Source organism: Erpetoichthys calabaricus, chromosome 17, assembly GCF_900747795.2.
Source record: "Erpetoichthys calabaricus chromosome 17, fErpCal1.3, whole genome shotgun sequence".
In the NCBI taxonomy this organism is placed as follows: domain Eukaryota; kingdom Metazoa; phylum Chordata; class Cladistia; order Polypteriformes; family Polypteridae; genus Erpetoichthys; species Erpetoichthys calabaricus.
In genome coordinates this window covers 86,982,308-87,047,671 of record NC_041410.2, presented here as the reverse complement: position 1 = coordinate 87,047,671, position 65,364 = coordinate 86,982,308, and the positions used below count along the sequence as shown (strand labels likewise).

The 65,364-nt window shown below is 42.6% G+C and overlaps 1 protein-coding gene across 1 annotated transcript; it reads left to right on the top strand.

Annotated features, from left to right (window-relative positions):
- The first annotated feature begins 20,503 nt into the window (after nt 1-20,503).
- On the top strand, nt 20,504-62,371 carry LOC114667304 (long-chain fatty acid transport protein 2-like). Its single transcript, XM_028822560.2, has 10 exons — nt 20,504-21,008; nt 33,085-33,294; nt 35,825-35,983; nt 43,369-43,493; nt 45,193-45,387; nt 48,292-48,382; nt 52,932-53,130; nt 54,461-54,558; nt 58,379-58,509; nt 59,276-62,371. The coding sequence occupies exons 1-10, from the start codon at nt 20,534-20,536 to the stop codon at nt 59,450-59,452; spliced, it is 1,860 nt and encodes a 619-aa protein (XP_028678393.1). The 5' UTR covers nt 20,504-20,533; the 3' UTR covers nt 59,453-62,371.
- Nucleotides 62,372-65,364: the final 2,993 nt, after the last annotated feature.

Here is a 65,364-nt window from a genome sequence, read left to right as displayed (position 1 = left end):
TCATCAGACAACAGCTTTGAACAGCAACTTGAAATTGCAATGTGTCAGTCTGTTGCATCCGCATTATCTGTGCCAAGAAACTTGCCATCACATAATGATGACAAGAAACTGGATGCATCAGTAAAAGTTGAAATGGCGGTGTTTCAGAGCAACGGCAAGCGCGGGCGTTGTTTAGAACAAGTCTATCAGTATCTGAGGACTGTGCCGCCTTCTTCAGTGGAGGCAGAGCATGCTTTGGTCAGACACACAGAAAAACCGAGGCAGCCACCTGGAGATGTGAAATATCTGGGATGATTTCTGTACCACAGATATGAAAACCCGTCCTGTTTTTGTACTGCTTATCGTTAGGGGATTGCACGTTTATTGTGGTGAAACAAGTGACATAAAAGATAAGAATAAACCATTTGTGTGTAGTTTCTTTGCATTTTTTTTTTTTTAAAAAGTATTTCAATTCGTTCATCTGTACAACTCTCGGCCACTCTGTGGATCAATGTTCTCCATGTCTTACGATCTTTCAATTCTGCTCTGTTCGGTCCACATAACCAGCACGTTCTTGGGTGGTCTCTTCCTCCTTTGCCACCGACCATTCCACTGCATTACGTCCTTTTCCAGTGACTTGCATCGCATAATGTGACCAAAGTAGGAGAGCTTTTGCTTTGTTATCTGGGCCTCCAGTGAGAATTTCATTTGATCCGTCCTAGAACTGCGTAGCTGACATCTCCAGCACCACAGCTCAAATACATCGACCATTCGCCCGTCTTCCTTTCTAGATGTCAGCTACGCAGTTCTAGGACGGATCAAATGAAATTCTCACTGGAGGCCCAGATAACAAAGCAAAAGCTCTCCTACTTTGGTCACATTATGCGATGGAAGACGGGCGAATGGTCGATGTATTTGAGCTGTGGTGCTGGAGATGTCTGCTACGCAGTTCTAGGACGGATCAAATGAAATTCTCACTGGAGGCCCAGATAACAAAGCAAAAGCTCTCCTACTTTGGTCACATTATGCGATGCAAGTCACTTGAAAAGGACGTAATGCAGTGGAATGGTCGGTGGCAAAGGAGGAAGAGACCACCCAAGAACGTGCTGGTTATGTGGACCGAACAGAGCAGAATTGAAAGATCGTAAGACATGGAGAACATTGATCCACAGAGTGGCCGAGAGTTGTACAGATGAACGAATTGAAATACTTTTTTAAAAAAAAAAATGCAAAGAAACTACACACAAATGGTTTATTCTTATCTTTTATGTCACTTGTTTCACCACAATAAACGTGCAATCTCCTTTTCTCCAGGCGCAGTCCAAACTTCTCACGTTCTTCTTTGACTTTCTTGATCAGATGTTCGAGATCCTTCTTGTATCATTAGCCTATCGGAGGTTGCTGAGGTTTCTACCGCCTAATTTCAGGCCATTTTTCATCCAGGTCTGCTCGCGTGACAGCTTCCGCATACAAACTGTTGAAAACTGTTGGTGCCAGGATGCATCCTTGACGTATGCCCCTTCCGATCCAGTGTCATTATATATGGCGTTCGGACAGTAGCTTCTTGATCTTGATAAGAGTGATCTTAGAAGGACAGTCAGGCGTGATGGAGGTGGTGTGCCCATTTCATTCGGGCAGGTCCAGAGCTTGTTGTGCTCGAGAATAATTTTTTTTTTTTTTTTTACATTTTTTTTATTTATAAAGCACTTTTCTCACTACTCAAAGCGCTCAGCAACCTTCCGATTGCCAGTGCAGATCCCAAACCTCTGAGCCACCACTCCGCCTGATATCAAACACCTCCGGACCATCGATGAAACACATGCAGAGGTCTTTCTGGTACTCCACGGATTTTTCCACAATCCGTCGAAGGTTGGAAATGTGATCACGAGTGCCTCTGCGTTTCCTGAAGCCCCCTTGCCGTCTAATATTTCCCCTTCGACGGTCGGCATGGTGGCGCAGTGGTAGCCCTGCTGCCTCGCAGTTAGGATACCAGGGTCCTCCCTGCGTGGAGTTTGCATGTTCTCTCGGTGTCTGGTGGGTTTCCTCCCACAGTCCAAAGACATGCAGGTTAGGTGGATTGGTGATTCTAAATTGGCCCAAGTGTGTGCTTGGTGTGTGGGTGTGTTTGTGTGTGTCCTGCGGTGGGTTGGCACCCTGCCCGGGATTGGTTCCTGCCTTGTGCCCTGTGTAGGCTGGGATTGGCTCCAACAGACCCCCGTGACCCTGTGTTCGGATTCAGCGGGTCGGAAAATGGATGGATGGACGGTTGTACGTGCAGCACAAGTCCGGCATTTAAGACAAATGCCCTTGCCCTTTTATAGCCATATAAATAACATTTATTACAGACAACAGGTAACTAAATAAAATTCTACTCGTCAAGGCTTCCGTGAATACAAATGAACTTCGTAACGTGCAAAAAAACCACATAACCCCCCCAAAAAAACTAGTGAAATAACAGAAAAAAAAACAACGAAATCTATAAACAAACTGAGCAATAACACAGAGAAAGTGAAACAATACAATATTGTGAAAATAGTAACGAAAAAATTTTATCACATAAAAATGAACATTTAAGGCACAGATTTTGCTTCTTTACTGCAGTTCACCGCTTCTCTCCTCACGACTTTTTCTAGACCTGGGGGGTATTTTTCATATGTGGATGTACTCGTCTGCGGTGGGTTGGCACCCTGCCCGGGATTGGTTCCTGCCTTGTGCCCTGTGTTGGCTGGGATTGGCTCCAGCGGGTTGGAACATGGATGGATGGATGTACTCGTTTAGCCGGATGTAATTGATGATTTGGCCTGATCCTGGATCTGTTGGTTTTTCGAAACTCTTGCTGGATGTGTTGTCATAGCAACACATCCAAATCCTCAAACCTGCTTGGAGCAGGTTTGTTCGATGTAAACAAGGATTAGCTCACACACTTAAATCAGTGTCCGTGCGTGGAATTCATTCAGTCATGAATTCGCCGTACATGAATGAGCGACCAATTGATATTGGTACGCAAATTATTATAAGAAGAGAATTTCATATAGAGAGGGTTTTGCGCGATCGGCAAGATCCTTTATTGCTCCAGGAGGAAATTCTTTTCGAAAGATACCGCTTTAGCCGAGGGGGGATATTGTACCTCAAAAATTTATTAGGACCTTATATTCGAAGTCAAACTCGGCGAAGTCGGGCTCTCACAACCACACAGACAGTATGCATTGCTTTGTGGGTTTTTGCAAGTGGCACTTTTTTATATACTGTAGGCGATGCGGAAAATCTATCTATCTAAAAGTGCAGTTTGCCAGGCAATTCGTAAAGTCTGTTTGGCTCTGAAATATTTCCTTTGGGTATTCATAGTGTTTCCTGGACACCTGCGTGTGCGGACAAAAGAGGCGTTTCATGGCATTGCAGGTAGGTAATACACAGGCAAAAACACCCACAGTTCCATAAAGAATCTCATAATCAGCCTAACATTCTCATTACCCAGGATTTCCAAATGTGATTGGGGCACATGGGACTGATCAGAGTGGAGTTTGATTTGGAAAATGCACATCTCCTCCTTATGAATAATCAGACACAGTGTCTTCATCAAATATTTGACTTTTGTCAATATCTCGTTGGTCAGACACAGGTTCTAAGGATACGACATTCCCTGCAACTGACCCAACAAACAAAAAAAAAAACAAAAAAAAAAAAAAAAGAGGGCTATATGGAACATACCTATGGCACACATTGAGGACAAATATATGCAATGACCATTCTTTACCTGAAATGAAGTGACCACTGCATCCTGCCACTGGTTCTGAGGAGGAGCTTCCCTTGGAATGCCCTCAGAAACAGGGCAATGGGCATGTTGCTGGAGAGCCAACTCTTCTGCAAGGGTTAGGTCTGGACCGCGTGGACCTCCACCTGTTTTTTGCTTGTCTGCCTTCTTATTAGCTTTAAAATTAATGTTCTTTACATTATATATGATTCTTTATGTCAACAATTCTTTAAATAGTTATATACCAATATTTACCAGCCTGAAGTATATTCTTACACTTCACTTTAACCTGTTCCCGTGTTCACCTTGTGCTCACATTTGATCTGGAATTATGACATATTAAATAATAATTAATCTGACACATAGGAAATGAAATGCTGCTTTCAGTAAGTTCAATGCACACGCGTTTAATTTGTCGGCCACTTTTTGCCAGCAGTCTTTTCTGGTTTGGGCTGCTTTTGCAGTGTTACCCCTTGTGCATATTAAATCTTGAAATCCTTCGAGTAACTAACTAACTAACTAACACCCACACACAGCTTCTGTGAAAAAAATGCGCCTGTTCTTTCGTCATTTTGTTGCAGCCTATCAAAGACTTGCTGATCATGTTTTCTAGACTCAATATATGCGGGCATGCACATTCATCTCTGATGATTAGATCCAGCTTGACTAATCTACCACGCGGCTGCGTTTGAAAAACCAACTTATCCCGGATGAGTTTCACCGGCATTAACTCATCCAAGATCAGGCATCTGATCTCGGATGATTTAAGCGACGTACAGAAAATACCCCCCAGGTTATACAAGTGGGTGAATTAGTCTCTTAAAGAGACAACCCTCACCTTATTCACAAAGTACATGTACAAATTTAGGCCATCCATCTTCTGTCTGTCAGACGATCTTCAGAAGGATTTTTGCTTGCGTGTTGTATGGGGGGGGGTCAGTGGTGCGGTAATTCGAACAATCCTTTGCGTCTCCCTTCTTCGGAATTGGGCGGAATACCCATCTATCCATTTTCCAACCCGCTGAATCCGAACACAGGGTCACGGGGGTCTGCTGGAGCCAATCCCAGCCAACACAGGGCACAAGGCAGGAACCAATCCTGGGCAGGGTGCCAACCCACCGCAGGACACACACAAACACACACACCCCCCAAGCACACACTAGGGCCAATTTAGAATCGCCAATCCACCTAACCTGCATGTCTTTGGACTGTGGGAGGAAACTGGAGCGCCCGGAGGAAACCCACGCAGACACGGGAAGAACATGCAAACTCCACGCAGGGAGGACCCGGGAATCGAACCCAGGTCCCCCAACTGCGAGGCAGCAGCGCTACCCACTGCGCCACCGTGCCGCCCTGGGCGGAATACGTTTTATTTAATTACTTACCAATTGTAATTATTTCTTCTTCGCTTCTTGTAAAACACTTTGAGTTACTTGCATATCAAAGTGTTATAAAAATAAATGATGATGTTGGCAGGTGGCCAGTCCATGGCAGGATAGTTTTAGGTTTATTCATGTACAGAATGTGTGTGACAGTTGCGGCTCGAGTTTAACAAATCGGAAATAAAATCGCGATGTGCCAAACAATTAAGGGATTTTCTTGTGAACATTACACTCAAGTGAATAAATGAAACCCTATCAGCAATGTCTATGTTATCCACAAGGTGTCTCTAATGTGTTAGTATATTTAATTTAAAGAAATCCGTCTTTTTATTTCCTGAATCCACTTCATCCGATATTCCATTTGCTTACAAGAAGCGTATTTCGGAGACCGCTAGGCCTGTATGTTTTACTAAGTTACAAATATTTCTGACAGAATATCATCCAAATACAGTAGCCAACAGTTGATATTTGCGGTTAAATGTTAAATACTAGTAAGAAGCCAACTTAAGTTGTCAGGAAATGCTGTCAATTAAAAAGTTTGAGTTTATTGGATGAATTAATAAAAATGCACATGCAATTTTCTTATAAAAAGTACAAAAGGACAACCAATGTATTGTTTATGTATTAAAGTATATACACAATTGAATTTAGAAAGCCTTCAGACCCCTTCATCTTCTGCATATTTTGTTTCAGATTAAAATTTTAAATGGACACATTTGCCATTTTGGCCAGTCAAACTACACTCAATAACCCATAATTACAAATTGAAACATATTTTCAAAAAGGTTTGCAAATTTACTAAAGTCAAAAACTGAAATCTCTTCTTAAGATAAAATATCCATCCATCCATCCATTATCCAACCCGCTGAATCCAAACACAGGGTCACGGGGGTCTGCTGGAGCCAATCTCAGCCAACACAGGGCACAAGGCAGGAACCAATCCTGGGCAGGGTGCCAACCCACCGCAGGACACACACAAACACACCCACACACCAAGCACACACTAGGGCCAATTTAGAATCGCCAATCCACCTAACCTGCATATCTTTGGACTGTGGGAGGAAACCGGAGCGCCCGGAGGAAACCCACGCAGACACGGGGAGAACATGCAAACTCCACACAGGGAGGACCCGGGAAGCGAACCCAGGTCCCCAGGTCTCCCAACTGCGAGGCAGCAGTGCTACCCACTGCGCCACCGTGCCGCCCTAAGATAAAATATTCAGTTTTTAATTCAGTACTGTAGAGAAGCCCCTTTGGTAGCAATTCTACCATTGATGATTCTTGTTCAGGTCTCTACAAGCTTTGCACACCTGGACTTAGGCAGTTTATCCCATTTTTCCTGGCAGATTCTCTCAAGCTCCATTAGACTGGATAGTAAGCATCCATCAACTGCCATCTTCAGGTCTCCCCTCACATGTTCTGTGGGGTTTAAGTCTGGGCCACACAAGGACTTGTCACAAAGCCACATCAGTTCAAGTCACGGTCATTCCAGACTGAGGTGGCATGCACTCTGGAGCAGGTTCTTCAAGGGCCTCTCTGTATATGGCTGCTTTTATTCTTCCCTCAGTTTTGACCCTACTGCTAAGAAGCGCCCCAATGTTGCTCCACCACCACCACCCCCATGCTTCACTGTAGAGGCAGGTGATGAGAAGTGCCAGGTCTTCAAAGTTCAGTTTTTTCCTCATCACACCACAGGATTGTTTTCCTTCTATTCTGAGAGTCTTCTAAATGCCTTTTGGCAAACTCAAGGATGAAGTTAGCCAGTCTACCACAAACGTTTGATGGGAGTATTGGCGAGGTGGTCATCCTTCCCATCTCAACGAAGAACGTCACTCCGTTACAGTGACCATTAGATTCTTGTTCACCTTTCTGACCAAGGACCTTCTGGCCCACTTAGTCTGGCTGGATGGCTAACTCTAAGAAGTGACCTGGTGGTTCCAAACTTCTTCAACTTCACAATTATTGAGGCCACTGTGCTCCTGGAAACACTCCAAGCTTTAGGAATAATTTGATCCCCTCGTCCTGAATGCCACCTCACCCCAATTTGATCACAGAGGTCTACAGAGAGCTCCTTGGACTTCATGGCTTGGTTTTTGCCCTGACCTGCAGTGCAAGTTGTGGGATTTCTTTGCACAGACAAACACGTGCTGCCTTTCTTAACGATGTCCAGTCGATTGTGACTGGAGTTCACCTTTAGCACATTGAATTAAGTCACAAATCGCAAGGAGAACTAAAGAAAAAAGGAGGCACCCGAGCACAATTTGGAGTGCCAGGAGAAAAAAAAAAAAAAAAAAAAAAAAAAAAAAGATCTGAATACTTCTATGAAGGAGAGATGTCAGATTTGGATTTGTAATAAATTGGCAAATGTTTCTCAAAATGTTTTCACTTTGTCATTATGGGTTATTGAGTGTAGATTGAGGGGCAAAAAACATTAAAATGAATTCCACAACCCAATAATGCGTGCCGAAAGTTGAAGGGGGTCTGAGTACTTCCAGATTCCACTGAGTATCGTGAATCCACCCTAAAAGAAGTAACTTTTCATTTTCTTCTCATTCTCACCAGTTGACTAAATATGTAAACATGATTTAAAACGGAAACCTTTCCATTTGGCACAGAGCAATATCACACAGAGCTCCCTTGAGGAGAGCCGACTTGCGGCTTGACGTTTGCTGTTTGAACCTCCGTGGCAGGCTGGACAATGACCTTTACTATCTCTACAAGTAGATATTTAACAAGCCTCGCACGGCAGGGCTGGGCTCTCGAGCTCCAGAGCTGCAGGGACACTGGGGCTCCAGAGATATTCATCGGACACGGTGGGACTTTGTTGTGGCCCCACCATAATTTGCATGCCAGATGATTTTTTTCCTCTACAGTAAGCATTTATTTACTTAACTACTCACGTATGACCCTCATTTGCTAATGATTAGTGAAACCTGCAAGTTCACACATCTGTCACATCATAAAAATCAAGCAAGAGGTTGCTGGTGCCTGGTGTGTCTCTAGTGGCTTCAGGTCATTGGGGTAGCCTTGATGTCGTCATCATCATCATCATCTGATTAAATACAGCCATACAGTGTGTTTCCGTGCACACACAACTGGGTTAACACAGACATCTTTTATTTGTGATGATCCATGTTTACATCCGCACATCATCTTCTGGAGTTCTTCTTTGACAAAATGCTTAGCCATCATTAATGTGTGCAAAAAGAAAAACACACACATCATCAGTCACTGTGAATCTGAAAATAAGCCGACACTTGCGAACACTTTTAAGTTTTAAAGCATTTAGTCAAATGGAAGCTTTTAGAGGCTTCTGGTACCGGAACACTCATAGCAAACTCCATCCTGCACAGTTTGTGCAATGGAGTCCTGTAAAGGACCGGCAGATGTGCGCTTCTTGCCATACACTCAGTGCTGCTGGGTATAACAAGAACACTGGTGTTTTTACTCTCATAAGGTATGAAATGCGTCAGGTTTCTCATTACTTTAAAAACTAGTCAGCCTGCATAACACATTACCCTACTGGTGGCGAAATCGTGTTGCCGATTTTAGCATCATACGTTCAGCTCATCAACACTATATTGGCGATTTCTGAAATACTGAGAATAATGCAATCACCCAAATATTTGCTTCTGGTTCAGCCAGATTGGTCTGAGATCTCCACCAGCATTTATTTCACTTGTTACTCCAAATAGTCCCATGGATTTTCTATTTTGTAGGTCAGTCGAGCTGCTTCAGAATGTTCCTGATCCCAATCACACACTCAATTACACCTGAATTTCCCCGGAGGGGATAAATAAAGTATTTATCTATCTAGCTAACTATGACACTGTTTGAGCACTGTGCATGCGACAACTGCCATCTACAAAGACTGTAGTAGCCATTCTGTGTTCACTCTGAAGATGAAGTACAAAAGGTAACAGTTTAGCAGAGAGTTAGTAAGTAAGTGACGAACATTGGGCCACCTGTAGGAATTGTTTGCCGTCACAATGCACAAGACAAAGCGTCAGTCCCTATCTGTCTTTCAACCACAGTTCTGGTGAGGATTAGCAGTAGACTGCGATGTGCACCAGTGCTGGAAGACACATTGGACAGTACGCTTTGACACACTCACAATGTCAGAAACTTCCTGTATAATATGCCCTTTGGCACAGCCAACTGCAGTGACCCCTTTTTGTCACTCATTCACACCTGTCATGTGACCCATTTCTCCACTGAGAGAACCAAACACACGTGGGACGCCACCATTCCTCCTTGTCTGCCAAGGAGACCCGCAGCACATGACACTGCTATATGTAGGATGGTATTCTTGCTGGAGTGCCCCATGTTGGTGTCTGAAATGTGCATCACCTCTTAAGTTTCAATAATTAAGTGATTGGACTGAATGGCCTGCTCTGATCCAGACTGTTCTAATGTTCATACAGTGCATCCGGAAAGTATTCACAGCACATCACTTTTTCCACATTTTGTTATGTTGCAGCCTTATTCCAAAATGGATTAAATTCATTTTTTTCTACACACAACACCCCATAATGACAATGTGAAAAAAGTTAGAGATTGCAAATTTATTAAAAATAAAAAAATTGACAAAGCACATGTACATAAATATTCACAGCCTTTGCCATGAAGCTCGAAATTGAGCTCAGGTGCATCCTGTTTCCCCTGATCATCCTTGAGATGTTTCTGCAGCTTCATTGGAGTCCACCTGTGGTAAATTCAGTTGATTGGACATGATTTGGAAAGGCACACACCTGTCTATATAAGGTCCCACAGTTGACAGTTCATGTCAGAGCACAAACCAAGCATGAAGTCAAAGGAATTGTCTGTAGACCTCCGAGACAGGATTGTCTCGAGGCACAAATCTGGGGAAGGTTACAGAAACATTTCTGCTGCTTTGAAGGTCCCAATGAGCACAGTGGCCTCCATCATCCATAAGTGGAAGAAGTTCAAAACCACCAGGACTCTTCCTAGAGCTGGCCGGCCATCTAAACTGAGCGATCGGGGGAGAAGGGCCTTAGTCAGGGAGGTGACCAAGAACCCGATGGTCACTCTGTCAGAGCTCCAGAGGTCCTCTGTGGAGAGAGGAGAACCTTCCAGAAGGACAACCATCTCTGCAGCAATCCACCAATCAGGCCTGTATGGTAGAGTGGCCAGACGGAAGCCACTCCTTAGTAAAAGGCACATGGCAGCCCACCAGGAGTTTGCCAAAAGGCACCTGAAGGACTCTCAGACCATGAGAAAGAAAATTCTCTGGTCTGATGAGACAAAGATTGAACTCTTTGGTGTGAATGCCAGGCGTCACGTTTGGAGGAAACCAGGCACCGCTCATCACCAGGCCAATACCATCCCTACAGTGAAGCATGGTGGTGGCAGCATCATGCTGTGGGGATGTTTTTCAGCGGCAGGAACTGGGAGACTAGTCAGGATAAAGGGAAAGATGACTGCAGCAATGTACAGAGACATCCTGGATGAAAACCTGCTCCAGAGCGCTCTTAACCTCAGACTGAGGCGACGGTTCATCTTTCAGCAGGACAACGACCCTAAGCACACAGCCAAGATATCAAAGGAGTGGCTTCAGGACAACTCTGAATGTCCTTGAGTGGCCCAGCCAGAGCCCAGACTTGAATCTGATTGAACATCTCTGGAGAGATCTGAAAATGGCTGTGCACTGACGCTTCCCATCCAACCTGATGGAGCTTGAGAGGTGCTGCAAAGAGGAATGGGCGAAACTGGCCAAGGATAGGTGTGCCAAGCTTGTGGCATCATATTCAAAAAGACTTGAGGCTGGAATTGTTGCCAAAGGGGCATCGACAAAGTATTGAGCAAAGGCTGTGAATACTTATGTACATGGGATTTCTCAGTTTTTTTATTTTTAATAAAATATGCAAAAACCTCAAGTAAACTTTTTTCACGTTGTCATTATGGGGTGTTGTGTGTAGAATTCTGAGGAAAAAATGAATTTAATCCATTTTGGAATAAGGCTGTAACATAACAAAATGTGGAAAAAGTGATGCGCTGTGAATACTTTCTGGATGCACTGTACATGAACTGTGACTACTTTTGTCCAGTGAGCTTACAATCTTTATAAATAAAGTTAAGAAGGCCAGTCTGTAAATCCACACCCACCAAATGACAAAGAACCTCGAGGTCCTGATTGGCAACACCACCTCCCCCTAGCCCCCCCCCCCACCCCCCAAACAGACAAGCAGTCTGGAAATGACCCTCTATCTGCCACAGCTAGGTGTTACGTGGTCATCCCCTTGGCCTGGTCCAGCCACTTCTCCTCAACATCACCCTTGGGTAATCGCACCACATGGCCGTAGTGCCATAACTGACTCTCCCTCACAATGCAAGCAATGTGCCACATTCGGGACTCCATGATCAACACAAAGTCAAACCAGCGCTGCCCAAGAATACTCTGAAGAGACACACATGAAGGAGTCCAGTCTTCGCCTCAGGTCACTGGATAGAGTCCATGTCTCACAACCATATGGCAAAACAGCAAGCACCAGGAGTGGGACCTTCATCCTTTTGCAAAGATAACCCCTTTCCAGTAACCTCATGAACCCCCATGCTCTCCTAAACTGCCTAATGACATAAAGGAAGGATGGAGAGAAAAAAAAACAAACCAATGTAACGCCTTATACAGTGCACATTAATACCCAGACAGGATTCCAGTACAGCAAAGGGTGAACAGACAAATAAGTGGCCAAATAATGAATGGACAGAAAAGGACTTTAGGGACCTGCTTTGCAGTGTAAAACTGTCCATGAAATGCACAAAATATATTGGTGGACAAGTTAATACTAGAAATGCCTAAACTATCACTACTTTGTGAATTTCCCCTTGGGATTAATAAAGTATCTATCTATCTATCTATATATCTATCAGCCTTGATGATTTACATGTACACCTCCCACATTACTTACCTATATGACCTCCACTCATATATAAAAACACCCAAATCAAGCAGTATGGCCAAGGCTGACAATCTTAGCTTTCAAAACACAGCAAGCAAGAATACGGGGCGAGTCAAAATTATGTTAACACTAATAGATTATTTTTATCTCGACCACACCTTTCCAGGTCGATGGATAGGCCATGGTGGACCATTGCCATGGCCTCCACACTCCCCTGATTTGACACCCTGTGATTTCAGGTTATGAGGTATGGTGAAGGAACGCGTGTATAGCAGGAAAGTTTGTGATATCAATGACCTGAAAGACAGAATATGGACTGTGGTATCACGTATTCCCCAAGAAATGTGTGTCCAGGCTTTAAAATGTACTGCCACTCGTTTTTTGTGTGTTGAACATGATGGTGAACAGGTTGAGACATTCCTGTAAATCATCTTGCACATATGAAGTATGTTTTTTGAATAAATGGTTTCTTCCACTCAAATGTTAACATAACTTTGACTCACCATGTATTTTACAGGGGCCAAGGACTACACTTTTAAAGACTTTAGTAAAAGCCAGGAGCCTCTGCAGCTACTCCTGTCCGGTTTTTGTATCTTGATGGCTACCTTTGAAAGGACTTCACAAACCAGACAGAATGTCAACTAAATGGATGCAATTCAGTTCTTTAACAATCATCGGTCATGCTAAATGTTATTAACCAAAAGAACAACTTCAGGAAAACAATAATCAAACTCTATATCAATACTTATGTTTATTTGAAGGAGAAACCAGGTGTAAATGTTAGAAATGAAAACATAAAATCTGAACAATTCAAATCAGGGTCACACATAAAGCTTCATGTCAGGCTGCAGTAACTTTGGTTCTTGCAGTCCGTTATCTTCACCCAAATATGACGCCTGGGAACAGAGGAACGGTCCAAGTGGCAAAAAATCTGACCATGAGGTCTTCTCTATGGTAGTGGTTTCTCTCTCCCCGAGTGTTTGTTTAATCCTTTGATGTTATAGTGTCTTGCTGACTGCCTAAAGTAAGATATTGCATCAGTTTTAAAAAAAAAAAAAAAAAAAAAAAAAAAACCCTGGGATAACGGGAAAGTTTCCAAGGTCTGGCTGATTGTTAACCAAGTTACTTATGAAACATTCATTTTAAAAGCACCATTTCACATATTCTGAAACGCATACACACAGTGGTCACTTTATACAAGTTAAAACATATCAAAGTCAAAGTGGACTTTATTGTCATCTCAACCATATATAAGTATACAGATAGATGAAATTGCGAAGCTCAGGGTCCAGAGTGTAACAACATGACATGCAAATAATAAATTAAAAACAGAAGTAAAATTTAAATTTAAAATTAAAACACAAACAAGACAAGACATTGTGCAAAGACAAGACAAAGAAGTAGCAGCAATATTGATGTGTAAGATATGTAATATAATAAATAAATAATAGATATAGATAATACAGAAATTATCAGTGTATGATAGTTGTTTAAGACATGTAAACAATGACAGGTCAGAATGTTTCACAGCAGAAACATATCAACAGTATCAAAATCCTTAAAGGTCAGTATGATTTTTCAGTTCTTGTCTCCCCGTACGCTCGTCTTTACAGGACAGTGGCTCGCATGTATAAAAGTTCTGTTTTTAGCGGTGGTTGAGGCCATGTGGAAGATCCCAGGGGGCAGCCAGGTGTTAAGGAGTCTGACAGCTTGGGGGTAAAAACTCTCCTGCAGCCTGGCAGATCTGACTCTGATGCTGCAGTATCTTCTCTTGGATGGCAGAAGTGTGAAAAGTCCATGTGAGGGGTGTAAGGGGTCCTACACAATGCTGCAGGCCTTGCGGACACTGCGTTTGTGAAATATGTCCTGTAGTGAAGGGAGAGGCACCCCAATAATGTTCTCTGCTGTCTTCACTATCCTTTGCAGGCGCTTGCAGTCACATATGTTGCAGTTGCCATACCAGACAGTGATGCAGCTGGTCAGAACACTCTCAGTGGTGCCTCTGTAGAACATGGTGAGGATGGAAGGGGGAAGACTTGCTCGCTTCAGCCGCCTCAGGAAGTGTATTATATATATATATATATATATATATATATATATATATATATATATATATATATAGCTGGAGATCCACAAAGGGAGAAAAATGAATCACATATCATAAAGTAGTTTTTATTCCTGAGCTTTCAACCCCTGCCAGGGGTCTTCATCAGAGGATAATGCTTAGACTTACAAGAATCAAAGGCAATATATAGCAAAAAATTACGTGGGGGAAGTGACTAAGTCAGTGTGATCAGGAGGGGGGGGTATTGGGTGTACAGTTTATTTATTATGAACATATTCTTCTTAAGTTTGCATATGCTGGATTTATGTCCAAGTGTCTGTTGATGGCGTTCTCATTTGATAGTCAAGATTCAGCCAGCTCTCTGGCACTTTTAGTACTGGCCTTAAATCTTACTTGTACATTGTCCCAGTTAAAATGTATGTCCTGTTGATTTAGCAAGCGTATAGATCAATGATAGTGAGTCCTTTCTTCGGACGGCGTTGAGATGTTCCTGTATACGTGTTGCAATTCTTTTTGAAGTTTGTCCTATGTATACCGCTGAGCAAGAACTGCATGGAATGCTATAAACTTTTTTTTAAAATAAACAGCTGGCTGGGATTAGCTCCAGCAGACCCCCATGACCCTGTGTTAGGATGTAGCAGGTTGGACAATGACTGACAATGACACACTTAACAACTTTACTCTTATTTTCCCAGAATTCCTGTCTATGTCTATCCCAAAATTGTATCGAGTCCCAAATTCAACACTCTTGGAAACCTCAATGGAGTCATCTGTACCTGCCTGCTGTTTCATTTACAAAACATTTCACACATGAGCTCTGTGCCAAGAGTCATTATATAGGTAATTCAAAAAAAAGCCGACACTGAAATAAACACACAAATTAAATTGTACAAGTCTTACTTGGCATACTGCAAAAGCACATTTTTAACGGGCCTTGAAAACTCAATGGGATTTAAATTTTGGGGAAAAAATACACTGAAAAAAAGTTAAAAAAAAAAAAAAAACATTACATTAAGTGTATATTTTCACAGTAAAAAAAACATACAATACATGACTTAAGTAAAACACACAAACTTACTTTCAAGCATCATCTTAGCTGTCAACATCAAGTAATGGCTTCAATGTACAAGACTATTTTTCATTAAAGTCACGATAGCACAGAAAACTAAATTAGCATAAAGTTGGCATATTTACATAAGGAACGCCCCCTTTCAGGAAACACTGTACAGTAAATTGCTCCCATATCTTTGCACTGTGAGAAACGGAAACTTAAAGACGGCTAGTAAGCATTTTGTTTTGTGTGTGATGAAGATTCTTTGTGGTTATGGAAGCCGATTTATGTTTTTTTTTTTCTATAAAATGGTGAACCTGTAGCACACCCTACATCACAAAGGCAATCTTTCCTTTTCTACCAGACAACGTAAACTAATTCGTTTAAACATTGAAATTGTATCAACGAATGAAAATGATGGACTGTACATACAACGGCTGAAAGGTTGGTATTAATAGTAATGTTAGGTTACAAACAAGGCTTTATACACTTTTAAAGAAGTACATTTACACAGTAATTACTGGCTACTGATTTGCAGTACTACTACAATTGTAACAACCGCGCTAACATTCGGATGGCGGCCAGTTAGACACTCCGACTGTGCTGGTGAGAAGTCCGGACTCAGCCACGCCAAACCAATTCCTTACACACCCCGAATTCCACAATTCCGATGTAAATGCAAATATTTACAGAGACAGAAAAGGAAAAGACGAAACGGAACCTTATCTCGACCATGAAATATATAGAATTACAAAACGAAGAACAAACATCACATACACACTACGTCCAATGCGAAAACACGGTAACCGTATGGATGGAAACCTGCAATGTCCAAAATGATGAAATGTCAACAGAAACAAAGTTCAAACGTGAACCAAAATAGTCTCACCGGTTATTCCAGGTAGTAGTCCGGCAGCCGTGGGTAGTGGATGATGAAAAATGAGGATCTGTTGTTCCTTTCGGTGAAGTGATAGTAGCGTTTGTTAAGAAAAATCTCGACATCTTTGATGGTTTTTTTTCTCACCCGCTTCCTTTTTTTTGAAATGCGCGGTCTTTTCTTGTACGCAACCCGGAACCAAACAAGAAACCCGCCCTCCTTCCCTCAAAGATCGAGTGCTGTGATTGGTGACGTCCTCGCGCTTTTCAGCGGGAAACTGTACTTCAGTTATGTATGTATTTTATAAGAAATGAGGTCAGACAAACACACTGTTGCCAGATTTCCAAAATCACAGATCGGGACAGCCAGCATTTCGTGCGATCAAAAAAAAATGAGAAAAAATAGATAATTTCAATTAAGTTATAATTATAGATATATAAATATGTATAATCTAAACATAAGTATATGTAAATAAGTACATATATAGAAGAGAAAATATATAAAACAGTCACAGAAATATGGGCATGTTTGCTATAACGTGTTTATTTTTCGTATAATACGATACGATATATGCAAATAAAATGCCGATGCAACTTACCATGTTAGTCGAAAAGTCATTAGCATTATCACTTCACTTTCAAAAAGAATTACACACGAGCACGAGCAGCCACGATGAGCACGAGAAACGTACGATGACAGGAGCACACACGATTCAAACACTCGGATTCAGATGACAGTTACAAAAGTTACTCCTAAAAGGTGGTACGGCAGGCTGCCTACAAAAATTTAGCGAACCTCTTTAAAAATTAAATATATAAATATATATGATTACATCTTGCCTGAAGAAGGGGCCTGAGTTGCCTCGAAAGCTTGCATATTGTAATCTTTTTAGTTAGCCAATAAAAGGTGTCATTTTGCTTGGCTTTTCTCTACATTCATAATGGCTAACACGGTACAACACCCTAGTACTAAAAATTAAATATAGAAATTAAATTAAGATGTATTTTACCACATACAATTTCTGTTCAATCGGGATTTTCAGAGGCAGTGCTGGATGCGGGATTCGGGATTTGTCTGTTGATCTCGGTATAGTCCCGCTGAAATCTGAAAGTCTGGCAACCCTGGACAAAACACAACTCTTATAAACGCTGAACAAACACAGCTGGCATTCTGGAAATGTCTGTAAATTGGAAATGGTTAATTGTTGTAAGTGGACAGTATCGTACTGCAACATCACATTGATTTGGTAGCCCAATTTTCTGTGAGGTCACTGTATTGTATTTTTGTTGTAATTTGCAGTAATATGAAACAGGAAATACTTTTGAAAGTAATGCACTAAGGAGCCGGTAATTTACTGTAGATTTACAGTCGCATTGTTACAGTGCATGTACCAAAAATAATTCAACACTTTTATACTTAAATAGACTAAATGATTACATCTGTATCACACATATTCACATAACTACAGATTATTTAGCGGAGCGCTACACGTCCCAAGCGCGAGCGTACGAACGCACACATCCGCAGTGAAGCGCGGCAGCCACTGAGCTTCTACTCAAAGCGTCTCGCTGCGCGTTCACGCGTACAATTGCGCCGCGCACCTGACTCAGACAGCTAAACAGCGTCCACTGACTTTCTGAGAGAGGCCTCGGTTTTTTTTAGCGTTAACATTTGAAAAAAGACGGTTTTTCTTACTTTGCAATTCTTAAGATGCTGACGTTCTATGTAAAGCCTTTTGAGGAATTTAAAAACGAGTATTTTCTTTCCCTACCCCTGACACATTATAATCCCTTAACAAGAAAGTCCTCTTTAAATCCCATAATCCAGTCAGCCCAATGGTCAATTATAACGACGTCCTGTACTCCATGAGTGGCTTTAGGTAGCTAAACATTTATTTTTCTCAAGATCATTATTAGAATAACACACTTTCATTCTACTCCAGTCCTGAGTAATTCAGAACAATACACCAAGGGAGATGACAGCTCACAGAAGTCATCCTGCAGCTTGTGCCAGCCTGGTGCTACTGTGATGGTCAATGCGATTTTCTACAGTGTGGTGTGCTGGGCTGATGGCTCCAAGAGAGGACCACATAATCAGATTAGGGACACTCTCTTGACCCCCTGTAGGTAGTAAAGAAGGAGGGAATGAAGACAAAGCTGAGCGCCGTTATAAACAATGCTGCACATCCTCTCTGTGACACAACAACACTGAGGACTTTCATCCATCCATTATCCAACCCGCTATATCCTAACTACAGGGTCACGGGGGTCTGCTGGAGCCAATCCCAGCCAGCACAGGGCGCAAGGCAGGAAACAAACCCGAGGCAGGGCGCCAGGCCACCGCAGACAACAACAACAACAACAATAATAATAATAATGTAACAGTCACCGAGATGGAAAAACCAAGACACACACCGAATGGGAGTTAAACCTAAAAACGGGCGCGTTTATTTCATAACAAATGATTTTCAGAAGTCCCCTAGCAGAATCAAAATGCGCTATAAAAACCCCGTAAAAATAACAGTCACTTCACTAGGCAAACTATTCCACTCTCGCAGTGTTCCCGATCGTCCTCCAGCGTCTTTTGTGGTGTCCCTTTCCCCGTCCCCTGTTATCATCTGCAAGACTGTATTTATAACTCCGGGCAGGGCGCCAGCCCACCGCAGACCGAGGACTTTCAGTGAACAAATTATTCAGCAGAAGTGTGTCAAGAAACACTAAGGGGGGAGAGGGGGGGGGGGGGATTGGGGGATGCTCCTTAGTCTGCAGTACGCCTGCATAGCACCTCATTGGGACTGGGACTGCCAAGTGAAGTTTCTTTCTTTTTAGACTTTCCTTCGTTTTATTCTTTCTGGTATGTGTTCAAAACATACTGTGCATGTATATCTATCTATCTATCTATCTAATCCTGCCTACTATACTAAAATTAAAATCTATCTATCTATCTATCTATCTATCTATCTATCTATCTATCTATCTGTCTTTTACTGTCTTTCTCATCTAAATCAGTGTCACTCAGCTTGAGCCTATCCCAGCAATACAGGGCAGGAAACAGCCCTTGATGGAGTGCCAGTCCATTATAGTGCCCACTGTTTCACACACCGCGACAGTACTATCAGAGTTCACTGTACCACTGTATATTATATTATATTATATTATATTGCCAATAAAAAAATACTGATAACCCTCCCCCAAAACCACCTTTAAGTTGTTACTTTTTATTGTTATACAACATCAAATCACAGTGGATTTGCCTCTATTGGTACTCATCAACAGAAAAAGACTAATGTCAAACCTTTGTATCACATAGTTTTATAGGGTCATTTCTACCATGTGTACAGAGAACAATGACATTCTTACTTTCATGTGCCAGTGCACATGCGGCACATCGCCCCTCTCATATTCTGGTGGTGTGGTAACGGCGCGGGAGCTGCTGCCACCTCACAGACCCAGTATTGTGGGCTAGATGCCCGCACCTGCTCTTTGTCCTTGTTGAGTCTGCATGCTCTCCATGTGCCCTTGTGGGTGTTCCTTCAAGTCCTCACACCATAACCCTGTGCCTCCTGTGTTTTAGCCAGCTGTCTCCCCAACACTACACCCTGAACTCCCGCTTCTTTTAGTTTAATGTCTAACCTCTCAGGAGGGATGCTTTCTGAAAATCCAGATAAATAATATATGCATTATTTTGATTGTATCCTTTTGTTGCTTTCTAGTGGAATTCCAGCCTGTTGGTATAACATGACCTGAACCCATGCTGACTGTTCACTCAAACTCCTGTTATTGTAAAGTGCTGCTCAGTCTTTTCCAATCCCACCTTCCCCAAAGATGCGTGCGTTAGATTAAGTAGAGTTGAGATTATTATATTAAAATGTATTCTATTTTATTCATTTGAATTTTCAGTTTAAGGTTATGAGGAGCAAGGCAGATGCCAGCCGGACGGAACTTACACAAACACCCAGTCACACAGGAGTTAAGGTTCCCTGAATATGCCCCCTTTATTGGCCTCATCGTATCCTTTTGTCCGGGAGGCATCGATTAAAAATAAACCTACAACATGTCCGTCTTTTGACCCAATGCGTTAAAGGAGTTGGATGATTGGTCGTATTTTTTTTTCGCAGGCACACTTTGCATCCTATCAACGGACTCCCCAAAGCACCCCAAATAAATAACAAAATGCTCTTAGATGACCGCAAGAGTGCAACATTAATTTACGTTTTTGACGATGTGTGAGGAAATGGGAAAAACCACGTGAGCACGAAAAGAATATATACTGTACAAACATCCCTCGGACTGACACCCAGCTGTAATATGAACCAGTTAGTCCTATACTGAGCTCTCACTGGGGTTCCGTCTGCCATGACGTCTAGTACCCCCGTTTCCTCGTCCGGTAGGTGTGTGGCGCACTCGATCGAATCCAGGACTTGTGCCCGGCGCTGCTCCTCCCTCGGTTAATGTTCACTCCTGCGTTTATAAAGCCAGCTTGGGCACCGGAGGAGCGCTCCTTTCATCATGTACGCGATCTGTGCGCTGCTTGCGCTCCTGGTGTTTTTGCCGCCGCTGCTGCGCCACTCTTTTCCGTACTTCTGGCAGGATGCGAATTACTTGTTTCAGTACTTGCGCTGCGGAGTTCGGATATCCCGCTACTCCAAGAAGAAACCGTTCTACAGCGTACTGGACGGCTTTCTAGAACACGTAAAAAAACAGCCCGAAAAACCTTTCATCATCTTCGAGGACCAAGTGTTCAGCTACCAGGAGGCGGACCGGCACAGCAACAAAGTGGCTCGGGCTCTGCGGAATCATGCCGGCTTGAGCCCTGGGGATTGCGTGGCGGTGTTTTTAGGGAACGAGCCTAACTTTCTGTGGACCTGGCTGGCCTTGGCCAAGTTGGGCTGTATAGCCAGCCTGCTCAACTACAACATCCGAGCCAAGTCGCTGCTGCATTGCTTCACGTGCTGCGGGGCCAACGTGTTGCTCGTGGCTGCGGGTAAGCTACAGCCGTGCATGGCAAGGGTCAGTTGCGATAAAGGTTCAGTGTTCTCGGGTGAAAGTGTGCCAGATGTACCGCAACGGAAGGGTGGTTGGGGGTTTTGTGCAGTTTTATACACAATTTACATAACATTTCTATTATTATTAAGTTATTAAGCAGTTCGCATACGTTTGCAACCCGAGATTTTTCTTCTTTTTTTGCATATAACAAAGACATATATGCTTTGCATTTGTCATTCCAACAGATTGCACATCACACACATTAACACTGCTATCTTTTTTTCGTGTCTGCCGTTTCTATAGGAGGGTGACAATTAGTTAAATTCCAATGGATGTTTTTCAAATGTTGACAAGCAATAAGCAAAAGGAATCACTGAAAACCACAGAAAACAAAAACAGCAAAAAAAAAACAGTACGAGTTAAGTTCGAAGAAATAATTTTTTTTTACATTGTTTCTGTTTGGGGATCGTTGTGCAAATGTGTACAACTGAGCTGCGACCACAGATCTAACTGCTCTGTGGATGATTCATTCAGGCATTTCAAGGTCACTTCGTTGTAATGAAAGCATCTGCTGAATGTACTTCGTAGTAACGCGATTTCTATAGACTCGTGTCATATGGGGAAACTGTCGGGACCGTAACAATACTTTGCTGTAATACTCTCTCACCTCGGTCTCTCTCTTCTCTCTGCGCCGCTGCAAAGCCCCGCCCGCCAAGCATTCTGAAAAGTCTGAGTGAATCTCCCTTGCCGGCAGTTCTCTCGCGGTCCGGCTGTCAGACGGCTGCGGTCCGGCTGTCAGACGGCTGCGGCCCGGTAGTGGACCGCGGACCGGGGGTTGGGGACCCCTGTGCTAGGAGACTTCTGAAAATCATTTGTTATGAAATAAACGCGCCCGTTTTTAGGTTTAACTCCCATTCGGTGTGTGTCTTGGTCTTTCCATCTCGGTGACTGTTACATTATTATTATTATTATTATTGTTGTTGTTGTTGTCTGCGGTGGGCTGGCGCCCTGCCCGGGGTTTGTTTCCTGCCTTGCGCCCAGTGCTGGCTGGGATTGGCTCCAGCAGACCCCCGTGACCCTGTAGTTAGGATGTAGCGGGTTGGATAATAGATGGATGGATGGATAGATATATATCAGGGTAATGTGATGAAGAAAATGTTTTTCTTATGGCTACCCAATGTTATAAAATGAAGTGTCACAGAGCATACATACTGTGGATTCAGAAAACATTCAGACCCCATCACCTTCTATACACTTTATTGTGTTGTAGATTCCATTTTAAATGGACAAATTTGCCACATCAATCTACACTGAATAACTGATCATGACAAAGTGAAAAGATTTCAAAACATTTTGCACATTTTCTAGTAACTGAGAACTGAAATGTCTCCGTTATGTAAGCATTCAGACCCTTAACTCGCTACTTTGTAGAAGCCCCGATGGCAGCAATTTCAGCTTTGTGTCTTCTTGATGACTTTCTACCAGGTTTACACACCTGGATTTTTGCAGGTTCTCCCATTTTTCTTTGGCATGTCCTCTCAAGCTCCATGAGATTGGATGGGAAGTGACTATAAACGGCCATCTTCAGGTTTCTCCACCGAGGTTCTATAGGCTTTGGCTTGGCCACTGAAGGACATTCAGAGAGAGACTTGTCCCAGAGACACTCCAGCTTTATCCTGGCTGTACGTTTTGGCTCATTGTGGCTCTGAATGGCGACCTGTTGCCCCAGTCTGAGGTCACATGCACTCTGGAGCAGGTTTTCTTCACGGACCTCTCTGTACTTAGCTGCATTCATCCTTCCCTAAATTCTGACCAGTCTCCCTGTCCGTATTGAGAAGCACCCTCTTAGCATGAACCCAGTGGCGTCACTAGGGTTGGTGTCACACAGTACGGTAACCAAGGCCAGATCAAGACCCCTAGAGAGTTGATTATACTTTAAACAATGCAGCATGTAGAAGCCCGGCCGTTTCATGCAGCACAGTAATTCCCACAATGAAATGGTGCATGGTCACTTGATTGCATCATGGAGCAGTTCCCCCTGGCTGATTTCAGCACAGACATTTTATAGACGTAGTCATTTGGGTGTCACCACCTCTGATGGGGTCAACAGGTGCAGTCCGTAACCCCCCTAGTGATAATACTGTTGTCACCATTATGTGTCACTGTGGTATTAGGCAAGTGAGGAGCAGCGCCAGGTGTTTATTAGATGTTGGTTGCTTGGATGTTTGCTCCAAAGAGTTTAATTTTCTGAGACTACATGTCCCAAGGTGCCCTGCAGGAGTATGAATGGGAGCTCTGCCACAGGGAAGCTGCCACTTAGCATACTGGGGGAGCAAACAGCCCCCAGAGACAGTCCGTCTCTGTCCTTCCATTTTCTCCTGACCAGGAAAAGTACTGAAAACACATCCAGCCCGGGATGCCTGTACATCCAACAGGGGCCTCCTATCCAGGTAAGGAACCTTATCCTCTCCTGGTCGGGATGCCCATCCATCCAGTTTGGCACTTACACCATCCATACACCGTATTGCAGCATACAGTGGTGCAAAATGACATTTCTGCAGTCCACAGTGCAACATATACTTAAACACAGGACAAGTTCAAAACAGGCAAAGAGCTATACAATGCTATAAATAAATCAATAAATAAACAATAGGCAAGTAAATAGATAATAATAATAAATAGTGTCAGTCAGTCAAGTTAGTTATTTTCTAACCTGCTTAGTCCTGAACAGGGTCACGAGGTTCTGCTGAAGCCTATCTCAGCAAGCATGGAGCACAAGGCAGGAACAAACCCTGCACAGAGCGCCAGTCCATCGCAGGATACACACAGACACACACACACACACCAACCACATACTGGGGCTAACTGAATATCACCAGTTCACCTAACCTGCATGTCCTTGGACTGTGGGAGGAAACTGGAGCAGCCAGAGGAAAACCCCCACAGACAAGGGGAGAACATGCAAACTCCACTCCAGTGTTTCTTAAAGTAGGCGTCATAACCCATTCTGGGTCGCGAGATATCTCTAATTGGGCCGCGCTGAGTCGTGAATTACAATTGAAGTGAATGAGAAAGGTGTAGCTAACCTGGCTAAACTGCCCACCATGACCTTGGCATTGTGCCCCCCCCCCCCCCCCCAATCATCCCCTGCCTCTAATTGTCTCTCTCTCTCTCACCACTTCACCACCTAATAGCTCACGGGTGGTGAGTGCACTGGCACAAAAATGTCTGCCGTCACATCATCCAGCAGGATGCTACACATTAGTGGTGGTTGAAGTGGCTCCCCACTCACTATGAGGAGTGAGAAAGCACTACAGTGATCCCTCGCTATATCGCGCTTCGCCTTTCGCGGCTTCACTCCATCGCGGATTTTATATGTAAGCATATTTAAATATATATCGCGGATTTTTTGCTGGTTCGCGGATTTCTGCGGACAATGGGTCTTTTCATTTCTGGTACATGCTTCCTCAGTTGGTTTGCCCAGTTGATTTCATACAAGGGACGCTATTGGCAGATGGCTGAGAAGCTACCCAAATTACTTTTCTCTCTCTCTCTCTTGCGCTGACTTTCTCTGATCCTGACGTAGGGGGATTGAGCAGGGGGGCTGTTCAAACACCTAGACGATACGGACGCTCGTCTAAAAATGCTGAAAGATTATCTTCACGTTGCTACCTTCTGTGCAGCTGCTTCCTGAAACGACATGCTGCATGGTGCTTCGCATACTTAAAAGCTCGAAGGGCACGTATTGATTTTTGCTTGCTTGTTTTTCTCTCTCTCTCTCTCTCTCTCTCTGCTCCTGACGGAGGGGGTGTGAGCTGCCGCCTTCAACAGCTTTGTGCCGCGGTGCTTCGCATACTTAAAAGCCAAACAGCCCTATTGATTTGTTTGCTAGAGATTGTTTTCTCTATCTATGTGACATTCTGTGCTCCTGACGCGCACTCCTTTGAAGAGGAAGATATGTTTGCATTCTTTTAATTGTGAGACAGAACTGTCATCTCTGTCTTGTCATGGAGCACAGTTTAAACTTTTGAAAAAGAGACAAATGTTTGTTTGCAGTGTTTGAATAACGTTCCTGTCTCTCTACAACCTCCTGTGTTTCTGCGCAAATCTGTGACCTAAGCATGACAATATAAAAATAACCATATAAACATATGGTTTCTACTTCGCGGATTTTCTTTTCTTAAGGGTGGCTATGGAACGCAACCCCCGCCATGGAGGAGGGATTACTGTATATCAATGTAAAGAATTGCTATTAAACAGCCCCCCCCCCCCAGATGCTGTTTGCTGAATCTTCGAGGGAGCCCCCTCCCCAGTGATGTTTGGTAGCAATTCCTCAAGTTGCGACGCCCTGTCCACCAGAAGATGTTTGTCAGCGATTCTCCAAAGAGGACCCCCCAATCCCCCCCTCACTGAACACAATAGACTAAGCCATTGTTATTTTTGTTTATTTATTGCTTGTCTGGGTCAAATCTTGCAATTGATTTTAAAACTCATTTTTCGAGAAGCGAATTTCTTCAAATTTTGCATATGTGTTCAGTATCGATGAAAACACAATAATCCGTCAAAACCGATGCAATTACGTAACAAATTTCACTTTAATTAATGGTTAAGCAATTCCAATTAACGCACACACAGCAATGACGGAGAGAGAATAGAGCGAGATGTAGGAGCGCACAAGTGACAGACCCATCAGATTGCCCCCAGTTGAGTGGAGTAGTCGGTAAATACGCCTGCCGACTTGACTTGTGTACTCTTGTGAAGGAGTAGCCTTGATGATCACGATGAGGAAGTATTGTCGTAAGCCTGCCGTTCTGTCGTCGATATTTTTATTTTTGCAGCGACCGAGCGCTAATCCCATAAGAGCCTGAACAGAAAAACAGAGAGACCGAAATATCATTCTTTTTAATATTCCAATAATTCTGCAAAGAAGATATAATATGTAATACTTTTAAAGAAGCTTCCCATTCTAGGAAAATTATTAAAGAAAAATAATTTGCAAAACACTCAAAAACTAAAATGTAAAAAATAAAATATATCAATTTTTTTAAGTAAAACGATTTTATTTACTTTAGTTATAAATGCACTAAAAAGCAAAAAATTCATTTTTCTTTAACCAGAATTTTCGTGGTTATATGTGAATAAATAAAATAGTGGGTCGCACATAAATTAATTCATTCAATCAATTAATAGAATAGCTACTTTCATTATAAAATATATTAAAATAAAACATTGTAATTTCCCACCATGCTAAACAACCTTCAAAAATTGTTTAAATCAATTAATTTATGTGCACCCCATGATTTTATTTAGTCTCATTAAAGAAAAATTATTTTTTTGCTTTTTAGTGCATTTATAACTAAAGTAAATAAAATCGTTTTACTTAAAAAAAAAGTATATATTTTATTTTATACGATTTTATTCTATCACCTTATATTCTTAATCCTAGTATTCTGTGTTTTTGCTGTGGCATGTGTCATGTTTCAGCCAGCATTCTCCCCCAGTTGGTGTTCTAAGCTTGTTTGTTTCTTGTTTGTTTTTACTTTTATGCCATTTATTTGTATTAAAGTTTATTTTATGTATAATGTACATTTTTCTACATTTCTACATTTTTTTGTGTGTTGGGAAAGGGGCGGGGCCTAGGTTTATAACCCTTGTGTTTTGTGGGTGGCTCCCAAAGGGGCGGGGCCTAGGTTTATAACCCTTGTGTTTTGTGGGTAGCTCCCAAAGGGGCGGGGCCTAGGTTTATAGCCCTTGTGTTTTGTGGGTGGCCCCCAAAGGGGCGGGGCCTAGGTTTATAACCCTTGTGTTTTGTGGGTGGCTCCCAAAGGGGCGGGGCCACCTGCCAAAAACAGCCCTCCACCCAATGTAAGGGAGGTCCTCCCATAGTTCCTGGCAGGTCACTGCGAATGCGCTGGGGAGTGGGGAGTGTGACTTGTGTTATTACGACTGCTACTGCCTTGTGTTTTGTGGATTTTCGACCCTGTGCTCTGTTTTTATCTTCGATTTTGGATTTTCGTTTCGGGACTGTGTTCCTTGATTTTATTGAACCTCAGCTCTGTTTTTTGACCACGCATTCTGGATTCTATATTGGGACTTTGTTCCGTATGGATTGCCTTGCCTTTTTTTGGCAGTTCTTTGAGCTCTTCGGAGTTTTGTGCATTGCAAAGTGTTTTGAAAATATACCTTTTATTTTATAAAAATCTCTCTTGGCACCTTTTTTGGTTTCTTGTTGGGGTTGTTTTGATTGTGTTTACCCCCTCTAGTGGGCAACTTTGGAAAGTGCTTTGGTGCCTGTGCTTCAGAACTCCCCAGTTTCATGACAGTATGCATTTGAATTAATAAAAGTATTTGTGATCTTATCTAATCTAATCTAAACTAAACTGCTTCTCGATTTTAAATAAGATGGCAGCCGTAGTATCCGCTCGTCTCTATGAATGTGTTTTTGTCTATTTTGGGCATTTTATACATGGGGAGTTCTCTTCTGAACTTAGTTTTCATTACCATTATGTATTTTTTAGTTTATTTCATGTCAAGTTGTTTGTACTTTGTCAGGTTTCTGTTCACGTCATCTCAAGATTTGGAGTTAGTGATACCACGAGGGTGAGAAAAAAGTGTGTCTCAGGTGCTAAGTCATTCAACTCCAGTCCCTAGAGTCATAACTTTTATTGTGTGACCCTAAACAAGATCAAAGTCTGTCGCTTGTCCACACTTCAGTTATACAAGTCTGAATTGTTGTCTTAAATCACACCTCCTCCTGAGTGGATTAGTCGACTAATGAAGTCAGTGGATTTGTGTCTCACGTGATGTATGACAACTTTCACACAGACCTGGATGAGATTTTGGGACAAAAGAGTATCTTGTCAAGGAAGCTTGATAGTCTGAATTAAGAAACGCCTTATCTTCTAGCAGATGCTGACCGGGAGAGCATGCCATGACAATTACTTTGTATATTATGGGAGAGGCAGAAATCAAAGGCATGAAGCAGAACTCAAAGCCAAAAGATTATACAAGGCCACAAAAGCCTGGGAACTTTTGTAAATGGTGCCAGCTGAGTGGTCAGATTGGAAACCAGACATTCTTAACAAACGAAACTCTTTCATCCGTTTACCCTCTTACTGTTATTTTTAAGGTTAAGTCCAGACAGGTGAGTCTCTTTGAACCTTTGCATTTAAATAGCTTGGCATCCATTATGGAACTAATAAGTGCATTTGCTCACCACAGCATCAGTGCAGGGAAGCATCCAAAGTAACCAACGTGACAGAACATTAGATGACATCAAAACATACACAAAGAACAAGAAAAAAATAAATAGAAAGTAAAAAAAAAAGTCCAAAGTAGCCCAAAACAAATTTCATGTGTGAAGGCTAGGGGGCGCCACAGAGCCCTAAACTCCAAACACAGACACACAAAACACAGCCGGGTTCAAAAAAAGGGGAGTTTATTACACAAATTCCTTGTATACACGAGCACAACACACAAGTCGCCTCTCCTTCCTTTCTCTCTCACCACCGCGTTGCTCTCCTCCAGTCGAGTGTTGCCTTCCTTCCTCCCAGCTCCCACTCACCTGGACCAGGCAGTGTGGCCCCCTTTATTGAGGACCCGGGAGTGCTTCTGGTGCCGGGGCTTTTGTCCGTTTAAAGCACTTCCAGGGCATACGGAAGTTCCCAATAGCAGGGAGTGTAATTCCCCACAGCTCCCTCTTATTGCACCCGGGAACCCCACAGACTACATTTCCCAGCATGCCCTTCTGGTTTCCTACCAGGCACCAATACCAGGGCTGCTGCTATCTAGCGTCCTAGGTGAATAAACAGCCCCCAGTGACAGTCATTCGCCTTTATCCCAGTCAGGGAAAGCACTCCAAATATATCTTCCTGGGGCTTCCTGTCCGGGTAAGAAATCTTCCTCTCCTTCATCTGGGATGTCCGTCTATCTACCTGGGGAGTCTTGTTCGAGTACGGCACCTTCCCCTCTCCTGGTCGGGATGCCCGTCCGTCTCGTGTGGCACTTACACATGATAATAATAATAAGGTGTGTTTTAGTACCATCTTACATTTTCAGTTATTTTTGTTCTTGAATTGTTATTGTCCATATGCTTTTACTTTTTGTTTTTTTCTGTTAATACTGTTAAAAAAAACAAAATAATAAATAAATATAATACATTCTTTATACTTTGTGGAACCTCAAGTGGTGGGACCACCCTGACATCAGTGCTTCTTGGACCACCTTTAGCCTTTATTCAGAGATCTTGGCAATGGTCCCAGCGGAGGTTCATTGTCTATGTGGAGGTGTGTTGACTTTCTATAGTTTCTGGATTTTTTGCTTTTGTTTTGTTTAGTTTTTGGTTTCTTCATTTCAGGCTTTAAAATTGTGGAAAAGGTGTTTCCCTAAAACGTAAATCCACTCTTATCAAATACTTTTCCTGTATACTACAGTTATATGTCACGTCTCTGTCGCCACTCACGTTTGTCTGTTTTTAGACTTACCAACAGTTCACAGTTGCAGTGCTCTTGACTATAGTTATCGTGACTCAGGAGTCTCAAAAGCACAGGTACCAAAAACGCTTTCAATATTTGCCCACTAGGAGGGGGGAAAAAAACTAGACGCCAAAAATAGTCTTGCAAAATATTTAGAAATTAAAAGGTTCACTTTCACAAAATGAGCATGATGGAATTGCCTGAAGGGAAAGAATGCACACAGTAAACAAAAATCCCAATATAGAATCCAAAAAGCGTTGTCAAAAAACAAAGCAGGGGGTCAAAAAACCTAGAAGGTGCAAAAAGCAATATGAAGGCACAGGGAAACACAAGAGACACTCCGCTGCCTAGCGCACTTGTAATGAACCGCCAGGAACTATGGAAGGCCCTCCCGTTAATAGGGTGGAAGGCCGTACCTGGAGGTGATTGGCAGGTGGCCCTGCCCCTTGAGGAGCCACCCACAAAACACGTGGGACGTAATCACAGCCACATTCACTTATAAACGAACATAAGATAAAAGTACATCTCTGTCTCTCTCTCGCTCTGATGTTTAGTTTGGAGGGATGGGCTGTTCTGGTAAGAGTCGGGGAGCTGTGATGAACCTTCCACTTTCTGATGATGGACCCCACAGTGCACAACAAGACATTCAAACTCTTTGATACTTTTTTGTTGTCGTTTCCTACCTTGTGCATTTCAATGACTTCTCACATCAGCAGAAGGCTCCTTTGTCTTCATTTTTGCAGTGACTGTCCAACAAAGACTATGACCCTTACCAAGGGGACTTTTTCTATCCAGAGAGTTATGAAGGACTCACAAGTAGCACCTCATTATATTTAATTATGACTGACACCTCATTTGTGTAAGCCTGGAGCTTCTAAAGCACTGAGGTTTAAATACTTACGCAAACACGAACTTTGGAGTTGTTCCTCTTCAGTTAAATATCTACAGAAAATGGTTTATGTTGACTTTGGAAATCTGTTTCTACAGCATAAGAGTTCACTTTCCAAATACTGAATGGATAAATACATGTACAAATCTAGTGTCATGCAGAAAGTGATGATGACTTCCAAGGAGATTGAATACTTTTGCACGCCACTTATCTCATAAACCACCTTCAGGGCCGCAGCACCAAACACGAGCACATTTGTGGGTGTCTCATTTTAACAGAGGATGGTGGGCATCCAAAATGAGAATGAGAAATCAGGGTGGCATCACAGAACAGAACAAAACATTCATAACCTTCAGTTAGCTTTTCTATATTTTATTTTTCACAAATCTAATTCACATACAGTATGTAGAACCACAACCATCTGAATAGCTCTCAGGGATTAGTGTGCCACCACTATGAAGTTCAAATGGAAACCGCAACATTCGATGGCCACAAATTGCGTAAGATCTAACATATTAGATCTAGCCAAGTTATCACGCAGTTGGCGTGCACAAATAATTTTTTATTCCATGTGCCAACCAGGAGGTGATGCAAATAGATATTTGATATGAGAAAATACATTTTAATTATGAGTTTTCCTCAAAAACAAGATGCATTTAGAAAAAGCATATTAAAATAACACCCTGATTTTATGTTGGAATCAAGAACAAATTTGTGTGTTCTCCACTGTGGAGGTCAGCATGTTAAATATCCAATTAAAACTCATCTTCTAAAGACATGTAAAAGACAAATTATCACAAAATGCTAGACATTACAAAAATACAGCAACCAAATGATACGTTTTTCATCTTGTCACATCTTTAATCTGGTATTTATGTCACTCCTTTGTTATGTCACTCCTTCGATACAGAGCCGTATATCCTACCCAGCTGGATGTTTTATGGTTTCCTCTCCCTTGAAGGGTGTTTTTTTGGGTCATCTTTGTGTTTCTAAAACATTTAAAAGACTTTGAAATCCAAGCCTCCTTTTGGGCCAGTGTAGGCCAAAGCCTTTCTGGTCAAGTTTGGGTTCAGGCTGCCTAGGGTGAGGCCGTCTCTAGGCAGGCCAATGAAGGCCCTGGCCTGGTTTGTGGGTCTTTTTGCTATGTTGGTGTCACCATTTCATAACACTGGGGTGCACCTGTATGCTGTGTATTGTGTTTATTAATCTCAGGTTCCAATATGTCACTTTCTATTCTTTTTGTCTTTTTTGTATCAAGCAGCTAATTTAATTCTTGCTACAGGTTTTTTAACTCCGTGTTAAGGCTATGGACATGAGACGACTGCCATAGAGCAGCATGGAGTTGGCAGACTGCTACTGAAGAGTATTGCAGCTTCCACATGTCCATGTAGGGCGGAGTGGTGGCTCTGAGGCTAAGGATCTGTGCTGGTATCCCGAAGGTTGCCGGTTCGAATCCCCATCACTGCCAAAAGACATCCTACTCTGCTGGGCCCTTGAGCAAGACCCTCAACCTGTAATTGCTCCAGGGGCGCTGTACAATGGCTGTCCCTGCGCTCTGACCCCAAGGGGTATGCGCAAACTAACAAATTCCTAATACAAGAAATTGTATAAGGCGAAATAAAGAACAAAAAAAAAGTGTCCTTTTTATCAGCACTATGCAGATTTTGTCTGCACACTATGATGAACCATTTCTATGAATTGTTCCTTTTAATGTGCAATTAGAAAAATCAGTTGCATCCATGCTTTTCCTAATGTGCACAACCCACAGATCAGCCTAAACCCGCATGCCGGTCCACAATTCAATACAATACAATTTATTTTTGCATCACCCAAAATCACACAAGAAGAACCACAATGGGCTTTAACAGGCCCTGCCTTTTGACAGCCCACCCAGCCTTGACTAGGAAAAAACTCCAAAAAAACCAAGGAAGAAACCTTGGGAAAGGCAGTTCAAAGAGAGACCCCTTTTTTGGACATGCAGTGGGTGTCAAAAAACAAAGGGGGTCAATACAATACAATACACAGAACAGAACACAAGTAATCCATCCATCCATCCATTTTCCAACCCGCTGAATCCGAACACAGGGTCACGGGGGTCTGCTGGAGCCAATCCCAGCCAACACAGGGCACAAGGCAGGAACCAATCCCGGGCAGGGTGCCAACCCACCGCAGACACAAGTAATCCTCAATACAATATGACAAGTACAGAGCAGAATTCAACAGTAGATGATATTACATAACACGATTTGTCACACATTTCTCCTGTCACACATCCAGAATGGCACAGCTTAGCGCTGCCAGACTTCACTTTGTGTGGAGAAAACACACATGAAAACAGCATGGCACCCCAGACAGGTTCAGATGTCCTCACAGGTGGCGCAGTGGTAGTGCTGCTGCTTTGCAGTAAGGAGACTGTGGAAGATTGTGGGTTCGCTTCCCGGTTCCTCCCTGTGTGGATAGCGCTTTGAGTACTGAGAAAAGCGCTATATAAATGTAATGAATTATTATTATTATTATTATTATTCAGGTTAGCTAAACCCATGGTGCCATGTTGTCCTCAGTCGTTGTCATATCGGCTCACTCCGAGAGTTCAAGAAGGTTTTTAATTCTGAGATCTCATTTTTAGTCCACTCATCTTACGGGCATCACCTGCTTAATGTTGATTAACTCTCAATGACGCAGTCGTTCACTTTTGTGATTTCCTTTCAAAGAACTGAAGTCGGCTGTTGAAGAGGTGCTGCCTACGCTCAGGGAGAAGAATGTCTCCGTCTATATCTTCAGCGACACGTCCGACAACAAGGATATTCAGAGTCTTGGAGACAAAATCAATCAAGCCTCGGATGAGCCTTTGCCCCAATCCCTGAGGGACAGCATTAATTTTCACAGTAAAGCAGCATACATCTATACGTCTGGCACCACAGGTATGGCATTAAAATTAAAAGCTGATGAATGAGTCTCTGTTGGGCTTGAGTTTGATTTTTATAGAATCTCCTCCGTTAGGTTGTCATGACATTTTCTAACCTGCTTAGTCCATACCAGGGTTTCAGGAGCCTATTTCAGATAGAATAGGAAGTGAGGCAGGAAGAAACTGTGGGCAGGGCGCCAGTCTGTCGCAGGGCAATCACACACACACCAGACAGCCACTAGCCAATTCATCTAACCTGAATGTCTTTGGATAGTGGGAAGAAACTGGAGCACTTGGGGTAAACCCACCCAGACACACAGAGAACATGCAGACTTCACTAATCACTAATCCTAACTCAGAAAACCGAAAGTTTGGAAACCAGAATCTCAAGAGAGTAATTCACACTACGTTTGTTTCAGTCTTTTATCTAAATCACGGATAAAAATGAATTGTTGTATTTAATGAATGGCGCTGATGATGTAAGACATGTTGTTGTCCTAAACCACATTCCTTAGCAACTTGGAGTAGCTATTTAGATGCATTCAAGCTGGAGGTGGGATTACATCAGGGATCGTCTCTGAGCCCTTTGTTATTTGCTATGGTGATGGACAGGTTGACAGACGAGATTAGATAGGAGTCCCCGTGGACTGTGATGTTTGCTGATGACATTGTGGTCTGTAGTGAGAGTAGGGAGCAGGTTGAGGAGACCCTGGAGAGGTGGAGATCTGCTCTAGAGAGGAGAGGAATGAAGGTCAGTAGGAACAAGACAGCATACATGTGTGTAAATGAGAGGGAGGTCAGTGGAATGGCGAGGATGCATGGAGTAGAGTTGGCGAAGGTGGATGAGTTTAAATAATTGGGATCAACAGTACAGAGTAACGGGGATTGTGGAAGAGAAGTGAAAAAGAGAGTGCAGGCAGGGTGGAGTGGGTAGAGAAGAGGTGTCAGGAGTGATTTGTGACAGACGGGTATCAGAAAGAGTGAAAGGGAAGGTCTACAGGACGGTAGTGAGACCAGCTATGTTATATGGGCTGGAGACGGTGAAACTGACCAGAAAGCAGAGCTGGAGGTGGCAGAGTTAAAGATGTTAAGATTTGCATTGGGTGTGACGAGGATGGACAGGATTATAAATGAGCACATCAGAGGGTCAGCTCAAGTTGGACAGTTGGGAGACAAAGTCAGAGAGGCGAGATTGCGTTGGTTTGGACATGTGCAGAGGAGAGATGCTGGGTATACTGGGAGAAGGATGCTAAGGATAGAGCTGCCAGGCAAGTGGAAAAGAGGAAGGCCTAAGAGAAGGTTTATGGATGTGGTGAGAGAGAACATGCAGATGATGGGTGTAACAGAACAAGATGACGAGGACTGGAAGATATGGAACAAGACAATCCACTGTGGCAACCTCTAATGGGAGCAGCCGAAAGAAGAAGAAGATGTAGGATTAATAAAGATAGATGGCCTAAATAGTACAGGTGGTTTGTGAATAAGGTGAGTGTCTCTTTAAAAGACTAATTCACACTCCTGTATAAATTGGCCCAGAAGCAGGTGTTTGCGAGGAGAGCAACAGTGAACTGGGTGTCCTCAGTAAGGAAGTGAAATCCATGTCTTAACTGTTTAGTTTTATGATACAAGGGGGACTTGTCATGTTTTTTACTCTTCTCTCTAACAACCAACCCTGACTTGCACAAAAATTAAAAATTCAACTGTATTCAACAACAATCCTGCCGACTACGCCAGGTTTCTGTAGCACAAGTCCAGCATTTAAAACAAATGCTTATGCCCTTATAGAGTCATGTAACTTTTATGACAAACAACAAGTATCTAGATACAATACAAATCGTCGAGGCTTCTATGAATACAAATGCACTTCATAACGTGCATTAAAACCCCACAAACCAAAAAAAACACACTAGTGAAATGATAAACAGAAAAAACTCTATAAACAAACAGTGCGACAAAAACACAAAGCAAGTCAGTCTAGCAATACATTGTGAAAAGAGTAAAGAAAAAAACCTGACAAGCCCCCTTGTATCATAAAACCAAACAGTTAAGGCACGGATTTCACTTCCTCACTGCGGACACCCAGTTCACTGTTGCTCTCCTCCCACACCTGCTTCTGGGCCAATTTATACAGGAGTGTGAATTAGTCTCTTAAAGAGACACTCACCTTATTTACAAACCACCTGTACTATTTAGGCCATCTATCTTTATTAATCCTACATAGAGTCCTGATTATTGGCACAGGAAAACAGTTTTACAATGCTAAGTTTTTAAGGATAATATCTGATTTAGTGTGGAGTTGTTGCTGATGTTTCTCCAGGTACAATAGAGGTTTCTGCTTGCATTGGTGTGCCCCTTTGACCATGGTGTGTTGTAATGCTGCCTTTCTCAACTCACTTTCTGCTGTGTCGTCTACAAATTCATAGGGACGAGCATTACTAGTGGTATTGTTTTTGACATAAGCTAGAAGGCTGGTTTGAGATATTTCAATGGTTGCTTTATCATTTCCTCCCCCCCCCCCCCCTCCCCCTCTTATTTTATTCTCACAGGCCTCCCCAAGGCTGCAGTTATCACTCATCATCGCCTCTGGGCAGCTTGCTTTCTTCAAGGAATGTTGGGAGTAAAATCTAACGACATTATCTATATCAACCTCCCTCTCTACCACAGCGCTGGCCTCTTGATGGGTGTCCTTGGTGCAATCGAAAGGGGTACGTAGGAAATAACTGTGATGAACACCTGCAGGGCAGTAGGCCCACAGAAACTTGGTACAGAGACTTCTTTCATTGCCTGAAAGTTGAGACAAATCAGTCTTCAGGAAATGTGCCCATCCTGCTGGACAGGATGGAATTAAATAATTTAAAGATATCTTGATAGTCTAACAAGAGCAGCAGCAGTATACAGCACAAAATGTAGCCTGAAGACTTAGCAGAATGAAGAATATCTTAGTCTTCTCATATCTACAACAGCCTTTTTGGTAAAAAAAAAGAAATATGAGGATGCATGTACACTGTCATCTCTGAATTTACTTATCTTGAATAAATTACAGGTAGTGACGCTGGGCAGCATTTGTGGATGCAGGAGTGCCGAGTATGGGCTGACAGAATGTAAAGTGATTTGTCATGTTATAATGTTGTGAAAGTTAAGACCCCAAATGGCCCCCCTGTGAGTCAAGTAGCCAGGGAGGAGGAAACTTACCAATGAGTCTTTATTTTCTTTTCAAAAGGGGGTGCACCTCCTTTCAGCAAGCTGATCGGAGTACAGTGCATCCGGAAAGTATTCACAGTGCATCACTTTTTCCACATTTTGTTATTTTACAGCCTTATTCCAAAATGGATTAAATTCATTTTTTTCCTCAGAATTCTACACACAACACCCCATAATAACAACGTGAAAAAAGTTTACTTGAGGTTTTTGCAAATTTATTAAAAATAAACAAATTGAGACGCACATGTACATAAGTATTCACAGCCTTTGCCATGAAGCTCAAGATTAAGCTCAGGTGCATCCTGTTTCCCCTGATCATCCTTGAGATGTTTCTGCAGCTTCATTGGAGTCCACCTGTGGTAAATTCAGTTGACTGGACATGATTTGGAAAGGCACACACCTGTCTATATAAGGTCCCACAGTTGACAGTTCATGTCAGAGCACAAACCAAGCATGAAGTCAAAGGAATTGTCTGTAGACCTCCGAGACAGGATTGTCTCGAGGCACAAATCTGGGGAAGGTTACAGAAAAATTTCTGATGCTTTGAAGGTCCCAATGAGCACAGTGGCCTCCATCATCCGTAAGTGGAAGAAGTTTGAAACCACCAGGACTCTTCCTAGAGCTGGCCGGCCATCTAAACTGAGTGATCGGGGAGAAGGGCCTTAGTCAGGGAGGTGACCAAGAACCCGATGGTCACTCTGTCAGAGCTCCAGAGGTCCTCTGTGGAGAGAGGAGACCCTTCCAGAAGGACAACCATCTCTGAAGCAATCCACCAATCAGGCCTGTATGGTAGAGTGGCCAGACGGAAGCCACTCCTTAGTAAAAGGCACATGGCAGCCCACCTGGAGTTTGCCAAAAGGCACCTGAAGGACTCTCAGACCATGAGAAAGAAAATTCTCTGGTCTGATGAGACAAAGATTGAACTCTTTGGTGTGAATGCCAGGCGTCACGTTTAGAGGAAACCAGGCACCGCTCATTACCAGGCCAATACCATCCCTACAGTGAAGCATGGTGGTGGCAGCATCATGCTGTGGGGATGTTTTTGACCGGCAGGGACTGGGAGACTAGTCAGGATAAAGGGAAAGATGACTGCAGCAATGTACAGAGACATCCTGGATGAAAACCTGCTCCAGAGCGCTCTTGACCTCAGACTGGGGCGACGATTCATCTTTCAGCAGGACAACGTCCCTAAGAACACAGCCAAGATATCAAAGGAGTGGCTTCAGGACAACTCTGTGAATGTCCTTGAGTGGCCCAGCCAGAGCCCAGACTTGAATCCGATTGAACAACCTGATGGAGCTTGAGAGGTGCTGCCAAGAGGAATGGGCGAAACTGGCCAAGGATAGGTGTGCCAAGCTTGTGGCATCATATTCAACAAGACTTGAGGCTGGAATTGCTGCCTAAGGTGCAACGACAAAGTATTGAGCAAAGGCTGTGAATACTTATGGACATGGGATTTCTCAGTTTTTTTATTTTTAATAAATTTGGAAAAACCTCAAGTAAACTTTTTTCACGTTGTCATTATGGGGTGTGCAGAATTCTGAGATTCTGGAATAAGGCTGCAACATAACAAAATGTGGAAAAAGTGATGTGCTGTGAATACTTTCCGGATGCACTGTAAATCAAAAGGTAAAGGCGATTTGGAAATTTGGATAGCAGCTGATGCAATACAACATGTTCACAATGGCTTATGGGTAGTTTGAACACACACACACCGCATGCAGCGCTCTGCCATTACTCTGGTTAAAAGCAAAGGTCCAATGAACATGAATGCAGTGAGATTTCTTTGGGTAGAGGGAGTGAAATCTGCTGAAATTCACCATAGGATGTTGCCTCATGCAGATCAGTAAACTTGACAAATTTGACGGTACCCCCAAGTCATCATCCAGATCCGTCGCTGATATGCAAATGTGCAGCAAACAGCGGAGAACGTAATCTGTCAGACTTCTCGGATGAAGGCATTTGCCATGTCGATGTGGACTTGTGTGAACCATGTGGATGGTCAACCGGATCGAGTTTCATCGGTTACTCTTGTTCTTCCCAATTTTAACCTTCCTTACCCATTCATTTTCTCTTCTGTATTGAGCTTGCATCCTTCAATGAACCTCAGCAGGTTTCATTTCCTCTACCCAAAGGAATCTCTTTATGGCATGCTGTTCAACAATGGTGCAGTCCCGCAGCAGAGCGTCCATGTTCATTTGACCTTCGCTTTAACTAGATGAACAGCAGAGCTCTGCCCTGTGTGTGTTCAGACTACCCATAATCCATCATTCATGCACTGTTCCAGCTTCTATCCATTGTGATTACTGCGTAATTTTGAAATTGCCTTTACTTTTTGATTTATGAGCCTTCGTATGAAGATAAATTGAAACAATACCGTGTAGTAGGTAACATGCAGATTATTGTAGATTTTAGAATTAACAAATAAGAGGTTAGGAGCAGGCGCTGATACAGCCCATTGCTGCACCCACCACATGACAAACCAATTTAGGATCCCAGATTAGGACCTGAGTGTAGCCATGCAACGGGTGAAACCTCAGCACCACACTAGTTCAAATGGAAAGGAACATTGGGAGATTTTTTATGGTGGCTGGAGTGCCAATTAACAAATAAAATCAAACTAAATTCTTCCATTTTGTAAAGTTAAGCATTGCACCGAGCTTTCCCTGGCTACAGTGACTGGCGATCACACAAACAAATGAATTTGAAACAGAACCATTTTGAAAATAGCGACTCTCGTCTAAAGCAAGTAGTTTTAAAATTTGCCGTCTCGTGCTTGTTCCTATTTTGTTACATTTACATTACATTTACATTTATTTGCTTGGCAGACACTCTTATCTAAAGTGACTTACACATAATTGAGTAACATTAGGCTAACACCTGTTTGTTCAGCAAGTTCTTCATATTTTAAATATCTGCAGTTACACAGTATGGTTAAAAAAACACAGAGCACTTTAAAAAGTGGCTGACTTCCTAACCGAGGATCCTACTTTAACATGAGTTCAACGAGAACACAGAGACATTTAAAAATACTTTTCTACACAGGGAACCACAAACACGTGGAATCTTCTTATATAATATGCTACCATATGCTGCCCAGGATTTTAAATCACCTGTAACTTGCAAACCATTTGACCTGTTGACCTGAAATTTGGTACACGTATACTACGTGATGTCTACTATCTGCTTTCAGGGTGATGATTGACCTGCAAGGTTATTCCTCTTTTTATTTTATTTTACTGTAGAATCAACTCTGGGCAGCAGGGCAGTCATGTAGCGCATGCATATGGGCGCCATTCTCATCCCTACCACCTTCGCTGTCACTTCCCCTACCTTTTCATATCTTAAATCATTCTTGAGGCAGATTGAAGACTTAAGTACCATCTTAAGTGAAAAATGAAGGCAAACGTATGAAGTAATTGCAACACAAACACTGACTTAATCAGTTTTAACGTGAAAAGATGCCGACGAAAGAAGAGAAGAAGCGGGCCACTAGGGTGGAGAAAAGAAGAGCCGCTCAGGAAGCAACAAGCACATCAACCTCTGAGCAAATGAATGATAAACGTACAGAGAAAGAGAAAGCAAACTAGGAATGCTCAGGTCAAGTGTATTCACTGCATGTTATCGTGCAGTTCGCCGTTACTGGTAAACTATAAGTAGTGTTGTACTCAGTGGGATTTTAGAGGTCTTCAGATCTCAGCTAGATGGTGTAAGAAACAGGTGGAACCACTGAGCCACAAAACCCCAGACACACCACACTTAGCAGTCCCAGGTGCAAAAAAAATGTTTTTATTGTGCAAAATACCTTCTTACAGACCAATCCACTCCACAGCTTTCCAATAAATACTCCTCTTTTTCCTCCTCCAGGTGAGTTTTGCCTCCTGACTCACTGGAGGAGATTGGATGACTTGGTTTTATGTCAGGTAAAGGGGCATAGCCCGACAGATGTACTTCCAGGTCAGATGGAAGCCTCCTGAAACAGGGAGTCCTTCACTTCACCCTGCAGTTCCCTCTGACTGACCCCAAGCATCCCAACACTGTTGTCCCTCAGGACTATGATTCCCATAAATCCCTGTGGGTGTCCTTGCTGGGTCCACACCAGAGGAGCACTGCCATCTGTTATGCGGGGGGAGAAACTGCTTGATATCTCAGCTCCCCCCTACTGTCCCCTAATCTATCCCTTTCCATGGGATGTTGATTCAGCCCCATCCCGGCTGGGTTGTGCCTCTTTCCATACTGTCCTCCCATTACGGCATCCTGGTTGGGAAACGGTCCAGCGCAGCACTTACAACAGCTGGAAGAGGACCAGGAGATGAAATGTAGTCAAAACTGAGAAGATCAAACTTATTACACTAAAGTGTATTCAGTAATCCTAACTCAGAAAACTGAAAGTTTGGAAACCAGACACTCAAGAGAGTAATTCACACTACGTATCCAAATTATATATATATACAGTCATCTGAAAAAGTTTGGGAACCCCTCTTAGTCCTTTTGATTTTTGTTTCTCATTGGCTGAGCTTTCAAAGTAGAAACTTCCTTTTAATGTTTGACATGCCTTATAGAAACCACAGTATTTCAGCAGTGACATTACATTTATTGGATTAACAGAAAATATGCAATATACATCATAACAAAATTAGACAGGTGCATAAATTTGGGCTCCCCAACAGAGATATGATATCAATACTTAGTTGAGCCTCCTTTTGCTAATCTAACAGCCTCTAGACGCTGTCCTCCTATAACCTCTGATGAGTGTCTGGATTCTGGATGGAGGTATTGTTGACCATTCTTCAAAAAAAATCTCTCCAGTTCAGTTCAATTTGATGGACAGCCTGCTTCAAATCATCCCATAGATTGTCGATGATATTCAAGTCAGGAGACTGTGACGGCCATTCCAGAACATTGTACTTCTCCCTCTGCACGGATTCCCTTGTAGATTTCAAACTGTGTTTTGGGTCATTGTCTTGTTGGAATATCCAGCCCCTGCGTAACTTCAACTTTGTGACTGATGCTTGAACATTACCCTGAAGAATTTGTTGATATTGAATTGAATTCATCTGACCTTAGACTTTAACAAGGGCCCCAAGTCCCTGAACTAGCCACACAGCCCCACAGCATGATGGAATCTCCACCATATTTGACAGTAGGTAGCTGGTGTTTTTCTTGGAATGCAATGTTCTTCTTCCGCCATGCAAAGCACTTTTTGTTCTGACCAAAAACTCAATTTTTGTCTCATCAGTCCAAAGCACTTTGTTCCAAAATGAATCTGGCTTGTCTAAATGAGCATTGGCATACAACAAGCGACTCTGTTTGTGGCGTGAGTGCAGAATGGGCTTCTTTCTCATCACCCTGCCATACAGATGTTCTTTGTGCAAATTGCGCTGAATTGTAGAACGATGTACAGATACACCATCTGCAGCCAGATGTTCTTGCAGGTCTTTGGAGGTGATCTGTGGGTTGTCTGTAACCATTCTCACAATCCTGCTCAAATGCCACTCCTGTATTTTTCTTGGCCTGCCAGACCTGCTGGGTTTAACAGCAACTGTGCCTGTGGCCTTCCATTTCCTGACTCCATTCCTTACAGTTGAAACTGACAGTTTAAACCTCTGAGATGGCTTTTTGTAGCCTTCCCCTAAACCAGGAGACTCAACAATCTTTGTTTTCAGATCTTTTGAGAGTTGCTTTGAGAATCCCATGCTGTCACTCTTCAGAGGAGAGTCAAAGGGAAGGAAGCACATCTTGACATTGACCACCTTAAATACCTTTATATCTCATGATTAGACACACCAGTCTGTGAAGTTCAAGGCGTAACGAGCTCATCCAACCAATTTGGTGTTGTAAGTAATCAGCATTGAGCAGTTACAGGCATTCAAATCAGCACAATGACAAGGGGACCCACATTTGTGCACAGCCAGTTTTTCAAATTTGATTTAATTTCATACAACTAAATACTGCGTCACTAAAAATCTTTGTTCGGAAAACACCGCAGTACTCAGATGTTTCTAGGAAATGAAAGACATACCACTGTTATCTTTGTTGTTGAAAGGAGAGTCCATTATTATGCAGGCTCAGAGGGGTTCCCAAACTTTTTCATATGACTGTAAATGAATTGTTGCATCGGTATTTAAGGGATTGCGCTGATGATGTAAGACACGTTGCTGTCCTAAACCACATTCCTTAGCAACCTGGAGCAGCGTCCTGGAAATTGGAATTTTATCATAGCAGCAACAAAATGCCAGAACAAACTCTAGCACTGTGACTACAGGCACTCCATATATCCACAAGTGTGCAAGGAAAACTATATGGCCAGCCTAAAGAAAATTATCACAAAAGTTAATCAGTCATTTTGTTACCCACTTTGTCATGAACAGGGTCGTGGGGGTCTGCTGGAGCCTGTCATAGCTAGCACAGGGCACCAGTTCATCACACGGCAAGCACACTCACATTCACACACATACACCCCTCCAAGCACATCCATCCATCCATCCATCCATTTTCTAACCCGCTGAATCCGAACACAGGGTCACGGGGGTCTGCTGGAGTTAATCCCAGCCAACACAGGGCACAAGGCAGGAAACAATCCTGGGCAGGGTGCCAACAGGGCCAAATTAGGATCAGCAATTCACCTCACTTGCATGTCTTTGGACTGTGAGAGGAAACACACACAGACACGGGGAGGACCTGCAGACTCCACACAGGGAGGACCGGGAACGTGAACCCAGGTCTCCTAACTGCGAGGCGGCAGCACTACCACTGTGCCAAAGTGCCACCCATTATCACAAAAGTACGGATGAGTTGTGGCTTACCCTCGCAGAAGTAGCCATTTCCTAAAGAGTATCTTGTATTTAGCACATTTCCTGCAACATTTTTCCTCCTTCCTTTCTTTCAGGCATTACGATTGTGTTAAGTCGGAAATTTTCTACCTCGCAGTTTTGGAATGACTGCCAAAAGCACAACGTCACCATTATCCAGTACGTCGGCGAAGTGTTACGGTACCTGTGCAATACCCCAAAGGTAACTATAGTGCAGAGTTTCTTAACCTTTAAGTATTTGCGACTTGAGTTTTCATAACAGTTTTAATCGCGCCCCCCTAACATTTTTTTGAAACCCTAATAAAATTTATTCCTATATTTTTTGCTGCTGATACACCGCTACAAGTTTAATATTTCCCTACGAATAGCAAAATTACACCACATATGGCAACATTCGCGGCCCCTTTTTTGTTACTGGGGGGCACGCCCCACAGTTTGAGAACCGCTGCTATAGCAGCAGTAGACCAAAAAAGGCCCTTCATCAGAAAATTGCCCCAGGGGTGTAGTACAATGGCTGACCCTGCACTCTGACCTCCAAAGGTCACGTAGAAAGACAATTTCCCCTCGGGGATTAACAAAGTATATCAAAATAAAAAAAAAAATCTACAACACAGTAAAATGTACAGAAAGTGATGGCACCTAAATCCTTTTTGAATCCACTGTAATTCTAGGAGAGCTATGGTGTAAAATTCTAAAACAAGCAACACCACACCGTATCAATAGTGACAAAGAAATGGCCATTCAGAAAGGAGCCGTACTGTTGAGGCATATACAATACAAAGTAGAAAACAGGGCATCAAGTAACGGAAAGGAGTGAGGTGAAAAAGTGAGAGTGCAGGCAGGGTGGACCGGCTGGAGAAGAGTGACAGGAGTGATTTGTGATAGAAGAGTGAAGGGAATGTCTATAAAATGGTAGTGAGACCAGCTATGCTGAGTGGTTTGTAGACGGTGGCATTGAGGAAAAGACAGGAGGCCGAGGTAGAAGTGGCGGAGTTGAAGATGCTACAATTTTCTCTCAGAGTAACGAGGGTAGCCAGGATTAGGACTGAGTATATTAGGGGGACAACATAAGTACGACAGTTTGGTGACCAAGTGAGAGAGGCGAGATTGAGATGGTCTGAGCATGTGCAGAGGAGAGAAGAATGTTAAGGATGGAACCAGCAGGCAAGAGGAATAGAGGAAGGTTTATGGATGTGGTGTGGGAGGACATGATGTAAAAGACAGGAATAGATGAAGACAGCAACCCCTAAATGGGAGCAGCTGAAAGAAGAAGAAGATCAGGTTTGAGGAGGCGACCATCCTAACCTGCTAAAGAGCAGACACCACAGAAACTTGTAAATACAAAGCGGGGCAGCTGAAAAGTCAGAGAACGCATGAGAGCTTTCAGTCTGGATGTGAATGTTAGGAAAGATGGAGCCTTCTGATTAGAGCTACAATGACAATTCCAGAGAGCAGGTGCCACAAAGCTGAATGAATGGTTGCCAAAGAATCGCATTACAGTATAACAGACTCAGAAAGAAGGCCAGCATTAGAGGGAGGTCAATGACTCCTCGATCTTTAACGCTCAGAAAACTGTTGAAACACACTAACCTTGTCCCTTGATCTCTCGGTGTAATAAAAGGCCATCATTGGTACTGAATTGTATTTTGCCCACTAGCTCTTTATCTTCTCCTTTGTAAATCAACTGCCATACTGGCCAGTAAAGTGAAATAAAATAAAGTTAAAAAAATCTTTTCATGACATTACATTGCATTGTAATTCTAGCATACACTCTAGCATTGCTCAGCTGAAACATTTTTTATTACTGGACAATTTTTTGCACAATTTAATCACAGCTGTCAAAGGACACCCGGAAGATATACTGTACATTTAAAAATGGATTTTTCTTTTCTGCTTTTTAGAGTGACAGTGATCGTCACCATCGAGTCAGACTTGCCATTGGTAACGGAGCCAGAATGGACACCTGGAAGGAGTTCTTACATCGATTCGGAGACATCCAAGTCTGTGAGTGCTATGGCGCGACAGAGGGGAACGTTGGCTTTGTAAATTACACTGGAAGAGTGGGAGCCATTGGACGGGAGGTCTTTATACACAAGGTACGCAGCTGGAAGTAGCACCTTCCCTTCTTGCTTCATTATCGGTATTTTTTTATTGCTTTTTTAGATCGCAATAATGGCTTATGAAATGGAGGGATGAAGTTTGTTCCTGTGAATGTTGCTATTCATTTCAGGAATTATTACCGTATTTTTTGCACCATAAGACGCACCTGACCATTAGACGCACCAAGGTTTAGAGGAGGAAAACAAGAAAAAAAATATTCTGAACCAAAAGGTGTACTAATATGTTTAATAAAATATAGCAGAATAATATTTCAACCATGTAAATTCAACAGCGGTATTAAGAAACCTCATCACTGTCATTAACAAATAAGGAGAGGCTTTAAGGTTCAAGCACTCTTCTAGTTTTATGGAAACCCCAAGAACTCCTCATCGCTAGTGTCAGAATTTAAGAAGCTCAGTTGCTCACAATCACTTTGCAGGAGCACGTACCTATCATCACGCACGTTTGGACCAATGCTGAAGTTGAATCGCCAGTCTAGTCCCATCTATATTTGTAATGCCACAAAGCCCTTCATCTCGTGTTTTGTTGTGGGTTTCCAGCTTGAAAAACGAGAATGCGGTGCAAGCACAGCCCTCGATTCAAAACATTGCTCTGCATACCTGTGTGTCTCGTCTGACAGTAGCTGAAAGGCAGCTTCAGGAAAGAACAGCCTGAAGTAGTCCAGTGGCTGGTAATCTGTCGTGTCCAACAGCAAGCCATACTGTCTTGTGAAGTCCGGTAGGCAGTTTGGCTCCCACGGATCAATGTCTAGGTATTCCTCCCACACGAACCTTTCCATAGTTGCATTGGCTGCACGAATGGTGTCCCGATCAGCTGATGCCAGTTCCTCACTCTGTTGTTCGATTTCCTGATCACTCTCAACAAAATCAGATTCTGAAAATCAGAGTCCGACTCAGTGATAATGCGCAAAACATTTGTTTTCTGCATTCGCTTCGCTCCCTCGGGAGATGTCGATGCCATCTTGCCTTTGTGTACATTTGTTTACATTTCGAAAATCACGAACACGCAAGGATTAGATGCCGAGTCAATGAGTCTAACATTCCTCCAAGCACAGAGGGAATGCCTGTAACGTATCAGTGAGTTTGTGAGTTTTGTCGCCCTCTACCCCTGCATGTTGACTTTTGTCAGGTAATACACATCATGGTCTGTGACGCAATATTCGCTCCATAAGACGCACAGACATTTCCAACCTTCTTTTGGGGAAAAAAAAGTGCGTCTTATGGTGCGAAAAATACGGTAAATAGAAAATGATCCACTTAAAAATCAATAGCCTTCATGTCTCAGCCCACGTCTAACAAACAAGCTCATTCATTTACAGTATCTAATAGCTAAGCTGTCCCAATAGCTCATTTAGATTCTTCTCAAAGGTTGTTAAGATGAAACGAAAAGACAAAAAGAAGATTAAGAGGAGACCTGATTGAAGTGTTTAAAATTATGAAGAGAATTAGTCCAGTGGATTGAGATGGTGACTTTAAAACAAATTCAACAGGATCACAGTTGGAAACTAGTTAAAGGTAAATTTCGCACAAACATTAGGAAGATTTTTTTTCATAAAGAGAACCACAGACACTTGGACCATAAGTCACCAAGTAGTGTGATAGTCAGTAGGACTTTGGGACTTTCAAAACTTGAAATGGAAGAATGAAGTGACTACAACTGGTGAGCTTTATTGGGCTGAAAGGCCAATTCTTGTCTGGACTGTTCTAATGTTCTAAAAGACTTCTGCTTCAACTCCATGTCTTGCTAGTTTGTCCCCTATTCCCACAATTCTTTGCACAAAGAGGTGCTTCAAGACGTACTGTATATATAGAGATTATATATATATATAGAGAGAGAGATTATATTTTGAATCATGTGATCATGGAGATCCTCAACCTTCCCCTATAATTAGCAAATGTCAAGAAAAATATAATTAACCTCTGGGTCATTCCTTGTGACAATCCATGTTTTTTTACTGATTTAGGGGCAAAATTCAAATTCAAATAACACGCAATAAGCCGAAAACAGTCAAGACATGAAAAATAATCACACAAGAAGTCAAATTGAAAATAAGGATTTTATCTGCAGATCAGATAAGGCTCAGAGGAAAAGAATGACCTTTAATACTGTTTGCTGGTTAAGGTCATAACCCCTGAGACCACACCCCTAGAAACGTGAGCCGTGACCCTGACTACAGTACACAATATGGCTTCTCTAAAAGGAAAAGGCTACAAAACATCAATCCTTCATTTCAAAGCTGATCATTTATTTTTTGCATACTGCAATGCCATCTTCTCTCCTGATGGGAGCCTCCATTTTGTGTCGTTCGTGTCTCCTGTATCCAAGTGAACAATCCCAGCATTCTGTGGGAGACGCAGCATTGATGATGACTGAATTGGCAACAAGTGATGCCTTGCCATCTGTTGTTACGATCCCATAAATTCTTCCTGTGCTTTGGCCTTGCACTTTAATTATTTTTGATCTCCCGCTGTTTGACTTTATGCTGCCGTTTCTTGGTTTCTCATTGTCATCTTGTGCTCTGTATTTTGAGGGTTTGGTTGGCACGATTTTCCAGTTTTTAACCGCTGCCTGTTTCTAATGATGCGTTTCTTCCAGTCACTTTCCTTCCCTGTGCCCTCACTGTTGGGACAGTAATGTCATTATGGTACAATATGTTGATAATACTACTGTATATCTTTTGGAAAAAGTACTTCTTCTTACTTGTTTATAGCAGATAATGGCAGATATCTTCTGACTTTCCCTTATAGGTACAGTATATGCCAACAAATAATACCATTATTTTTGTACAGGAATGAGTACCCCAGTTCTGTGACATATCAGGTGGATTTATTTCTCTTTTACATTTTGTCAACTTAATTAATTGTATTCTTCATTTTTAGAAATTGTTTCCATATTCTCTTATTAAGTACGATACAGAGAGAGAAGAACCAGTGCGCAATTCCCGTGGATTTTGCAAAGAAGTTGAAAAAGGTAATTTTGAACACTTCCTGATGTAGCAGATAAGCGGTAGAAGTGAATGCAATCAGTGACCTGACTGTCACAAACTCACCTAATCCAATTCACGGTCAACGAAAGCTGGAGCTTTTCTGGGCACCGCTGGGAATCAAGTTCAGTAGTTCAGAAGAACAAGAGACACGGGAGACAGCAATTGCAAGAGCAGAAACGGCATTGTTGTAGTGATTTTTAAAAAGGGAAAACTGACCATAACGTAACTGGCTGCCATCTCTCTACACGGAAATACAGTGGCAAGTAAAAGTATGAGAACCCTTTGGAAATGACCATGTGTATGTAAATCTGGTCTGACCTTCAAAAATACACAAACACAGTCTGTTTTAACTAATAACATACAAATTATTGTATTGTTCTCGTACATACTGAATACATCATTCAAACATTCATAAGTGTAGGTTGGAAAAACTCTGCGAACCCCTGGGCTGAAGACTTCAACAAAAGCTAAATGGAGGCAGGAGTGAGCAAACCTGAAATGCGACCAATGAAACGAGATTAGAGGTGTGGCTTAGAGCTACTTTGACCAATAAAAAAGACCTTTTGATTTTGCTCTTCACGGGAAGCATCTGCTGATGTGACGTATACATCACAGAAAGAGGTCTCAAAAGATCTATGACCAAGAATTGTTGATTTGCATGACCTAGAAAGGGTTATAAAGTCATTTCAAAACATTTTGATATTAATCTGTCCACAGTTAGACAAAATATGTATAGATGAAGATAATTTAGTACTGCGGCTACTCTCTGTAGAAGTGAGAGCACAGTCAAGATGACTCAAAAGCTACAACACAGAATTAGTGCTAGAGATCGATACTAAAATTTTGACTTTGGTATGAATACCAGCTTTTGGACCTCAGAATGGTTCCAAAACCCAAAACAGTTCTGAATAATGGATAACTTCTCCTGTCCCCAACTTACAGCTGCTTCAATCCCCCAGTCTGCAAATACACGGACCACCTTAATACACCACACTCCCCAAATCGTTCACCCCTTTGAGTATTTGGCATGTTAATGTAAATATATTTGTTCAAATAACACCGTGTTGATTCAAGCTAGGGGCGGCACGGTGGCACAGTGGTAGCGCTGCTGTCTCGCAGTTAGGAGACCTGGGTTTGCTTCCCGGGTCCTCCCTGCATGGAGTTTGCATGTTCTCCCCGTGTCTGCGTGGGTTTCCTCCGGGCGCTCCTGTTTCCACCCACAGTCCAAAGACATGCAGGTTAGGTGGATTGTTGATTCTAAATTGGCCCTAGTGTGTGCTTGGGGTGTGTGTGTGTTTGTGTGTGTCCTGCGGTGGGTTGGCACCCTGCCCGGGATTGGTTCCTGCCTTGTGCCCTGTGTTAGCTGGGATTGGCTCCAGCAGACCCCCGTGACCCTGTGTTCGGATTCAGAAGGTTGGAAAATGGATGGATGGGTGGATGATTCAAGCTAGATGTAATACACACTCACTGGCCACTTTATTAGGTACACCTATTCAACTGCTTGTTACCGCAAATATCTAATCAGCCAATCACATGGCAGCAACTCATTGCATTTCGGCCTATAGACATTGTCAAGGTGACCTGCTGAAGTTCAAACTGAGCATCAGAATAGGGAAGAAAGGTGAATGAAGCGACTTTGAATATGGCCTGGTTGTTGGTGCCAGATGTGCTGGTCTATTTCAGGAACTGCTGAACTAAGGGATTTTCATGCACAACCATCTCTGGTGTTTACAGAGAGTGGTCTGAAAAAGGAAAATATCCAGTGAGCGGTAGTTCTCTGGGCGACAATGTCTTGTTGATGCCAGAGGTCAGAGGAGAACGGCCAGACTGGTTCAAGCTGACTGAAAGGTAACAGTAAGTCAAATAAGCACTGGTTACAACTGAGTATGCAGAAGAGCATCTCTGAACACACAACACATTGAACCTTGAAGCAGGTGGGCTACAACAGCAGGAGACCACACCGGGTGCCACTCCTGTCAGCTAAGAACAGGTAACTGAGGCTACAAATTGTCACCAGAAGACTGTAAAAACATTTGCCAGGTCTGATGAGTCTCGATTTCTTTTATGACATTTGGATGGTAGGGTCAGAATTTGGCGTCAACAACATGAAAGCATGGATCCATCCTGCTTTGCACCAACATTTCAGGCTGGTGGTGTAAAGACGTGGAGGATATTTTGTTGGCACACTTTGGGCCCCTTAGTACCAGCTGAGCATCGTTTAAATACCACAACCTACCTGAGTACTGTTGCTGACCACGTCCATTCCTTTATGACCGCAGTGTCTCCATCTTCTGATGGCTCCTTCCAGCAGGATAACACACTGTGTTTCCCTTGGAGTTCTGATCATGACAATAAATGACCAGAGGTGCTAGAAAACAACCATTTACTTCCTGTAGGAAAATGAGAGAAATGCTGGTAATGTGCTGAATGATCAATGAGGTAGAAAAGGACCACCAAGTAACAGCTGAAGGCTTGAAGGGATTTTTGGAGGAGATTAGCATCTTCTCTGTTCATAGGCCTACCAAACTCAAAACAGGCACGTTGGCCATGACAGGACACCAAGGAGGAATCCCATTGCCCTAAAATAAAAAAACATTGCAGCACACGCAAAGTTGGCCAAAGACCATCTTGACACTCCAAAATGCTATTGAGAAAATGTTCCAAGGATTGAGAAAACGTTGAATTGTTCGTGAAGAATATGCAGCAGCACCACATACCAACAAGAAACATTTTCCTACTTGTAAAGTATAGTGGATTGAGCATCGTGATTTGAGGCCTGCTTTGTTGACATCAATCATCAAAGGGAAAATGAAATCCCAAGTCAGGATAAGGTCAGGGTGCTGCCTGCTGAAGCTCAGTAGTTGTTGGGTGATCCGCAGGACAAAAACCCTAAACATCAAAGTAAATCTACTACAGAATGGCTTCAAGAAAAGAAAATCCAGTGGCCCAGTCAGAGCCTGGACCTTAACCCAACAGAGATGCTGCAGAATGACCTCAAGAGAGCCGTTCATTCCAGACATCCAAAGAGTATGGAAGCAGTTCAGTAATGAAGAAAGGTCTGGAATTCCTCCTGAACGTTGTGCAGGTCTGATCCGCTTGTTTGAGGTTATTGCTGCCGGAGAAGGTTTGTCCAGTTAATATATCCAAAGGTTTGCTTACTTTTTCCACAGCACCCTGTGAATATTTGATGGGTTTGTCCAATGAAGACAGGACAGATTAGAATGGTCACAATGAGCTTGGATATACTTAGATGAAGATCAGATCACATTTTGGGACCAGTCAATGCAGAACGTCAGGTCATTCCATAAGGCACACATTCAGTGCTTTTTCTTGCCACTGTATGATAGGAGAATTGTTTGAAGTAGTAGAGATGCAAAAGAGCACAACAGTAATGGTCACTAAACAAAATTCTGTTTCTGAGAGTCTCTGAGAATTCTTATGTGTAACAGAAGGCACTGCTTATTACCAGAAGTCCTTTAACACAAGCCACTATCCCTAATTTTATGCAAACAAGATACATGCTGCGTTCCATTTGAACTTGGAAGTCGGAATTTTTGAGTTTTTGGTTGTAATTTTCAACTGGAATGTCCCTTAAGTCAGATTTCCAATTTAGAAACTCAAGGCTGGCCTGTCAAGTCCGATTTTGTCCAATTTCAGATCATGACGTCAATCCAAAATGGTGACGTACACCGCAAACTCTAATGAAAGCTGTAGGATTACACTGTTCATTTGCACTTCTGTCGATTTGTGTTGCATTAAATCAGTCGTACACACAGCATTGCCCAACTTCTACCTGCGGACATGTTGCTACGAAGTTTGGATGTGCAGAATACCGTGTAAGGCTTTGTTATAAACTGCTATTTATTCAGATGGAGGAAGCACAACTAAGGTTTTCCTAGAGACGTCCATATTGGTTTTCTGAATGTCTTACTGGAACGTATTTAAGTCGGCTGCGTCCTCATTTCCAGCTCCTATTGCTGAGGTAAATGGAACACAGCATGTCAAGTCCGACTTCAGATCGTGACGTCAATCCAAAATGGCGACGTACACCGTAAACTTTAGCAAAAGCAGTAGTATTGTACTATTTATTAGCACTTCTGTCTATTGGCGTCTCATTAAATCAGTCGTACACACAACACTATCCAACTTCTATCTGTGGACATGTTGCTACAGGGTTTGAATGCACAAATTACAGTGTAATGCGTTGTTATCAACAGCTGTTTATTCTGAAAAAAGCAAGTGCAACTAAGGTTTTCCTGGAGGCGTCCATATTGGTTTTATGAATGTTGTACTCGAATGTGGCTAACCCGGGTGTGACGTCATTCCCTGCTACATCATCCGACTTCTGAGATAAATGGAACACAGCCATACTCTACATGTTCATACGTACATGTATGTAAATAATGGGAAAACAGTGTGGGTAGAAGTTTAAGATGCAACTTTGTTACTTTGTGTTATGTCAGTGTCATGGACCTGGACAACTGAGTACTAAGCCAATAGTTTTTTTTTAATTATTTTTGTGTGTTTTTACAGGTGAAACGGGCCTCCTTGTAATAAAAATTACCAAAATTGCCCCTTTCACTGGGTATGCAAAAAACAGGGAACAGACCGAGAAGAAGCAAATAAGAGATGTCTTTAAAAAAGGAGATGTGTACTTCAACAGCGGGGATCTGCTAAAAGTTGACCATGACAACTTTATTTATTTCCAGGACAGAATTGGAGACACGTTCAGGTAAGAGAGGTGACTAATCTTCTTGAATTGATATGGTGGTGTACTGGTTAGCGCCAGGAGACTGGACCTGAATTCCGGTTACTGTCAGCATGGAGTCTGTGTGGAATTTACATTTTCTGTCTTTGTCTGCTTTGGTTTTATTCATCTGCTTTCCAGAAGTGTGAAATTGGAGTTCAAATTCATGTTTTGTAATGTTCTCTCTTGTTCATTCTTGATTTTTTTCATTTATGTTGATTATGTGCATCCTTCTTTGTTTCTGATTTTCTCTTTATAGTTAAGCTGCCTGTGTTATGTTTCATGTGTTTTGTGGGTTGTTCCACAAGAGGCGGGGCCACCTGCCAATCACTACCAGGAACCGCCCTCCGCCCTGTAAATCTGGAGGGTCTTTCACAGTTCCTGGCAGTTCATTTTGCATGTGCTATGGAGTGGCGAGTTTATTTATCTGTTTGCTGTGCTTATGCTATTTGTGATTTACTGGATTTTTTTGACTTCATTTTGTGGCTTACTGTATCGGGACTTTGGCTGCATTGGATTGCCTTATGGTTTTGGGCAAATACAATTGCCTTTGTGCCCCATGAAGCTTCAATGTTATTGAAGAGGACTGTATGATGAACAAATCTTTTATTTTATAAAAATTCTGTTAGGTCCTTTCTATGGTTAGCCAGGGTTTTTGATGGAATTTCCCCCTCTAGTGGGCATTTTTGGATGAACGTTTGGGACTTGTGTACTTTGGGCCCCCCTAGTCATAACACTGTCCTGGTGCAGGGATTGTCTCTCACTCTCTGTAGCCCAAATGTTGGAATGGAAAGAGGATCAGTGAGAATTATCTATGAAGTATTCAGTCATTTATAAAATATTAAGCTTAAAGTAAAAGCATTTGCTACAAAGAGACATTTAATAAGTTCTCTTAAGAAATTTTGGGAAGGATAAACCTTCTATACATTTTAAAGGAACTACAAGAGGACCAGTTGGTGGTCAGGTTTTATTTCTAGGGTGTCAGGTGAGAGTGCAACTGCAAACATAATATCCTCCTTGTCATTGTCATTTATTTTTAGGTAGTGACCAGTCTCTGATGTTAAATCTTGAATATGATTCTACAGTAGATAGATAGATAGATAGATAGATAGATAGATAGATAGATAGATAGATAGATAGATAGATAGATAGATAGATAGATAGATAGATAGATAGATAGATAGATAGATAGATAGATAGATAGATAGATAGAAGGTACTCATGAATTTGGCAGCAATCAAAACCTGTACTCACCTGCTATGAACGACCCCCCCATTGTGATGCATTCTCTGCTTCTCTTTTTATTTGCTCTTAGATGGAAAGGAGAAAATGTGGCCACCTCGGAGGTTGAGAGCATTCTGATTCTGGTGGACTGCATTGCAGAGGCAAACGTCTATGGCGTCCTTGTGCCAGGTGAAGCAGCAGCTGTCCTTCACAAAATGTTGATGACTTTGAGTTAAGTTAAATGGAAGCCCCTTAAAGGAGACATTTGGCATTTTTTCAAGTCAAAGTGATTTCCCCACAAACATTTTAACCTGAAAATTGCTGCAGAGGTGCTTTACAATGGCTGACCCGGCACTCTGACCTGTAAAGGTCATGCGAAAAGACCATTTCTCCTCAGGGATTAACAAAGTATATCAAATCAAATCAAAAATCAAATGGTGTATATGAATATAACGTGTGAAATTCTGTTCTAAAGTTACGCGTTTTCTATAAATTTTAAAAAGATCTTGCCCTCACTGGCATTTTAAATAGGGGCTAATGGGGCATGGGGCACAACCAGAAAAATAAAAGCCTGAAAACTTACCACTGAAACCGCAAACGTTTCAATATAACAAAACGTGCCTTCCGTGTTTTAAGGATATGTTTTCTATTTGCTTGTGTAAGGTCTCACTTAAATACAGAAGTAAACCAAAATCAATCCAACCAGGTCACAAACAGTTTGCAATGATTTGGTCTTTCAAGAGGAAACCACGTCCTGAGGAGGGTGAAAGGTTAGCAGAAGATGACAAACGCTGAGGTGGTGTGCATAACTGAAAATGGCTGAATCTCAAAATATTGCTGTAGTTTTTTCTTTAAAAGCGACATGTTGAAGTTATTTTACAATGTGTGTGCAATTGCAAGACGTGGATCAATACTCGACAACTGTCTTGGACATATTCAGTAAGTTTTAAGCTTTTTTATTTATCCCCCATCAACCTCCATTGTAAAGCACCAATGAGGGCAAAGTGTTTTTACAAATTGATAGAAATACTTAACTTTAGAACACATTTTTATGTAGTAAATGCATTTCCATTGCATACCATGTTTGTGAAGAAATAACTTTGACTTGAAAATTTACCAAAATTATCCTTTAAGGTTGAGCCCAGGTCCTTCTTGATCATCTGTCATACATTAGCTTTTATTCCAATTTCTTTGTCATGCTACATTTCATGAATAAGATCAAAGTGGGCATGGTATGATTGGACTGGACTAAAAATCAGAGTCACTCCTAGAGTGGCTTTGGAGAGAGCGACATGATCAGTGTGTCTCCAAATTGGCGCTTGAACCTTCATAACCAGAGTCGGTTATTGCAGGCAAAGCAGCTGGATTACCCGTCACAACTGAGGGAACTCCTTGACGGTTACATTAGAACATTAGAACACTCTAGATGAGAACAGGCCATTCAGCCCAACAAAGCTCGCCAGTCCTATCCACTTATTTCTTCCAAAAAAACATCGTCGAGTTTTGAAAGTTCCCAACGTCTTACTGTCTACCACCCTACTTGGTCGCTTATTCCAAGTGTCTATCATTCTTTGTGTAAAGAAAAACTTCCCAATGTTTGTGCGAAATTTACCCTTCACAAGTTTCCAACTGTGTCCCCGTGTTCTTGATGAACTCATTTTAAAGTCACCGTCTTGATCCACTGGACTAATTCCCTTCATAATTTTAAACACTTCAATCATGTCACCTCTTAATCTTCTTTTGCTTAAACTGTAAAGGCTCAGCTCTTTTAATCTTTTCTCATAATTCAACCCCTGTAGCCCTGGAATCAGCCCAGTCGCTCTTCTCTGGACCTTTTCTAGTGCTGCTATGTCCTTTTTGTACCCTGGAGACCAAAACTGCACCCAGGACTCCAGATGAGGCCTCACCAGTGTGTTATAAAGTTTGAGCAGAACCTCCTGTGACTTGTACTCCACACATCAAGGCGCTATATAACCTAACATTCGTTTCTACATTTCTCCTCTGCTAACTCCGTACCTCACCACCTTGTTCCTGCCCATCACGTACAGAATGACACTTCCTTATCTTCCAACTTGATTCCATTGCTAACTGGCCTGTTTCAGTACATGGTCAGAAATATCAGGAGCAGCCTCATGCACTGCCTTTTCAAGATAAATTATATCAGGCACGCAACTCTCTAAAGGATGAAGGGATCAGCCCACCATCATCACAGCACTCCAGCTTTCATCTTGTTAGGGGTTACCTGCCTGCTCAGTACCTCCATTAGTCAATTTTTTTTCCAGAACTGATGCCAGCCTGGAGGAATCCCACAATGACTTTCCATTTCTTTTAGATATCCATACATCCATCCATCCATCCTCTTCCGCTTATCCGAGGTCGGGTCGCGGGGGCAGCAGCTTGAGCAGAGATGCCCAGACTTCCCTCTCCCCGGCCACTTCTTCTAGCTCTTCTGGGAGAATCCCGAGGCGTTCCCAGGCCAGCCGGGTGACACAGTCCCTCCAGCGTGTCCTGGGTCTTCCCCGGGGCCTCCTCCTGGTTAGATGTGCCCGGAACACCTCACCAGGGAAGCGTCCAGGAGGCATCCTAATCAGATGCCTGAGCCACCTCATCTGACTCCTCTCAATGTGAAGGAGCAGCGGCTCTACTCTGAGCCCCTCCCGGATGACTGAGCTTCTCACCCTATCTTTAAGGGAAAGCCCAGACACCCTGTGGAGGAAACTCATTTCAGCCGCTTGTATTCGCGATCTCGTTCTTTCAGTCACTACCCATAGCTCATGACCATAGGTGAGGGTAGGAACATAGATCGACTGGTAAATTGAGAGCTTTTCCATACGGCTCAGCTCCTTTTTCACCACAACAGACCGATGCAGAGCCCGCATTACTGCGGATGCCGCACCGATCCGCCTGTCGATCTCCCGCTCCATACTTGAGATACTTGAACTCCTCCACTTGGGGCAGGATCTCGCTACCAACCCTGAGAGGGCACTCCACCCTTTTCCGGCGGAGGACCATGGTCTCGGATTTGGAGGTGCTGATTCCCATCCCAGCCGCTTCACACTCGGCTGCGAACTGATCCAGAGAGAGCTGAAGATCACGGCCTGATGAAGCAAACAGGACAACATCATCTGCAAAAAGCAGTGACCCAATCCTGAGTCCACCAAACCGGACCCCCTCAACACCCTGGCTGTGCCTAGAAATTCTGTCCATAAAAGTTATGAACAGAATCGGTGACAAAGGGCAGCCCTGGCGGAGTCCAACTCTCACTGGAAACGGGTTCGACTTACTGCCGGCAATGCGGACCAAGCTCTGGCACCGATCGTACAGGGACCGAACAGCCCTTATCAGGGGGGCCGGTACCCCATACTCTCGGAGTACCCCCCACAGGATTCCCCAAGGGACACGGTCAAATGCCTTTTCCAAGTCCACAAAACACATGTAGACTGGTTGGGCAAACTCCCATGCACCCTCTAGGACCCTGCTAAGGGTGTAGAGCTGGTCCACTGTTCCGCGACCAGGACGAAAACCACATTGTTCCTCCTGAATCCGAGGCTCGACTATCCAATGGACCCTCCTTTCCAGGACCCCCAAATAGACTTTTCCAGGGAGGCTGAGGAGTGTGATCCCTCTGTAGTTGGAACACACCCTCCGGTCCCCTTTCTTATCTTTTAGATACTGTCTTGTAAATAGAAATTCAACACATTTTAGGGAGGACCAATGGGTAAAGGTTGTTGTTCCTTCCTGTTTACCTGAACCACCTCAATGTCTGCTCCCAAGTTAGGGGGGCCTGGTTCTTTCTGAAGTCCACCTTGATCTTGTTTCAATTGTGGTAGACTAATATATACCATGACTGCGAGGAGATCAATTTGACTTGAAAAATGCAGAACTTATCCTTAAGTGCCGTATGTATCTCAAAAGCAAACACTTGAGCATTTGATTGGACTGCAAACAGAGACTGTCTACGCTGGCTTAGTACAAGAAGGTTGAAAGGCTCTTCATTTTCAATCTCCAGGTCATGAAGGGCGCACAGGAATGGCTTCTGTTAAGTTGAAGGAGGGGAAGCAATTCAATGCTGGGGACATTTTCACAACTGTTGCACATCACTTGCCCACCTATGCCAGGCCACGATTTATTAGAATTCAGGTACTATTTTATTATTGTTATTAATTTTAAACTACATTCAGCATTTTATTCTTTTAGATAAAAAAAAAAACCTGTGGCAAGGAATTAAGATAACATTTTCACAACTTTTGCCTTTATTAGCTAAGCTCGCTGTGTCACAATCCTGTTATTTTTGAATAGCTGTCAATATCATTATTAAGTTTTTTTTGTAGCACTTTTACTGTTGTAATTATTTTTTATCATCAAGTTTTGGGCATCGTGATGCCATTTTGTTAAATTTATTTATTTGGCAGTATTAACATAGCCACCGTCACATTGCTACCTCGTCACTGATGGTGTCATTGCGTGTGACTCGTATGTGTCTACCAGGGTGTGTTCCCTGGCCTCTTTTTTGTCTTTTTTGTAATTGTTTACTTTTTGTTAATAATCTTCTGTTTATGCATTATTATGTTTCTTTTTGTAAAATCCTGTTTTCTTGTGTCCTTTATATTTTGTGGGTGGAAACCCAGGAGATGGGACCACCCTGATATCACCACCCCTAAGTCCTCCCTCTGGCTATTTAAATCAGCGGAGAAGGCTCGGGAGTTTGAGATCATTCGTGTACAGTAGAATATTTTAAGTATTGCTGTTTTTGTTGAGTTTATTCGTTTTTATGATATTCTAGCCTTGTTTTCTTAGATTATTTGTCTTCTATTTGCTTTGGATCTTCTTCTTAGGCAAATCCTTTTTGCTTTTTCAGCCATGTACACCCTAATAATAACATAGTATTTTTGAATTTGAATTTTAGAACTCCATTGAGGTGACAGGAACTCTGAAGCAACTGAAAGTGAAGCTGTCCAAAGAAGGCTTTAACATGGACACAATCAGGAATCCATTGTACTTTCTGGATGACAAAGCCAAGACCTATGTGCCAATGACCCGCAGCATCTATGAGGCCATTATTAGCAAGCAAATGAGACTCTGAGGTGACAAGTGCCACTTACTGAATGATTCACTCCTCTGACAGAAAAAATTCAGTTCAGTTCAGTCTGTTTTGTGTATAGCGCCCCTCACTGAGTGCAGGCTCAGAATATCCATCCATTCATTTTCCAACCCGCTGAATCCGAACACAGGGTCACGGGGGTCTGCTGGAGCCAATCCCAGCCAACACAGGGCACAAGGCAGGAACTAATCCTGGGCAGGGTGCCAACCCACCGCAGGACACCCGTGGCTCAGAATATTCACAGGTAAATGCAGTTCCAAACTTTACAAGCGACTAATTACATAATGAGTACTCGTGAAGACACAGATTTGATTAAGCACAAGGGAAGACAAAGCAGTTCTAAACCGATTAATAGACATGGAGCCCAAGAAAAGGTTGTCAACAAATATAATCGTTCATATATGGCCAGTTCACAACAGAGGAAAACAAAAACTCCAGTCAGCAGGAGAAAAGAAACCTCTGGGGGGTTCACGGTCAGTTATAACAGACAAAATTCAGACACCACCAAAGTCCCGGAGACCTCGGCCAACTTACCACACACCACCTCTGGGGCATTCTACAGCAGAGTCTGTGCCAGGACATCTAATAAGACGACAGAATCGTTCCATCTGATGATTCCAGGACTCCTAGCATCACAAATGTCTTTTCCATGGGCTGTTGTAGTGCCACCGTTGGAGACCAAGAAGAAAAACAGAATAGAGGAGAGTTCAAAATTATTGTATTCATTTATCCTTTGCAAAACCACTAACTAGGCCTTTTATAACAACAAGGTTATTTTTTATGACTTCAGTTAGTTTAATAGTAATTATTCTGAAGTGACGTCAACCTCACACATTTTTATTATTGCCAATCAAATGAATACTTCAAAATATCTCTAAAAGCTTTTGAGGTATTTTGAAATTCAGTGTCCTTTTAACATATTTGAAATACACCATGAAACACGTGGTCCTCAAGTAAAGGTGGTTCACAGAGAACAATAGTTTCTCAACCACTGGATGCCCAGTAGGTTGTAAGTTGCTGTTGTTCATAATGCTTGTGGGTCACACAGTAGTTTGCGAGTTGTTTCATGGTCCTACGATGGTGCTTGTCCAAAAATGCTCAGAGGATTGCACCTGACTAAATGCTCCCTAATCTGAAAATCGCTCAAAATTCACCACAATCATGCTCGATTTACCCAGGGGAGACTCTTGGTCGGTCACGAAAACATTCATGTGGGAAAAAGTGGGTCATAACACTAAAATGTTGAGAAACAGTGATATAGACTGTGCAGAGCGTCTTATGTTAGAAATACGATATGAGATTTTGGCACAACTTTAAAATCAATTTACTGAGTAGGCCCAAATTTCAGCTTCATCGGCTATCGTTTCATGTGCACTATGAGAGGGGATGTTACGCCCGACAGCATCTTACAACATAAATTTAGAAATCAATTAATGCCAGAAATTTGTAAGTGTGAGCCGTCACACAAGACGATTTCTCAGGTTGACATCAAATTTCCCGAAATTCATTGTGTGGCGACTACAGTAAGTGTGCACTGTACATTGGGTAATGCCGTTCTTCTTCTTCTTCTATTTAGGGGTTGCCACAGCAGATCATCCATCTCCATCTATCCCTGTCTTCTACATCATTTTCTGACACACTGACTGCATTTATGTCCTCCCTCACCACATCCATAAACCTCCTATTTGGCCTTCCTCTTTTCCTCCTGCCTGGCGCTTTCATCCTCAACATTCTTCTCCTGATGTACCTCTCATCTCTCCCCTGCATGTGTCCAAACCATCTCAATCAAGTCTCTCCTCTCTTGGTCACCAAACTGTTGTACCTGTGTTGTCACTTTAATATACGTATTTCTAATTTCTGTCTGCCCTCTTTACTCCAAGCGAAAATCATAGCATCTCATTGAGTATTGTGCTCATATTCACCTTTTTAAATTCATAAAGCTACCTATCATGTAGTGAAACAAACAACTGGAAGTCCAATGACAAAAGTATCTTAGGAAACATCTACTGGAAGACTCTGAAATAAACACACACAACGATAAAATACATAGTTTACATACGAGGTCTATCCCAAACTTCTTAAATAGGGTGCCAACGAGCAGACTCGCGTCTGGTGGCGTGTAGTGGTGACCTTGACCTTCAGCATTCCTGCTTGCTCGATCCTGCCACGTCAACTAGTCATTGCGTACGTGCAGTACAGTGAGCTTGTCTCCTGTGCCTTTTGCGTATTCTTGCAAGTTGAAATGTGAAGGATCTTGAAGAAGCAAAGTTTTACCATGGAATTCTGTGTGAAATTATTCAAAAATGTTTAGCAAGATTTTTCAGATGTTGCGGCGAGTTTATGGAGGGGACTGTCTGAGCCGCACACAATGTCACGAGTGGTACTAACGTTTCGAATCAGGCAGACAATTTGATTCATCCTGGCAGGCAGTTCCATAAACTGGACGGTGAGCACATTGTACAAATCGTCACCTAACTGTCCATGAAGTTGCTGAAGAAGGAGGTATCAGTAAAAGTTTGTGGTACACAATTATGACTGAAAAACTTGAATAGATGCATCATGTTGTTGCAAAATTTGTGCCGCATCTCTTGACAGAGGAGCAAGAAGTGAAGCGTGTCACAGCCAGTCAGGAGTTGTTAGATCGTTCAAATGCTGGTGAAGACATTCTGTCATAGCAGGTGGTGAAACGTGGCTGTACATCCCCCTACGGACTCTTTTTTTTTGTTCCCGAAGTTGAAATCCACCCTGAATGTTCAAACAATAGAAAATTCACCATGGGTCCTATGCGACATTCCATAAAACAAATTCTAAGATGCATTCCAGAAATAGACAAACCGTCGGGAATGACGTGTAAGACAAGTCTGATTAAGTTGTGAGCATATTAATAAATGTTTAACAAAGTTTGGTGTATTTTTGGACAGACCTCGTACTTCCACCTCTCTCTATAAAACAGACCGGCTGTCTTGTCCGCGCCTTCCCAAACATCCGTGTGTCCAGCTGTACCATTTTGTTTTCATTTGTAGTTTCGGAGCACAGTAAGCAACGCATCTTTGATGACATTTTGAGAAGACTGTGGCTGTCATGTTTTTTTGAGTGGGTAAAACTATCCATTGTAGCCATGTCAACGTATAGTCTGAGCACCCACAATGTGGCATGTCTATCGGACCGAATGTCCTCATGCAGGCTGAGCACATAAACGACTGGGGACTCTTATCGTGCAGTGTTGAGTGGTCGCACGATGATGACTTCTAAAAACCACTTAGTGTATGCCAAGCTGTAGTTAAACAGGCAGAAGTACTTCACAGATTCATACAAAATGTTCCTTCCTAGCAGAAGACTCAGGAATGATGATGTGAGGGTAGTCCCGCCTCCTGGGGCTCCGCCCACAAAGTACAAGGAATTTCTGAATATTTAGAGACAATACATGATTACAAACAAAATACATAAAATATTAAATATAATAATTCAAGCACAATAAAAATAAGAGATACTGGTAAAGTGTAAGGTCCTGTCATACATTTGGATTCCCAAAAGCACATAAATACGTCCAAAAATGATCCTAAAGGGGAGGGGTTACCATCAAAACCTTTACAAGAAATAAAAGTGACCTTGAAGAATTTTTATAAAATAAAATACATATTTTTAACAAAAATACACAAAAGGAATTGCTTAAAAAGACAAGGAAATCTACAACAAACACAGTCCCAATCCAGAATCCCAAGGAGAAGTCATAACAGAACAAAACAAAGCACAGGTTCAAAAATCACAATAAGCACAAAGCGCAGCAAAGAACAAGTAAACACTCCACTCCCTACTGCGTTCAAAAATGAACTGCCAGGACCTATGGAAGGCCCTCCAGTTTATAGGGTTGTGGGCAGTCCCTGGCAGTGATTGGCAGGTGGCCCCGCCTCTTGGGGAACCACCCCTGAAACACACAGTACATAACACAGGCTTCAAGAAACACAGACTAAACTGAAAATAAGTAATGAACATTAAGTACACGGTGGCGCAGTGGTAGCGCTGCTGCCTCACAGGAGACCCGGGTTCACTTCCTGGGTCCTCCCTGCGTGGAGTTTGCATGTTCTCCCCGTGTCTGCGTGGGTTTCCTCCCACAGTCCAAAGATATGCAGGTTAGGTGCATTGGCGATCCGAAATTGTCCCTAGTGTGTGTGCTTGGTGTGTGGGTGGGTGTGTGTGTGTGCCCTGCGGTGGGCTGGCACCCTGCCCGGGGTTTGTTCCTGCTTTGCACCCTGTGCTGGCTGGGATTTGCTCCAGCAGACCCCCATGACCCTGTGTTAGGGTATAGCAGGTTGGAGAGTGACTGACTGACTGACTGACTGACATTAAGTAGATAAATCAACAAATCAAAAATGAACAAAAGAGACGTTAAACATGAACTTGAATCTCAGCCAGAGGAAGAACCCCGACTGAGATTTGACCAGTTCACGTTGCAAATGTGCACACCGCCAAGGGTCTGGAGGACACTGCAGGGCCAATTGCTCAGCTGGAAACAGGCACAAAGACAATCTCACAGACTACAAGAAGCACGATTTTTCAAGAGAAGCAACTACATTGAGCGTGTGATAGAAAATTGGAAAAAAAAATTACTTTAGAAGACAAAGCTATGGGTTGTTGAAAAATGTTGTAATAAAAAATCACTTCTTTTAAGCGACTTATTTCACACATCTGGTGGGGTTGTGCCTCACGGACCCTTATTGCAGAAACGCCAAAACTTTGTAATTCTAAGTAGTTTTTTTTTTTGTTACAGTGTAATCTTTTCCAGAAACACAAGTCATGGCTACAGATTGTGTAGGTCCATCAAACTATCTCTTTAGCTTTATTTTTTCTTTCATAGACTGAATTTTGAACATTGACTGAATGAAAATTTGCTCTGCGAAATGAATCGATCTGGAGCTGCATGCTTCTCAGTCTTGCTGCTTCGATCCCGCTGTGCGTTGCCAATGGCTGGGGATTATGGAGATTAAATGGCTTTCCAGATTTGTTTTTGCTTGTATGGCTGGGCTGAAAAAAGAAAGGTAGACCTCCAAAGGCCAGAAGTTAAATAAGCCTGATGTGACCCACTAGCTAAACTGCAATATGCGTATAGTGTCAATAATTAAGGGTCTGCTTCACTTGATTGGGTCAATATGTTTGATAAAAGGGTACTTTACCATCCGTCAGAAGACAAATCATAAAAACAATGAGCTCTGTCAAGTTTACATAATACAGTGGAACCTCGGTTTGTGAGCATAATTCGTTCCGGAAACGTGCTCGTAGTCCAAAGCACTCGTATATCAAAGTGAATTTCCCCATAAGAAATAACGGAAACTCAGATGATTCGTTCCACAACCCAAAACTATTCATATAAAAATGATTAATACAAAATATAAAGTAACAATACATAAAACAAATTAACCTGCACTTTACCTTTGAAAAGAATCATGGCTGGTGTGAGTGAGTTTCTAAACTCTTGTGGGATTCCACCCAACGGGATGACACGCGGATAAGCGTCCCAAAGCCATCGCAGTCTCCCAGCGCTGTAGCAGTTCGCTGTAAAAGCGAATCCGAAAAGATCGCGGACATGCTATAAGCGCCTGTTGTCATTGGATGATACAAGGAACAAGGAACATTATAAATGTGCAGGGCCCTGCCTGACTGCGGTGTCTGTTTCAAGCTGAATAAAGCTGGTGTTGCTAAAGTACTGAGACTCAGCTTTGTGTTTTAGTGTGCAAGACGGGGACTCACACGTCACAACACACACGCGCACAAGCGAGCACACACACAAGCGCGCACACACACACAGTCACAATGCTAATGCTGTAGTAAACAGTATACACTCGTACGGATGTTGACTATGAGTGAGGCAGGCCGACTCAGAAGGAGAATAGGAGATG

Bases quoted from the DNA above. Each gene is read 5' to 3' on its own strand.
- LOC114667304 (XM_028822560.2), top strand. From the start codon at position 20,534: ATGTACGCGATCTGTGCGCTGCTTGCGCTCCTGGTGTTTTTGCCGCCG. The intron at 48,383-52,931 runs GTAATTTTGAAC...GTGTTTTTACAG, and splicing joins TTGCAAAGAAGTTGAAAAAG to GTGAAACGGGCCTCCTTGTA. The intron at 53,131-54,460 runs GTAAGAGAGGTG...ATTTGCTCTTAG, and splicing joins AGAATTGGAGACACGTTCAG to ATGGAAAGGAGAAAATGTGG.